The sequence below is a fragment of the Arachis ipaensis genome, chromosome B4 (genome assembly GCF_059453495.1).
Source record: "Arachis ipaensis isolate K30076 ecotype BB chromosome B4, ASM5945349v1, whole genome shotgun sequence".
Classification (NCBI taxonomy): Eukaryota; Viridiplantae; Streptophyta; class Magnoliopsida; order Fabales; family Fabaceae; genus Arachis; species Arachis ipaensis.
Genome location: NC_142439.1, coordinates 95,816,905 through 95,888,993, shown reverse-complemented (window position 1 = coordinate 95,888,993; position 72,089 = coordinate 95,816,905). Strand labels below are relative to the sequence as shown.

The following is a 72,089-nucleotide window of genomic DNA, read 5'->3' as shown; positions in this document are numbered from 1 at the left end:
TCAGTATAACGGGAGCTGGTTTCTTTCTCAAATGGCATTTCAAATCTGCCCTCAGAAAGGACTAACCGATGCCTAGCTTGCCTTATTCGTAAAATAGTTCTTTCAATCTTAGGATCGAATATTGGCAAGCTTGGATCAGGAAGTGAACACGTCATCTAACGAAAGAAACAAGCAGCTCATAATAGCAAAATAAAATAAAAATGCAAATAAATAAATTCTAATTAACAACTATAGCACTCTATTGCAACTCCCCGACAACGGCGCCAAAAATTGATGCGGGCAGAAATTAGCGAATTAAAAATTGTTAAAATATATACGTTGCAAGTATAGTTTTTAACTCGCCAAAAATCTGCCTTATCAATTTAGAAGGGTGTCACAGAAAATAAAATTAAAATAATGGGAGTATGAGTCCCAGGTCGTCTCCCAACGAGTTGCAAGAAAGGGTGCTATTTTATTAATCAGAATGTTTTCAAAAAATGTTTGATTGAATGGCAGAAAATAAAATTAGAGAATTTATATAAATTTAAATAAAAACCTTGACTGGGAGTTGATTACATGGAAGCCCTATTCTTGATGGAATACTCTCAAGATTAATTGACAATTGAGAATTATTACGTTTAGTTATCCTTTACTAAGTAAGGGGAGGTCAAACAAGTTGGAATGCTGTTCTATCCACAATTTCCAATCCTCTCTTGGGAGGATTGGTGTTAGGAACTAGAGAGCAAGCCAACAATAAACTCAATTACAACCTTTGTCTTGAACATTCCGCTCAAGGGTTCCTTTCAATCAACTCCCCATCAAGTTAGGGAACTACTCACACATTGTAAATGTAAAATTCATAACATCAACGTAGGAATTAAAGAAAGACATGATAAGTAATTATGAAAAGATTAATTAAAAGCAAAAGTAATTCTTATATTTATAAAAGCTAAAATAATCCAATCATAAAATCAAATAAAATTAAGAAATATGGAAGAGTAAGAGACAAGTGAAGAGAACGAACTAGAATGTCAAAGTTTTGATGAGGCAAATAACTCTTCTCAATATCCCAATGCAAAAAACAATGAAAATGACATATCCTAAAAACTATGAATGTGCAGAGAGAAAACCTAGAGGAGGAGTAAAACTAGATCTAAAAACTAAAACTATGCGGAATGAATGTTGTTCTTGGCTTCTGCATGTTCTCTGGCTCTAGTCTGCTGTTCTGGGCCGAAAACTGGGTCAAAATAGGGCCCAAAATCGCCCCCAGCGAATTTTGTAGATTATGCAGATCGCGCACGTCACGCGATCGCGTTGCTCATGCGGACGCGTCATTCACGTTTCTGCTTTGCCACGCGGACGCGTCGTCCATGCGGCTGCGTCGCTGCAAATTGCTCTCTTCCACGCGGTCGCGTCATCCATGCGGCCACATCGCTTCTCGCTGGTCATCTCCTCAATTTCTTGTGTTCCTTCCATTTTTGCAAGCTTCCCTTCCAATCTCCAACTCATTCATGCCCTATAAAGCCTGAAACACTTAACACACAGATCACGGCATCGAATGGAATAAGGGAGAAAGAAAATACATAATTAAAAGTCTCTAGGAAGTAAGTTTTCAACCATAAAACATCTTTAGGAAGGAAATATAAATGCATGCTTATTTAATGAATAAGTGGGCAAAAATCATGATAAAACCACACAAATAAAACACAATATAAACCATGAAATAGTGGTTTATCAACCTCCCCACACTTAAACATTAGCATGTCCTCATGCTTAATTGAAGGAGATAAAATAAATGAGTAAGAACATGTAAAATCTATGAAATGCAATGCAATGCCAACTATATATATGAATGCAACTACATGATTCTTGTCCACTTGATCAATAGTAAATAAGTTCTTCAAAATAATTATAATTCAAATTCCACTAATTCAATTCTCATAAAGTAAGAGCAGGTAAAAATGCAAGAAGATAGCTCATGAAAGCAGGGAACATAGAAATTCAAGCATGGAACCCTCACTGATGGTGTATGTACACTCTAGTCTCTCTAGTGTATAGGGTAATCACTCTATCCTTCTCTAATCATGCTTTCTAATTTTTGTTCTTCTCCTAACCAATCAACAACATTTAACATACCAATGCAAACATCATGAGGTCTTTTCAAGGTTGTAACGGGGCCAAGGTAAGGGTAAGGATGCATATATGACTAAGTAAGCTTATAATTTGAATCTTTAATTAACCCAAGCTTTAACATAACTTATATACATACTCTATATAACTTTAGAATTCACACCTAGCTACCTAGAAATTTCCTTTCACTTTCTATACTCATGTTTCATCTCTTATTTTAATTTTTATCAAACATGCATTGACTTTTGAATTCTTAAATTGGGGTAATTTTGTCCCCTTATTTATTTATTAGATATTTTTGGATTTTTTTTTTTAAACATAGAAACATAAGAATAAACATAGCTTATCAATGCACATAGATTTTTTATTCTTATAGTTTCACATGAGTAGGTATCCAAATTTCTAGTATATTATCCTCATTCCCTTATTATTCTTTTGTTCCCACAATTTCCCATACTTAAATAACACACACACTTCTATCTTAAGCTAACAAAAGATTCAAATTGGGATGTATAATTGTTTTTCCGCTTAAGGCTAGTAATGTGGTAAAATATAGAACAAATGGGATTTAAAGGCTCAAAGTGGTTAACAAAGGTAGTTAAAAGGGTAAGCTTAATTTGGATAAGTAAGCTAAACAAATAATAGCCTCAATCATATGCAAGCATATAAATATAATAAACATTGGACATATAAGATGAAACAAAATATAGATTACAATCATAGAGAGGTAAACACACAAGAATAAAATAATTATGGTTAAATAATGTAACCATTCATAAAGGCTCAAATCTCACAGGTTGTGTGTTCTTTAGCTCAAAAATCATGTTCCAAATACAACTTCAAGCAGATTTATCATAAAAAAATTTTTTTTTTAAAAATTAGTGAAATTTTGTTCCAAAGATAGAGTCTTAGAAGAAACTTATTGTCTTTTCAATCAAGTAGAGCATGCATGCAACTAACCTATTACTATGCAATTTATCCTATTCTATAAAAGAAAATTCTAACTAAATATCCTAATTTATTGGTGTACAGAAAAGAAATTACCTCCGGAAGTCAGGTACTGACTGACCTCCCCACACTTAAGGCTTTGCACCGTCCTCGGTGCCATCTGTCAGGAAGAGGGGTGGGCAGGTAGCAGTATCTCCACAGTCGGGACCATCATGGCTCCCTGTGCTGGTAAAAGAAGTGGAGTCCGGGGTTTCTGAGTCCCTGAAGTGTCCATTGAGTAGCTCATTGAGGTGTTTGAATCGACGCTCGTTACGGCGCTCTCTTAACTTCGTTTTCTGTTCTTGCCGACCCAATCTTTTGATTATCTGCTGGAGCAGTTCATCTGTTGTAGGTTCTTGTGGTGTTGAAGAAGGGATATCTTCAACCGGTGTAGTAGGAAGGCTTGTAGTGGCTGCGGGAAGTCTGAGGTACTTCCCATTGGGGACATACTGATCATCCCGTGGAAGCATGGCTTTGGTGTCTCCAGCTCTGTAGAAAACTCCGGCTGCTGAGACAAGATCTGAGATCAAGGCGGGAAAAGGTAAGTTGCCCGCAATTTGTACGTGTCCCATGGCATTCCAGATATGTCTTGGTAAATTCAGAGGCTGGTCTGTAAGGATGCACCATAGTAGAATGGCCATGTTTGCAGTGAAGGAGGACTCTTGAGTGCTCGAGAAGACGTAATGGGACATGATCTGTGCCCATACGCGAGCCTCCAAGGTGAGTGCTGAAGCCAATATACCCTTAGGGCAGGTACGATGGTATCCGTAGATCCATCGGCTGCCAGGTAGTGCGATAACTCTGAGAACAGCGTCCCAGTCAAATTGGTACATCTGGCGCTTGAGTGCGGCTTCTTGAAAGGCGTCCAATCCTTCTGGAATAGGGGGAAGACTTAGAGCTCTTTGAATGGCCTCTTCTGTAATGGGGACTTGCTTCTGACGAACAAAGACAAACTGCAGAGTTGGCAGGTGGAAGTTGGAGTAGAACTCAACTACCCAAGAAAGATTGACCTGCCTTGGCTGTCTCTGTAGGAAATCCCATTGTCTTCGGGCAATTTGTAGCTCAACAAAGGTAGCAATATTGGGCGGGAGGAGCAGAAGGTATTCGTTGTTGTAATTCCTTTCTGCCAGAATGGGGAACATCTGCTCACAGTAGCGATTGGAGAATCGCGCAGTGTCCTTTGCTGGAAAGGCTCTTTCTTTATCATCAACCTTGATGATCCTCTTAACTCTTTTTGTTGAGGGCTTGACTGCAGTTGAAGAAGGCTCTGCCACTAGTGCTCTTTTAGTTCCTCTTCTTGCTGGAGGTTTGGGAGTGGCTTTCTCTTTTCCTTTCTTGGTGGCCATCCTGAAAAGGGAAGAGAGAGTAAATTGAATTCAAAGAGGTATACGGCAAGGAAGAGAACGGAAAAGGTGGTGATGGATGCACATTAGGAGGTAACTGACATTAACACACGCTCATGAGTACATGTGAAAAGTCATCAAAGGAAAATAGCTAGTGCATATAATGACAAGTGAATGCAAGGTGTTTATTGGCATGCCGGAAAAGGGCATGAGTAGCATAGACCAAGCATTACTTTGTAACAAACCATCACGTTTGTATTGACAATTAAATTCAATTAATATAATAGTAAAGGATTTTGTGAAAAGCAAGCATTGAATATTAGAGTAGAATAATGTAGAGAAGTTCATAATGCCATATGGGCTTTTTCACAAACACATAGCATGCATGTAGAATAAGTTCTTGAAAATAAGAATATGAGCATGCAAGTAATCCCTTAAAATAATATATAATTGTCAAACAAATTTATAACAATCCACAAGCATATAATTACAAATAATGACTCATATAAATTGATAACACCAAGTAAAAAGGAAAAAGAAAGAAAAAGAAAATAAGAACAATGAAGGTAAAAAGAAAAGAAAAGAAGATAACATGTAAAAATAAGAAGAATAATAGAAAAGTGAGGAGGGAAGAAGAGAAAAAACCTTGTTAATGGGGGTGAGAGAAAGTAAAAAGTGAGAAAGGAGGAAGAAGGAGGAAGGTAGGAAGAAGAAATAAGGGGGAAAAGGGAAAATAGGATTTGGGGAGAAAAAAGATATGATATTTGGCAAAATTAGGAAAACTGTGCGCCGCAAGCGACGCGATCGCGCGACTTGCGCTTAAGGTGATTGACGCGGTCGTGTCGGTCATGCGGTCGTGTGACCCAGTTTGTGCCATTGGCGCGAGGGTCGCCTCGCACTCGCACAACTCTTTGTTCAAAATCATTAAATGCCAAATTTTGGGTGACGCGATCGCATGGGGCATGCTATCGCGTGAGTGGGTAGTTTATAGGGTACGACGCGGCCGCGTGGGGGATGCGGTCGCGTGAGGTGGACTGCGCGTCCAGCGCCAGTCCAGCACCACTCTAGCACAACTTTCAGCTGTGCACCATTATTACGCCGAAATCCTTGTCACGCGGCCGCGTGGGGCACGCGGTCGCGTGGGAGGCCATTATTCCCATATGACGCGGTCGCGTCAGCGACGCGATCGCGTGGGACGATTTGTGCCATTGGCACGCCTCCAGCCACGCTCTCGCGTGACTCTCTGTTCGTTTTTATTTTTCCCCCAGCCCCTTGCGACGCGGACGCGTCACTGAGGCGGTCGCGTCGCGTGGAAATTTTTTTTTTTTAATCAAAAGCCAAAGTATGTGAATGCAGATGCACGAAATATACTAATAAAGAGAAGAGTTATTGAATAAGGAAACTAAAAATAAAGAAAAGAACGATCATACCATGGTGGGTTGTCTCCCACCTAGCACTTTGCTTTAACCTTCGTAAGTTGGACGCTCCACTAGCTCAGTTTTCGGCTATGTGGCGGTCTTCCAAGCGGAAGATCTCGAGTTTCTTGTCTCTCTTTTGCTTCTCGCCATGGTACAGCTTTAAGCGATGTCCATTAACTTTGATAAGTTCAGAGCTCGAAGGATGGCTAAGGTGATAAACTCCGTATGGTTCGGCCTTCTCTACTCTGTATGGACCTTCCCATCTCGATCTCAACTTGCCTGGCATGAGCCTCAGTCGAGATTTGTAAAGGAGGACTGAGTCCCCATGTTGGAACTCTTTCCTCTTGATGTGCTGATCATGTACAGCCTTCATCTTCTCCTTGTATAGTCTTGAATTCTCATAAGCTTCTAGGCGAAGACTTTCCAGTTCTTGCAGTTGCAACTTCCTTTCAACTCCTGCTCCTTCAATTCCCATATTGCATTCTTTTACTGCCCAAAAGGCTTTGTGCTCTATTTCAACAGGGAGATGACAAGCTTTTCCATAAACTAAGCAGAAAGGACTCATCCCAATGGGTGTTTTGTATGCTGTTCTGTACGCCCAGAGTGCACCTTATAGCCTGGTGCTCCAGTCTCTTCTATGAGGCTTTACTATCTTCTGCAAGATACGCTTTATCTCTCTATTTGACATCTCGGCTTGCCCATTAGTTTGAGGATAGTAAGCTGTTGCAACTTTATGAATTATCCCATGCTTCTTCATCAATCCTGTTAGTCTCCTGTTACAAAAATGGGTGCCTTGATCGCTCACGATTGCTTGTGGTGATCCAAAGCGACAAATAATATGGTTTCTCACAAAGGAAACAACAGTGTTAGCATCATCAGCGCGGGTAGGAATTGCTTCCACCCACTTAGAAACGTAATCCACAGCTAACAAAACATAAAAATAACCATTAGAATTTGGAAATGGACCCATGAAGTCAATACCCCAAACATCAAAAATTTCACAGAAAAGCATAATTTGCTGAGGATGCTTCATAACTCCATTCTGTTTGGCAGCACTTCCTCGTAGGGAACTACCAATTGTCCTTCTTTCTTGTGGTGGAACCTGGGATTCAACCTCCCAGAAGTGATTATCGCCAAAACAAAAAAAGTAGAATTTCCCACAAGAGTCAAACTATAATAGTCTCCGACTCATATGGCGGCGGGGGCTGCGTTCCCCTCTCTTTCGTCGGTTAAAGGAAGGCGAGCTTGCTTCTTATTCTCGTGTTCGATCTCTTCCATCTCTGCCCCGCTCGTTGTCACCTATGTTGAAGAAAGGTTTGGAACCCTGTAGAGAATGAGGAGGGACCGAGGATGAAGATCACTACTCGGCCATCTATTTCAAAAGAGTATGTTCCTGAGAAAGAATCTAATTTAAACTTTGAGGTCTTCAGGAATGGTCTTCTGAGTAGGATTGATGATGCCTTATCTGAGGCATTCTGGGGCATCTCCAAGATATAAAAATCAATGGGAAACGTGAGTCCTTTAATGCCCACTAATACGTCTTCAGCAACTCCAGCCACTGTAATAATGCTCTTATCTGCTAACACAAAACGAGCTGCCAACCTTTTTAAGGGAGGGAGCCTCAAAATATCATATATAGACAAAGGCATTATACTTACACATGCTCCTAAATCACACATACAATCAGAAAATACTACACCACCTATAGTACAATTAACCATGCAAGGACCTGGGTCACTACACTTTTCAGATAAACCTCCCATTAAAGCAGATATGGAACTTCCTAAGGGAATAGTTTCTAATTCATTAATTTTGTCTTTATGGATACATAGATCTTTTAGAAAATTTGCATACTTAGGTACCTGTTGAATGACATCAAAAAGGGAAACAGTTACCTCAACCTTTTTGAATATCTCTACCATTTTGGGATCAGGTTCCAGCTGCTTCCTGGGCTTCCTTGCAAGTTATGGAAATGGAATGGGAGTGGTGTCTTCTGCAGTGTCTGTGCTATTTGATGCCTCCTCCTGTGGTTGCACTTCTTCTTCTTCAGCCGTGTCCTGTATGTCCTCTTCTTCTTCAGCATCTTCTATTTCCACTACCTCTTCAGCTGAGGTGTGTTCTGGTGGGCTTGGCTCCTCCTGATTCTTCTCCTGCAATGTGGTTTCGGACCTCAGGGTGATAGCATTGATACCACCCTTGGGATTGGGTAATGGTTGAGAGGGGATTCCACTGGAGCTCGAACGTTGATTATTAGAGTTAGTCATTGATCCAATATAGGAGACAAGAGCCTGCAGGGTAGCAGTCAGACCATTTAGAGTGGCATTAATGTTGTTTTCCATGGTCTGGTGTCTCCACTCAATAGATTGTAGTAAGTCATCATTGGCTGATGAAGAAGGATAAGTAAATTGAGAGGTCTGCTGTTGGGTATTCTGTGGTCCTTGGGGTTGCCTCAGGTGAGGTGCTCTGTAAGGCTGATTTTGATTCGGATTCTGATTCTGAGTCTACTGCCTGTTGTTGTTATTATTCTACCTCTGAGATCCTTGATTATCTCTGCCTCCTCTGTTATTGTTGTCCCTCTAATTCTAGTTAGAATTGTCCTGCCATCCATGGTTGTAATTGCCACCTTGATTGTACCCTTGGTTGGGGCGGTCATAGAAGTTATGAGTGGCTGCCACAGTGTTGTCTTCCTGCTGGAGCTGCGGACACTCATCAGTATAATGGCTGTAATCTGCACAGATTCTGCAGACTCTTTGTGGGACTAACTGTTGATTTTGTTGTGCTGGAGAAGGTTGAGCTTGCTGAACTTGTTGTTGAGTCAATTGCATTTGCTTCAGCAAGTTAGTCATTTCACAGATACTCTGAGTTAGAGCAGCAGTCTCTCTACTAGAGGATACTTCTGCAACAGCTTTTGAACGGCTTTGTTTCTGCCTGTGATTCCTAGTAGATTCAGCTAAATCACTGATCAATTGCCACGCCTCATCAGTGGTCTTATACTTCTTCATAGACCCATTGCTAGCACTTTCCAATGTAATCTTATCTTGGGGCCTCATGCCCTGTGTGACATATTCGAGTAACACTATCTTGTCAATCTTATGGTGGGGGCATGCTTCCAGAAGATTATTGAAGCGCTCCCATTTCTCATAAAGTGTCTCGGATTCATCCTGAACAATCATGGAAATGTCTTTCCTCAGTTTATCAGTAACTTCAGCTGGAAAGAACTTTTCCAAAAACTCTCTTCTGAGTATATCCCAGTTGGATACAGTTGCTGCGGGTTGAGTGTAGTACCACTCTCTTGCCTTTCCCTCAAGAGAGAACGGGAAGGCTTTCAGTAAAATTGAAGTTTCATTCGCATCATCACGCCTGACAGTAGAGCAGGCTACCTGAAAATCTCTCAGGTGCTTGATGGGCTCTTGAGCAGGTAAGCCATGAAACTTGGGCATCAAATTAAGCAGTGCGGTCTTTATTTCAAAATCTGTAGCCACCGCTGGATGATGCGCTTGGAACGGTTGCATTGAAAAATTAGGGGCTCCAGCCTCCTGGATAGTAACTCTTCTGGTTGCTACCATGTTACCTGTACGTAAAACAACCGAATCAGTAGAACGGGGGCTGGTTTCTTCCTCAAATGGTGTTTCAAATCCGCCCTCAGAAAGGACTAATCGACGCCTAGCTTGCCTTATTCGTGAAATTGTTCTTTCAATCTCAGGATCGAATATTGGCAAGCTTGGATCAGGAAGTGAACGCATTATCTAACGAAAGAAACAAGCAGCTCAAAATAGCAAAATAAAATAAAAATGCAAATAAATAAATTCCAATTAACAACTATAGCACTCTATTGCAACTCTCCGGCAACGGCGCCAAAAATTGATGCGGGCAGAAATTAGCAAATTAAAAATTGTTAAAATATATACGTTGCAAGTATAGTTCTTAACCTGCCAAAAATCCGCCTTATCAATTTAGAAGGGTGTCACAGAAAATAAAATTAAAATACTAGGAGTATGAGTCCTAGGTCGTCTCCCAACGAGTTGCAGGAAATGGTACTATTTTATTAATCAGAATGTTTTCAAAAAATATTTGATTGAATGGCAAAAAATTAAATTAGAGAATTTATATAAATTTAAATAAAAACCTTGACTGGGAGTTGATTACATGGAAGCCCTATTCTTGATGGAATACTCTCAAGATTAATTGACAATTGAGAATTATTACATTTAGTTATCCTTTACTAAGTAAGGGGAGGTCAAACAAGTTGGAATGCTATTCTATCCACAATTTCCAATCCACTCTTGGGAAGATTGGTGTTAGGAACTAGAGAGCAAGCCAACAATAAACTCAATTACAACCTTTCTCTTGAACATTCCGCTCAAGGGTTCCTTTCAATCAACTTCCCATCAAGTTAGGGAACTACTCACTCATTGTAAATGTAAAATTCATAACATCAACGTAGAAATTAAAGAAAGACATGATAAGTAATGATGAAAAGATTAATTAAAAGCAAAAGTAATTCTTATATTTATAAAAGCTAAAATAATCCAATCATAAAATCAAATAAAATTAAGAAATATGGAAGAGTAAGAGACAAGTGAAGAGAACGAACTAGAATGTCGAAGTCTTGATGAGGCAAATAACTCTTCTCAATATCCCAATGCAAAAAACAATGAAAATAACCTATCCTAAAAACTATGAATGTGCAGAGAGAAAACCTAGAGGAAGAGTAAAACTATATCTAAAAACTAAAACTATGTGGAATGAATGTTGTTCTTAGTTTCTGCATGTTCTCTGGCTCTAGTCTGCTGTTCTGGGCCGAAAACTGGGTCAAAATAGGGCCCAAAATCGCCCCCAGCGAATTCTACATATTATGCTGATCGCGCACGTCACGCGATCACGTCGCTCATGCGGACGCGTCATTCGCGTTTCTGCTTTGCCACGCGGATGCGTCGTCCATGCGGCCGCGTCGCTGCAAATTGCTCTCTTCCGCGCGGTCGCGTCATCCGTGCGGCCGCGTCGCTTTTCGCTGGTCATCTCCTCAATTTCTTGTGTTTCTTCCATTTTTGCAGGCTTCCCTTCCAATCTCCAACTCATTCATGCCCTATAAAGCCTGAAACACTTAACACACAGATCACGGCATCGAATGGAATAAGGGAGAAATAAAATACATAATTAAAAGTCTCTAGGAAGCAAGTTTTCAACCATAAAACAGCTTTAGGAAGGAAATATAAATGCATGCTTATTTAATGAATAAGTGGGCAAAGATCATGATAAAACCACACAAATAAAACACAATATAAACCATGAAATAGTTGTTTATCACACCTCCCCTATGAAGCTAAGGTTGGAGGACCTGTGCAGTATCGATGGATGTATCCATTTGAAAGGTGTATGCTATACTTAAAACGAAAAGTACGAAATAAGGCAAGAGTTGAAGGATCTATTTGCGAAGCATATATTTTGGAAGAAATTTCAAATTTTACTTCTATGTATTTTTAGTCAACAGTACAAACAAGGCGGACTCAAGTTCCTAGGAACGATGATGGTGGTTCAAATATGGATGAAAATCACTTGTCTATTTTTAGATACCCATGCCTTTCCATCGGGCGAGGTTCAAAGAAATACTTAACTGATGAAGAGCTTCATATCGCCCACACATACATTCTTGTCAACTGCGAAGAAATGGAACCTTATCTCCAGTACGTCAGAACTAGTTTTTATATTCATATTATATATAGACTAATTTTACAATTAATCTGAATGTTATATTGATTACTTTATTTATTAGACAATTTGAGGATTGCTTGAAAGAATTACATCCAAATATCTTCGAAGATGAAATACTAAATGCCCGCGATAAGGACTTCAGTAGATGGATAAAGAATCAAGTGAGTGATTTTTGAAATTAAATACCTATAATATTAAAATTATTTTTAAAGCAAGAATGTATAACTTTCAATTGGTCTTTGTATTCATTTGTAGGTAGATACAGGTCACATTGAAAGTAGAATGATTCAACAGATAGCTCATGGTCCTTCCAAGTCTGTCACTTCATACAATGGCTTAAAAGTTAATGGATATAGATTTCATACTAAGGATCACGACAAAAATAGAGCTACCATGAATAGTGGGGTATGGGTTAAGGGAAATATTTATGGGGAAAATGACTTAGACTACTACGGCATTCTTGAGGAGATATTGGAACTGTCATACTTAGGCTATGGAAATACTGTATTTATCTTTCGATGCTGCAGGTTTGACCCAATTAATGGAGTAAAAGTTGATGAGTGAAAATACTGTAATTAGCTACAGGTGCATACCAAGGGACTATCTCAGATACTGCTTGCAGGTTATCAAATGGAAAATTATCAGCTATAGGAGTGGGATCATCTGTAATGTGCTCAAGGCGACTCAAGTGGTCTGCCACTAAATTCTAGTTACCACTCCTATCCTTAATTTCTAAATCAAATTCTTGTAATAGCAGTATCCAACGTATAAGCCTTGGTTTAGACTCCTTTTTAGATAATAGATACTTTAGAGCTGCGTGGTCTGAATACACTACTACCTTCGTACCAAGTAAATAGGCTCAGAATTTATCCAGAGCGAAAACAATAGCAAGAAGCTCTTTCTCAGTAGTAGTATAATTAGACTGAGCGGCATCTAAAGTTTTAGACGCATAAGCAATAACAAAGGGGTCCTTACCTTCACGCTGAGCCAGTGCTGCTCCTACTGCGTGGTTGGAAGCATCACACATAATCTCAAATGGTTGGCTCCAGTCTGGTCCTCTTACAATTGGGGCTTGAGTCAGTGCGGTCTTCAGCTTATCAAACGCTTGTTTGCAATTTTCACTGAACTCGAACTCAATGTCTTTCTGCAGTAATCTGGATAAGGGAAGTGCTACCTTACTGAAGTCCTTTATGAATCTCCTGTAAAAACCTGCATGGCCAAGGAAAGAACAGACCTCCCTCACAGAAGAGGGGTAAGGTAAAGTAGAAATAACATCCACCTTTGCTGGGTCTACAGAAATGCCAGTATTAGACACAACATGTCCTAGTACAATTCCTTGTTTAACCATAAAGTGGCATTTTTCAAAATTTAGCACAAGGTTTGTATTTACACATCTATCCAATACTCTAGATAATCCATCTAAGCAAAGGCTAAAAGAATCGCCGTATACACTATCCATAAAGACTTCCATACAGTCCTCAATAAGATCAGAGAAAAGACTCATCATGCACCTTTGGAAAGTAGCTGGTGCATTGCACAAGCCAAAGGGCATTCTCTTGTAAGCATAAGTCCCAAAAGGACATGTAAAAGTGGTCTTTTCCTGATCCTCAGAAGCTATATGAATCTGGAAATAACCTGTGTAACCATCTAAGAAACAATAATGTGATTTACCTAACAGGCGATCCAGCATTTGATCAATGAATGGAAGAGGATAGTGATCCTTACGGGTTGCTTGGTTGAGGCGTCTGTAGTCAATGCAGACCCTCCAGGCGTTCTGAACTCTGGTTGTCAGGAGCTCTCCATGCTCATTCTTCACTGCAGTGACTCCAGACTTCTTTGGCACTACTTGTACTGGGCTCACCCATTCACTGTCTGAGATGGGATAGATGATATCTGCCTCTAATAGTCTGGTCACTTCCTTCTTGACAACCTCTAGGATAGTGGGGTTTAGTCTTCTCTGTGGTTGACGGACAGGTTTTGCTCCCTCTTCTAAAAATATTCTATGCTCACAGATTTGAGGGTTGATGCCCACTATGTCTGCCAAACTCCAACCAATTGCCTTCTTGTGCCTCCTCAGCACACCAAGTAGCTGTTCTTCCTGTTGGGAAGTGAGCTCCCTTGCAATGATAACCGGAAACTTCTGCCCATCTTCAAGGTAAGCATATTTGAGGTGTGGAGGAAGGGGTTTTAATTCTAACTTCTGATCATGTTCAGGCTCTGGATTGTCTGGAGCTGGTAACAATGGTAAGGCACTGTCATTGTCCTCTGAGAATGTCCCCACACTTGGACCTTGTCCTGTGTGCTTCTCTTCAAATTCCTCCTGGTGAAATTCATCCACGGTTTCATCTATAATGTCACACTGGAGGATAGAATGATCCTCCGGAGGATGCTTCATAACTCCATTCTGTTTGGCAGCACTTCCTCGTAGGGAACTACCAATTGTCCTTCTTTCTTGTGGTGGAACCTGGGATTCAACCTCCCAGAAGTGATTATCGCCAAAACAAAAAAAGTAGAATTTCCCACAAGAGTCAAACTATAATAGTCTCCGACTCATATGGCGGCGGGGGCTGCGTTCCCCTCTCTTTCGTCGGTTAAAGGAAGGCGAGCTTGCTTCTTATTCTCGTGTTCAATCTCTTCCATCTCTGCCCCGCTCGTTGTCACCTATGTTGAAGAAAGGTTTGGAACCCTGTAGAGAATGAGGAGGGGCCGAGGATGAAGATCACTACTCGGCCATCTATTTCAAAAGAGTATGTTCCTGAGAAAGAATCTAATTTAAACTTTGAGGTCTTCAGGAATGGTCTTCTGAGTAGGATTGATGATGGCTTATCTGAGGCATTCTGGGGCATCTCCAAGATATAAAAATCAATGGGAAACGTGAGTCCTTTAATGCCCACTAATACGTCTTCAGCAACTCCAGCCACTGTAATAATGCTCTTATCTGCTAACACAAAACGAGCTGCCAACCTTTTTAAGGGAGGGAGCCTCAAAATATCATATATAGACAAAGGCATTATACTTACACATGCTCCTAAATCACACATACAATCAGAAAATACTACACCACCTATAGTACAATTAACCATGCAAGGACCTGGGTCACTACACTTTTCAGATAAACCTCCCATTAAAGCAGATATGGAACTTCCTAAGGGAATAGTTTCTAATTCATTAATTTTGTCTTTATGGATACATAGATCTTTTAGAAAATTTGCATACTTAGGTACCTGTTGAATGACATCAAAAAGGGAAACAGTTACCTCAACCTTTTTGAATATCTCTACCATTTTGGGATCAGGTTCCAGCTGCTTCCTGGGCTTCCTTGCAAGTTATGGAAATGGAATGGGAGTGGTGTCTTCTGCAGTGTCTGTGCTATTTGATGCCTCCTCCTGTGGTTGCACTTCTTCTTCTTCAGCCGTGTCCTGTATGTCCTCTTCTTCTTCAGCATCTTCTATTTCCACTACCTCTTCAGCTGAGGTGTGTTCTGGTGGGCTTGGCTCCTCCTGATTCTTCTCCTACAATGTGGTTTCGGACCTCAGGGTGATAGCATTGATACCACCCTTGGGATTGGGTAATGGTTGAGAGGGGATTCCACTGGAGCTCGAACGTTGATTATTAGAGTTAGTCATTGATCCAATATAGGAGACAAGAGCCTGCAGGGTAGCAGTCAGACCATTTAGAGTGGCATTAATGTTGTTTTCCATGGTCTGGTGTCTCCACTCAATAGATTGTAGTAAGTCATCATTGGCTGATGAAGAAGGATAAGTAAATTGAGAGGTCTGTTGTTGGGTATTCTGTGGTCCTTGGGGTTGCCTCAGGTGAGGTGCTCTGTAAGGCTGATTTTGATTCGGATTCTAATTCTGAGTCTACTGCCTGTTGTTGTTATTATTCTACCTCTGAGATCCTTGATTATCTCTGCCTCCTCTGTTATTGTTGTCCCTCTAATTCTAGTTAGAATTGTCCTGCCATCCATGGTTGTAATTGCCACCTTGATTGTACCCTTGGTTGGGGCGGTCATAGAAGTTATGAGTGGCTGCCACAGTGTTGTCTTCCTGCTGGAGCTGCGGACACTCATCAGTATAATGGCTGTAATCTGCACAGATTCTGCAGACTCTTTGTGGGACTAACTGTTGATTTTGTTGTGCTGGAGAAGGTTGAGCTTGCTGAACTTGTTGTTGAGTCAATTGCATTTGCTTCAGCAAGTTAGTCATTTCACAGATACTCTGAGTTAGAGCAGCAGTCTCTCTACTAGAGGATACTTCTGCAACAGCTTTTGAACGGCTTTGTTTCTACCTGTGATTCCTAGTAGATTCAGCTAAATCACTGATCAATTGCCACGCCTCATCAGTGGTCTTATACTTCTTCATAGACCCATTGCTAGCACTTTCCAATGTAATCTTATCTTGGGGCCTCATGCCCTGTGTGACATATTCGAGTAACACTATCTTGTCAATCTTATGGTGGGGGCATGCTTCCAGAAGATTATTGAAGCGCTCCCAGTACTCATAAAGTGTCTCGGATTCATCCTGAACAATCATGGAAATGTCTTTCCTCAGTTTATCAGTAACTTCAGCTGGAAAGAACTTTTCCAAAAACTCTCTTCTGAGTATATCCCAGTTGGATACAGTTGCTGCGGGTTGAGTGTAGTACCACTCTCTTGCCTTTCCCTCAAGAGAGAACGGGAAGGCTTTCAGTAAAATTGAAGTTTCATTCGCATCATCACGCCTGACAGTAGAGCAGGCTGCCTGAAAATCTCTCAGGTGCTTGATGGGCTCTTGAGCAGGTAAGCCATGAAACTTGGGCATCAAATTGAGCAGTGCGGTCTTTATTTCAAAATCTGTAGCCACCGCTGGATGATGCGCTTGGAACGGTTGCATTGAAAAATTAGGGGCTCCAGCCTCCTGGATAGTAACTCTTCTGGTTGCTACCATGTTACCTGTACGTAAAACAACCGAATCAGTAGAACGGGGGCTGGTTTCTTCCTCAAATGGTGTTTCAAATCCGCCCTCAGAAAGGACTAATCGACGCCTAGCTTGCCTTATTCGTGAAATTGTTCTTTCAATCTCAGGATCGAATATTGGCAAGCTTGGATCAGGAAGTGAACGCATTATCTAACGAAAGAAACAAGCAGCTCAAAATAGCAAAATAAAATAAAAATGCAAATAAATAAATTCCAATTAACAACTATAGCACTCTATTGCAACTCCCCGGCAACGGCGCCAAAAATTGATGCGGGCAGAAATTAGCAAATTAAAAATTGTTAAAATATATACGTTGCAAGTATAGTTCTTAACCCGCCAAAAATCCGCCTTATCAATTTAGAAGGGTGTCACAGAAAATAAAATTAAAATACTAGGAGTATGAGTCCTAGGTCGTCTCCCAACGAGTTGCAGGAAATGGTACTATTTTATTAATCAGAATGTTTTCAAAAAATATTTGATTGAATGGCAAAAAATTAAATTAGAGAATTTATATAAATTTAAATAAAAACCTTGACTGGGAGTTGATTACATGGAAGCCCTATTCTTGATGGAATACTCTCAAGATTAATTGACAATTGAGAATTATTACATTTAGTTATCCTTTACTAAGTAAGGGGAGGTCAAACAAGTTGGAATGCTATTCTATCCACAATTTCCAATCCACTCTTGGGAAGATTGGTGTTAGGAACTAGAGAGCAAGCCAACAATAAACTCAATTACAACCTTTCTCTTGAACATTCCGCTCAAGGGTTCCTTTCAATCAACTCCCCATCAAGTTAGGGAACTACTCACTCATTGTAAATGTAAAATTCATAACATCAACGTAGAAATTAAAGAAAGACATGATAAGTAATGATGAAAAGATTAATTAAAAGCAAAAGTAATTCTTATATTTATAAAAGCTAAAATAATCCAATCATAAAATCAAATAAAATTAAGAAATATGGAAGAGTAAGAGACAAGTGAAGAGAACGAACTAGAATGTCGAAGTCTTGATGAGGCAAATAACTCTTCTCAATATCCCAATGCAAAAAACAATGAAAATAACCTATCCTAAAAACTATGAATGTGCAGAGAGAAAACCTAGAGGAGGAGTAAAACTATATCTAAAAACTAAAACTATGTGGAATGAATGTTGTTCTTAGTTTCTGCATGTTCTCTGGCTCTAGTCTGCTGTTCTGGGCCGAAAACTGGGTCAAAATAGGGCCCAAAATCGCCCCCAGCGAATTCTACATATTATGCTGATCGCGCACGTCACGCGATCGCGTCGCTCATGCGGACGCGTCATTCGCGTTTCTGCTTTGCCACGCGGACGCGTCGTCCATGCGGCCGCGTCGCTGCAAATTGCTCTCTTCCGCGCGGTCGCGTCATCCGTGCGGCCGCGTCGCTTTTCGCTGGTCATCTCCTCAATTTCTTGTGTTTCTTCCATTTTTGCAGGCTTCCCTTCCAATCTCCAACTCATTCATGCCCTATAAAGCCTGAAACACTTAACACACAGATCACGGCATCGAATGGAATAAGGGAGAAATAAAATACATAATTAAAAGTCTCTAGGAAGCAAGTTTTCAACCATAAAACAGCTTTAGGAAGGAAATATAAATGCATGCTTATTTAATGAATAAGTGGGCAAAGATCATGATAAAACCACACAAATAAAACACAATATAAACCATGAAATAGTTGTTTATCACACCTCCCCTATGAAGCTAAGGTTGGAGGACCTGTGCAGTATCGATGGATGTATCCATTTGAAAGGTGTATGCTATACTTAAAACGAAAAGTACGAAATAAAGCAAGAGTTGAAGGATCTATTTGCGAAGCATATATTTTGGAAGAAATTTCAAATTTTACTTCTATGTATTTTTAGTCAACAGTACAAACAAGGCGGACTCAGGTTCCTAGGAACGATGATGGTGGTTCAAATATGGATGAAAATCACTTGTCTATTTTTAGATACCCATGCCTTTCCATCGGGCGAGGTTCAAAGAAATACTTAACTGATGAAGAGCTTCATATCGCCCACACATACATTCTTGTCAACTGCGAAGAAATGGAACCTTATCTCCAGTACGTCAGAACTAGTTTTTATATTCATATTATATATAGACTAATTTTACAATTAATCTGAATGTTATATTGATTACTTTATTTATTAGACAATTTGAGGATTGCTTGAAAGAATTACATCCAAATATCTTCGAAGATGAAATACTAAATGCCCGCGATAAGGACTTCAGTAGATGGATAAAGAATCAAGTGAGTGATTTTTGAAATTAAATACCTATAATATTAAAATTATTTTTAAAGCAAGAATGTATAACTTTCAATTGGTCTTTGTATTCATTTGTAGGTAGATACAGGTCACATTGAAAGTAGAATGATTCAACAGATAGCTCATGGTCCTTCCAAGTCTGTCACTTCATACAATGGCTTAAAAGTTAATGGATATAGATTTCATACTAAGGATCACGACAAAAATAGAGCTACCATGAATAGTGGGGTATGTGTTAAGGGAAATATTTATGGGGAAAATGACTTAGACTACTACGGCATTCTTGAGGAGATATTGGAACTGTCATACTTAGGCTATGGAAATACTGTATTTATCTTTCGATGCTGCAGGTTTGACCCAATTAATGGAGTAAAAGTTGATGAGTGAAAATACTGTAATTAGCTACAGGTGCATACCAAGGGACTATCTCAGATACTGCTTGCAGGTTATCAAATGGAAAATTATCAGCTATAGGAGTGGGATCATCTGTAATGTGCTCAAGGCGACTCAAGTGGTCTGCCACTAAATTCTAGTTACCACTCCTATCCTTAATTTCTAAATCAAATTCTTGTAATAGCAGTATCCAACGTATAAGCCTTGGTTTAGACTCCTTTTTAGATAATAGATACTTTAGAGCTGCGTGGTCTGAATACACTACTACCTTCGTACCAAGTAAATAGGCTCAGAATTTATCCAGAGCGAAAACAATAGCAAGAAGCTCTTTCTCAGTAGTAGTATAATTAGACTGAGCGGCATCTAAAGTTTTAGACGCATAAGCAATAACAAAGGGGTCCTTACCTTCACGCTGAGCCAGTGCTGCTCCTACTGCGTGGTTGGAAGCATCACACATAATCTCAAATGGTTGGCTCCAGTCTGGTCCTCTTACAATTGGGGCTTGAGTCAGTGCGGTCTTCAGCTTATCAAACGCTTGTTTGCAATTTTCACTGAACTCGAACTCAATGTCTTTCTGCAGTAATCTGGATAAGGGAAGTGCTACCTTACTGAAGTCCTTTATGAATCTCCTGTAAAAACCTGCATGGCCAAGGAAAGAACAGACCTCCCTCACAGAAGAGGGGTAAGGTAAAGTAGAAATAACATCCACCTTTGCTGGGTCTACAGAAATGCCAGTATTAGACACAACATGTCCTAGTACAATTCCTTGTTTAACCATAAAGTGGCATTTTTCAAAATTTAGCACAAGGTTTGTATTTACACATCTATCCAATACTCTAGATAATCCATCTAAGCAAAGGCTAAAAGAATCGCCGTATACACTATCCATAAAGACTTCCATACAGTCCTCAATAAGATCAGAGAAAAGACTCATCATGCACCTTTGGAAAGTAGCTGGTGCATTGCACAAGCCAAAGGGCATTCTCTTGTAAGCATAAGTCCCAAAAGGACATGTAAAAGTGGTCTTTTCCTGATCCTCAGAAGCTATATGAATCTGGAAATAACCTGTGTAACCATCTAAGAAACAATAATGTGATTTACCTAACAGGCGATCCAGCATTTGATCAATGAATGGAAGAGGATAGTGATCCTTACGGGTTGCTTGGTTGAGGCGTCTGTAGTCAATGCAGACCCTCCAGGCGTTCTGAACTCTGGTTGTCAGGAGCTCTCCATGCTCATTCTTCACTGCAGTGACTCCAGACTTCTTTGGCACTACTTGTACTGGGCTCACCCATTCACTGTCTGAGATGGGATAGATGATATCTGCCTCTAATAGTCTGGTCACTTCCTTCTTGACAACCTCTAGGATAGTGGGGTTTAGTCTTCTCTGTGGTTGACGGACAGGTTTTGCTCCCTCTTCTAAAAATATTCTATGCTCACAGATTTGAGGGTTGATGCCCACTATGTCTGCCAAACTCCAACCAATTGCCTTCTTGTGCCTCCTCAGCACACCAAGTAGCTGTTCTTCCTGTTGGGAAGTGAGCTCCCTTGCAATGATAACCGGAAACTTCTGCCCATCTTCAAGGTAAGCATATTTGAGGTGTGGAGGAAGGGGTTTTAATTCTAACTTCTGATCATGTTCAGGCTCTGGATTGTCTGGAGCTGGTAACAATGGTAAGGCACTGTCATTGTCCTCTGAGAATGTCCCCACACTTGGACCTTGTCCTGTGTGCTTCTCTTCAAATTCCTCCTGGTGAAATTCATCCACGGTTTCATCTATAATGTCACACTGGAGGATAGAATGATCCTCCGGAGGATGCTTCATAACTCCATTCTGTTTGGCAGCACTTCCTCGTAGGGAACTACCAATTGTCCTTCTTTCTTGTGGTGGAACCTGGGATTCAACCTCCCAGAAGTGATTATCGCCAAAACAAAAAAAGTAGAATTTCCCACAAGAGTCAAACTATAATAGTCTCCGACTCATATGGCGGCGGGGGCTGCGTTCCCCTCTCTTTCGTCGGTTAAAGGAAGGCGAGCTTGCTTCTTATTCTCGTGTTCAATCTCTTCCATCTCTGCCCCGCTCGTTGTCACCTATGTTGAAGAAAGGTTTGGAACCCTGTAGAGAATGAGGAGGGGCCGAGGATGAAGATCACTACTCGGCCATCTATTTCAAAAGAGTATGTTCCTGAGAAAGAATCTAATTTAAACTTTGAGGTCTTCAGGAATGGTCTTCTGAGTAGGATTGATGATGCCTTATCTGAGGCATTCTGGGGCATCTCCAAGATATAAAAATCAATGGGAAACGTGAGTCCTTTAATGCCCACTAATACGTCTTCAGCAACTCCAGCCACTGTAATAATGCTCTTATCTGCTAACACAAAACGAGCTGCCAACCTTTTTAAGGGAGGGAGCCTCAAAATATCATATATAGACAAAGGCATTATACTTACACATGCTCCTAAATCACACATACAATCAGAAAATACTACACCACCTATAGTACAATTAACCATGCAAGGACCTGGGTCACTACACTTTTCAGATAAACCTCCCATTAAAGCAGATATGGAACTTCCTAAGGGAATAGTTTCTAATTCATTAATTTTGTCTTTATGGATACATAGATCTTTTAGAAAATTTGCATACTTAGGTACCTGTTGAATGACATCAAAAAGGGAAACAGTTACCTCAACCTTTTTGAATATCTCTACCATTTTGGGATCAGGTTCCAGCTGCTTCCTGGGCTTCCTTGCAAGTTATGGAAATGGAATGGGAGTGGTGTCTTCTGCAGTGTCTGTGCTATTTGATGCCTCCTCCTGTGGTTGCACTTCTTCTTCTTCAGCCGTGTCCTGTATGTCCTCTTCTTCTTCAGCATCTTCTATTTCCACTACCTCTTCAGCTGAGGTGTGTTCTGGTGGGCTTGGCTCCTCCTGATTCTTCTCCTGCAATGTGGTTTCGGACCTCAGGGTGATAGCATTGATACCACCCTTGGGATTGGGTAATGGTTGAGAGGGGATTCCACTGGAGCTCGAACGTTGATTATTAGAGTTAGTCATTGATCCAATATAGGAGACAAGAGCCTGCAGGGTAGCAGTCAGACCATTTAGAGTGGCATTAATGTTGTTTTCCATGGTCTGGTGTCTCCACTCAATAGATTGTAGTAAGTCATCATTGGCTGATGAAGAAGGATAAGTAAATTGAGAGGTCTGCTGTTGGGTATTCTGTGGTCCTTGGGGTTGCCTCAGGTGAGGTGCTCTGTAAGGCTGATTTTGATTCGGATTCTGATTCTGAGTCTACTGCCTGTTGTTGTTATTATTCTACCTCTGAGATCCTTGATTATCTCTGCCTCCTCTGTTATTGTTGTCCCTCTAATTCTAGTTAGAATTGTCCTGCCATCCATGGTTGTAATTGCCACCTTGATTGTACCCTTGGTTGGGGCGGTCATAGAAGTTATGAGTGGCTGCCACAGTGTTATCTTCCTGCTGGAGCTGCGGACACTCATCAGTATAATGGCTGTAATCTGCACAGATTCTGCAGACTCTTTGTGGGACTAACTGTTGATTTTGTTGTGCTGGAGAAGGTTGAGCTTGCTGAACTTGTTGTTGAGTCAATTGCATTTGCTTCAGCAAGTTAGTCATTTCACAGATACTCTGAGTTAGAGCAGCAGTCTCTCTACTAGAGGATACTTCTGCAACAGCTTTTGAACGGCTTTGTTTCTGCCTGTGATTCCTAGTAGATTCAGCTAAATCACTGATCAATTGCCACGCCTCATCAGTGGTCTTATACTTCTTCATAGACCCATTGCTAGCACTTTCCAATGTAATCTTATCTTGGGGCCTCATGCCCTGTGTGACATATTCGAGTAACACTATCTTGTCAATCTTATGGTGGGGGCATGCTTTCAGAAGATTATTGAAGCGCTCCCAGTACTCATAAAGTGTCTCGGATTCATCCTGAACAATCATGGAAATGTCTTTCCTCAGTTTATCAGTAACTTCAGCTGGAAAGAACTTTTCCAAAAACTCTCTTCTGAGTATATCCCAGTTGGATACAGTTGCTGCGGGTTGAGTGTAGTACCACTCTCTTGCCTTTCCCTCAAGAGAGAACGGGAAGGCTTTCAGTAAAATTGAAGTTTCATTCGCATCATCACGCCTGACAGTAGAGCAGGCTGCCTGAAAATCTCTCAGGTGCTTGATGGGCTCTTGAGCAGGTAAGCCATGAAACTTGGGCATCAAATTGAGCAGTGCGGTCTTTATTTCAAAATCTGTAGCCACCGCTGGATGATGCGCTTGGAACGGTTGCATTGAAAAATTAGGGGCTCCAGCCTCCTGGATAGTAACTCTTCTGGTTGCTACCATGTTACCTGTACGTAAAACAACCGAATCAGTAGAACGGGGGCTGGTTTCTTCCTCAAATGGTGTTTCAAATCCGCCCTCAGAAAGGACTAATCGACGCCTAGCTTGCCTTATTCGTGAAATTGTTCTTTCAATCTCAGGATCGAATATTGGCAAGCTTGGATCAGGAAGTGAACGCGTTATCTAACGAAAGAAACAAGCAGCTCAAAATAGCAAAATAAAATAAAAATGCAAATAAATAAATTCCAATTAACAACTATAGCACTCTATTGCAACTCCCCGGCAACGGCGCCAAAAATTGATGCGGGCAGAAAATAGCAAATTAAAAATTATTAAAATATATACGTTGCAAGTATAGTTCTTAACCCGCCAAAAATCCGCCTTATCAATTTAGAAGGGTGTCACAGAAAATAAAATTAAAATACTAGGAGTATGAGTCCTAGGTCGTCTCCCAACGAGTTGTAGGAAATGGTACTATTTTATTAATCAGAATGTTTTCAAAAAATATTTGATTGAATGGCAAAAAATTAAATTAGAGAATTTATATAAATTTAAATAAAAACCTTGACTGGGAGTTGATTACATGGAAGCCCTATTCTTGATGGAATACTCTCAAGATTAATTGACAATTGAGAATTATTACATTTAGTTATCCTTTACTAAGTAAGGGGAGGTCAAACAAGTTGGAATGCTATTCTATCCACAATTTCCAATCCACTCTTGGGAAGATTGGTGTTAGGAACTAGAGAGCAAGCCAACAATAAACTCAATTACAACATTTCTCTTGAACATTCCGCTCAAGGGTTCCTTTCAATCAACTCCCCATCAAGTTAGGGAACTACTCACTCATTGTAAATGTAAAATTCATAACATCAACGTAGAAATTAAAGAAAGACATGATAAGTAATGATGAAAAGATTAATTAAAAGCAAAAGTAATTCTTATATTTATAAAAGCTAAAATAATCCAATCATAAAATCAAATAAAATTAAGAAATATGGAAGAGTAAGAGACAAGTGAAGAGAACGAACTAGAATGTCGAAGTCTTGATGAGGCAAATAACTCTTCTCAATATCCCAATGCAAAAAACAATGAAAATAACCTATCCTAAAAACTATGAATGTGCAGAGAGAAAACCTAGAGGAGGAGTAAAACTATATCTAAAAACTAAAACTATGTGGAATGAATGTTGTTCTTAGTTTCTGCATGTTCTCTGGCTCTAGTCTGCTGTTCTGGGCCGAAAACTGGGTCAAAATAGGGCCCAAAATCGCCCCCAGCGAATTCTACATATTATGCTGATCACGCATGTCACGCGATCGCGTCGCTCATGCGGACGCGTCATTCGCGTTTCTGCTTTGCCACGCGGACGCGTCGTCCATGCGGCCACGTCGCTGCAAATTGCTCTCTTCCGCGCGGTCGCGTCATCCGTGCGGCCGCGTCGCTTTTCGCTGGTCATCTCCTCAATTTCTTGTGTTTCTTCCATTTTTGCAGGCTTCCCTTCCAATCTCCAACTCATTCATGCCCTATAAAGCCTGAAACACTTAACACACAGATCACGGCATCGAATGGAATAAGGGAGAAATAAAATACATAATTAAAAGTCTCTAGGAAGCAAGTTTTCAACCATAAAACAGCTTTAGGAAGGAAATATAAATGCATGCTTATTTAATGAATAAGTGGGCAAAGATCATGATAAAACCACACAAATAAAACACAATATAAACCATGAAATAGTTGTTTATCACACCTCCCCTATGAAGCTAAGGTTGGAGGACCTGTGCAGTATCGATGGATGTATCCATTTGAAAGGTGTATGCTATACTTAAAACGAAAAGTACGAAATAAGGCAAGAGTTGAAGGATCTATTTGCGAAGCATATATTTTGGAAGAAATTTCAAATTTTACTTCTATGTATTTTTAGTCAACAGTACAAACAAGGCGGACTCAAGTTCCTAGGAACGATGATGGTGGTTCAAATATGGATGAAAATCACTTGTCTATTTTTAGATACCCATGCCTTTCCATCGGGCGAGGTTCAAAGAAATACTTAACTGATGAAGAGCTTCATATCGCCCACACATATATTCTTGTCAACTGCGAAGAAATGGAACCTTATCTCCAGTACGTCAGAACTAGTTTTTATATTCATATTATATATAGACTAATTTTACAATTAATCTGAATGTTATATTGATTACTTTATTTATTAGACAATTTGAGGATTGCTTGAAAGAATTACATCCAAATATCTTCGAAGATGAAATACTAAATGCCCGCGATAAGGACTTCAGTAGATGGATAAAGAATCAAGTGAGTGATTTTTGAAATTAAATACCTATAATATTAAAATTATTTTTAAAGCAAGAATGTATAACTTTCAATTGGTCTTTGTATTCATTTGTAGGTAGATACAGGTCACATTGAAAGTAGAATGATTCAACAGATAGCTCATGGTCCTTCCAAGTCTGTCACTTCATACAATGGCTTAAAAGTTAATGGATATAGATTTCATACTAAGGATCACGACAAAAATAGAGCTACCATGAATAGTGGGGTATGGGTTAAGGGAAATATTTATGGGGAAAATGACTTAGACTACTACGGCATTCTTGAGGAGATATTGGAACTGTCATACTTAGGCTATGGAAATACTGTATTTATCTTTCGATGCTGCTGGTTTGACCCAATTAATGGAGTAAAAGTTGATGAGAGATATGGGTTAGTGGACATAAAGTATAAATCAAGACTACAATCAAACGAGCCGTTTGTTTTGGCTGAACAAGCACAACAGGTATATTACACAAAATACCCACATAGTGGGTATAAGTCTAGTGGGGAATAGTGGGCAGCTTGTAAAGTTAGAGCCAAGCTCTTTATGAATGAAAGTTTGCATGATCCAGATGAAGAACCTAATGAGCAGGCTGATAGTAATGATTTTTATCAAGAAATTGTATCTGAATTAAGAGAGCAAAGTGTTGTTTTGGAGGATGAAGTTATTTCATTGTTTGATGCAAATGCTCCAATAGAAGAAGTAAATGTAGAAGATATAAATTGCCCAATGGACACTTTGCTCAATGATGAGTTCATCAACGATAACGAAGAATTTGATAGTGAAGATAGTGAAAGTGCTAGTTCCGAACTTGAGAATGAAGACTATGTGATGTAGATTCACATATTTTCTGTCTTTATATATCTAATATGTTCGATGAAATGTCTCGGCCATTCTACAAAATCAAGGTAAGCTTTTATGCTTGTTCCATTGAATCTCTTTTCAAATCTATGTTATGTTTTAGTTTTAGGGTTTATATAATAATTAAAATTGTTGTTTATCAATCTTATTTGCAGGAGCATGTTGTAACCAGTTTCATTAACTAAATATTTTTTAGAAACTGTAATTTTTATTTTAAATTTAAAGTTGCCCAACAATGATGCATATCAATGCACAAGGAGTTCAAAGAAGAGCTATGAGAAACTTTTGGTGGGAAAATTGTGCCACCAAAGCTATTTGTTAACGAAAAGCACATTGGTAGAACAGAAGAAGCTGTGACACTGTATGAACAAGGGAAATTGAAGCAAATCTTTAAAGGAATCCCTAAAGATTCAGTGCTCTAAGTGTAATGAGAATGGCTTGATTACATGTCCCTATTGCTCCTCTAAGTTGTTAGAATATTAGTTCACGATTTGTACTCTATCTTTGAGTAATAGAGTTTCTATATGTAACTGGATATGAGGGGAGTTGTTTGTTTCAATGCTGATGATTTGGCACTTTAATGGGTCTTTGTTCTGGTTCTTGGAACAAATCGGACTATAAGTTTGATGATTTGGCACCTAGTCTAAAATTTGCAACATCGCATCTCTGATTTTGATTCATCATATTCTGATCATTAATTTTTAGTTCAGTTTCATGACATTACCACAAATGAATTCCCAAATTGTGTTGAAATTAGTAAGGACATTAATTAATTCATATAACGCAGTAACAGTTGCAGATTAAATGAAAGAAATTAATTCCTAATATTAAAACATACACACGGTTAGAGTTCCATATGTTTTGATTTGAATGAATACATATCTCTTGGATCTAATGCTTGTCCATATATCACTAAAATTATTGTGCACTGAGATGCATGCTAATAGGTTTTTTAAAATAAGTTGGTTGAATTAGGAATCCCTAAATCACTAAAATTACTGTTACAGTTTGTACCTGCAAAACCTGTACAAATGAGTTAGTAGTATAAACGCCTTCCTTGTCAAATTTTCACACAACTCTATCTTGTTCTCCTTCTATCAATCTCACAGCTTGCAAGATATCAAGGAGTTGGTTCAAACTGTCAGTCTCCCATTGACGGAGCTTTCTCCTCCACTGAAAATTCCATACCCACTGAAAATTTCATACCCACAGACTAAGTTTCTCCTCTATTTTATCTATTACAGTCTTTCATGTTCTAACTAGCCTCGGATTTGCTCCTAGCTCGATACCTAAGTACTTCACTGGTAGTCTCGCCGCCTGGCATCCTAATAATTGGCACATTCAACCCACCCACTGCTGACTACAATTCACCGGTATCAAACTGGACTTATAATTAGATTTTTATTATTTATTATTTTTCAAAAAAATATAATAATTTTAGAATATTTATTTTTAGAATATTCTATATTTCATTCTACATAACAAATAAAAACAAAAATTTAAAGAGTTTGTATTTTTAACAAAAAATAATTAGAAATGATCTAATTAAAATATTTATCTAATACAGGGACTCCATTCTAAACTTTAAACTTAAAGACCTAATTAAAAATTTGATAAAATTATAATTGAGTCTTTATTTTATCATTATAAATTTTAGTGTGATTTCTATTCTAGTAGAGTAATAGTAAAATGATTATTCTTCATGTATTTAAATATTATTTATAATATTTCTTATCTTTAAGCAAAAAAAATAAAAATAAAATCAAATCTTCCTAGCTTTTTTCCAACTTACTACACTAATTGGTCTCAATCATTTCTTTAGAGTTAGTGATTCTCTAGGTACAAAATTAAATTGCCATGTCAAAATTAATATTCTTCAATTTCGGAGGGCTCTATATATTTAGTGTTTTCTTTTTTGCTTTCAAATGTTATTTCTATTTAATCTTAACAAGATCATTATTATATCAGTAATTCTTCTTATTTGTATCTTTGAAAAAAAATAATAATATTATATTATAATTTTATAATAAATTATTAACATTATATTGTATTAAAAATAATGAACCGTCATGACCGGAATTTTTTTTTCAAAATTTTGTTGAATGTTAATTTAATTTTGCTGTCTTTATTTAATATGTTGAATATTAATGTAATTCTAACTTCAATTTAATCGAATATATAAATAGGGTTAACCATACAATCAATAAGACAAATTAGTGTATTTGCTTTGGATTGATTAAATAGTTAATTTAAATTATATTTATATATACATCTTAAAAAAGAAAAAAGAAAGAAAAAAAACCATACAAGTACACGGTGCCGTTTTAGTTAGCAATCAGAAGAATGAAAGATAGCAAAACCAAAACACCCTAACTTCTCTTGCCCTCAGCTATTTCACCTCACTCCCAAAACTCGAGAGCACAACGATGCTTGACTTGCTTCGATCGCAGCAGAGAAGAACATGCAATCTCCATCTCGTCGCCGTTCTTCAACCTGCCCAACCACTACCGTCGTCGCGTCTGCTCTGTCGCGGTGCGCGCAGCGCCAGCGTCATCCAAACGCCTGTGTTCTGTCGCCTGTTCGAGCCTCCACTCAGCCGCCATTTCCCTGCTGTTGCAGCCTCTCATCCGCCGCTGTGCATCCCTCCGTCCAGCCATTTCCATCGAGTATGAAAGCTTCATCTCCCTCGCCCTCCTCTTTGATTTTCAGAACATCTGAAAAAACTTAGGTGATTTATTTTCCTTCTTCTTTATTTTATTAATTATTCAGTTATTATTTTCCTTGGTTTTTGTTTTAATTAGTGAGTTGCTGATTCAATTCTTGTTGTTCCAACCCTTGTGGTTTTTTTGTTCTTGAACTCGTTGGTTTTTAATTTGCCTTTTATTTTTGTTGTTTGTGGTTTTTTGTTTTAAATTTTACTAAAATTTAAATTCTTATTTAAAAAAATATAAATTTTAAATTTAAAAATAAGAACACAAAAATTTCAAAAAATTATACCATATATAATTTTAAAAAAGCGCTAAAAGTCAAAAACATAAAACGCGCGCAGCGCCTTTTGCAGTCCCACTATCTCCACTATTTCCCCTTCAGTTATTAGTTCACCATAGAAACAAAAATTAAAATAAGGATTGCTGGTGCCGTTTGTTTGAAGTAGGTTCGATGAAGGAGGTTCGCTAATAGAGGTCTGATCAACGACACCAATGAAGGGTCCGCCGCTCTTTTTCACAAATCACAGGTTATGTTAATCTCTTCCCAGGCTTGTTTTTGTGGATAATTTAATATGATTGTGATGGTACTTGCATTCAAAATTTTCATGGATTATCCCATCTTTGTTGGATTAGATTTTGCTGCTGTGGTGAATTTTATTGTTCATTTTTTATTTTTTTTAAAATAATCTATATCTGAGTTTGTTACCTCTATATTTGAGTTGTTGAAAATATTGGTATTCATTTGTTAGGTTGATAAGAGAGTTGCATTGGAATCTTTCCCGCTATATATTTCTTAACTCTTTTAGGTTGATCAAGGTTCAACGGGATAGTGGAATTAGTTTAGTCCAGTAAGAAAAAATCTATATGAATATAAAAATTGGCAACTAATCATAAGTAAAATAATCAAAGGTTTCAAATAATATAATTCAATATTTTTAGTACAGCATAATCAAATGTCCTTATATTGATTGGTGGCTGATTTTGGAATTAGCATGACTAGTCCAAACTGACTTACCTACTATTAGTTAAAAGTATACATTCTTTCCTTCAATAAATGTTGTAGTTTATTATCACTAGACACTTTGTCGGAGAGAAAGGTAAAAATCCTGAGAAAGCAAGCAATTGAGCAAAAAGGCCCAAAAAAAATATAAGAACAGGATCACTACTAAGGTCAATTATTGTGCTGGCAGGCATGTTGAAGACATGAATAGTTCTAAATATATGAAAAGTAAGAAAATAAAAAAAAATGGCATGATGCATTGTTCTGGATAATACATTCTATTCGTTTCTTGTTACATGGTGACAGATTCCTATTTCCTGAAATTTAAAACATGTATGGATTTAGCTGCTTTTTTGTCACAGTAAGCAAAGCATATTCCTAAAGAAAAATGGTACATGAACCAGTCATTTGTTAACCAAATTTTAACTCGAACTAGTTATTTGTTTTGGTGCCATAATGTGCATTTTTGTTTTCACCTTCAAATTAATCTCTTTCTACACACTGATTTAGCTCCTCTTTGCTGTTCTTCTAATACCTCTTTTGTTCCTTGCTTCTTCTTTTGTTTCTATGTATGAACTCAATCAAATGGGATTTCAAATTCTCCAAATTGTGATCCTAGAACTTGTGGGACTTTTATTTCAGCTATGAATCGCACAAAATTTAATCTTGATTTTGGAACAATACGTCCTGTGTCTATTAATTTCTTGATGCTCAATCAAACACTGCCCCAATCTTAAAAGAAAAGTAACAAACTGAAGTGGGGGTAGTGAATGTGGTGTTACTATTATATGCTGTTAATGATGGAAAGAGAAGAATAATAATAACATTTTAATATAATTGTGATTTGTATATTGTGTTGTTTATTATTTTACTAAATAAACCTAAAAAAATTGTGTATTGTTATGTCTATGTCTATTTGTGTCTAAGTCTTATTTTTTTCCCTTCATTAACAAAACACAGCCTAAATTTACATCACATGCAAAACTACCTTTTTACCTTTGCTGATTAGTAATGCTTTGAATAATGTTTAGGTGCTTTAGCTAATTAGTGACTCTCAACTCTTTAATATTTTACAGGGGTAAAAAAAATGGGTTATTTAAGACAGGGTTTGAATGGATTATTACTACTAAGGGAGAAGAGAACTATTATTGTTGGGCCTTTGCCATCATTATTTGTTTCTGATGAGATTTTATAACACCCTTTTTACTAGATTCACTCACGCATTTACACCAATTTACTACCGCAATTTTTTAAGCCTTAGACTTAGATAAGAGATACCCTTTTGCCTCCCTGTGATTTCTTTCTTTGACTATATTATTATTATTATTATGTGAAATTAATTTGTTGAGATATGTGATATATGGAGTTGTTGACCAACGAAAAAGGCAGAAGCACATGTTGGGTTAGTGAATATATTTTTATTGAACATGTCATCATAGGAATTAGGATAGGAACTCATGAAGACTATAACTTTGAGTTGATTTTTCTTATTTTCACCATACACTCGGTAGTAGCTATATATGGCATTTTGTGGTCAAAAGAAGGATTCATATCATTGTTTGGTTGCCTTGGCTGATTAGTAATGCTTTGAATCATGTTTGGTTGCCTTAGTTAATTAGTGACTGTCAACTCTTTATTGTTTATTTTTTTTTTAAATTTTTGTGATCTAAATTGTGCAATAATGTTTTATTCTTCTTATTTATTGGTAACTATCGTTCTTAGATATCTCAACTAGTTGTATTTTAAATATTTTTAATAACACTTTCTTTTCTTTTTATTCTTTATTTGACAGATAATCATGGCACCGAAAGGTTGAGGTGGACGAATAGTACGAAACACTCGTATTGATCAATCTCGGCTTTCCTCGCGTATGTCAGGTATACATTTGCCATTTAATTTATTTTACCATTAACAATTCTTTGTTTAGGAAATATGATGTGTGCCTATTTTATTGAGTTTAGGTGAGCAAAATGTTGATATTGATTCTTCTCAACCATCGGTACACGTGTTAGGTACATAGCTATACTATATATTTGAGTTATATGTCTTCATTGTGATTTATTTAATCCTAGGCTAGGAAATGATTTTATCGCATCTATATTTTTCTTGTCTTTTTCTTTTGTTTAGGTCAATAGAGTAATACTCATGATGAACCTCATCTTACACAATTGAATGTGGGATCCGCATCACAACCATCCCCACAAATTTTATCACAACCGTCACCATAATTAGATGGTATGATTTACTTCAGCGGCTAACTGTTTACGTATTCACAAATAACAACACAACTAATTGAAAATTGTCTCTTATTCATTGTAGGTGCGAATTCGTCTGACGCATCTGCTTTAGACGCAGAAGATAATGAGCTACCTAGTGTTGGACAATCAAATGTGCATACTGAAACTAGGAGTAACAAGAAGCTGGTAATAGCTGTAGAGAAAGGCGATAAACCGTAAGTAGTTATAAACTTATTTTGACCTATAGCATACTTTCTACTTGAAATAAAAAAGATGGATATCATTAAGTGCAATACCTTTAATTTATTAGTATATTAGTAGATTTTATCCCTGATTATGTTGTGACTTGTATATATATCTATTTCACACTTTATCATGTTCAAATTATCACAAAGGTAGAATTCATGGCTTTGATTTTACTGTTCATTCATTAATTTTGTTAGAAATGCATGTGCTGTATTTTTTAAAAGAAGTATAATAACATATAAAAATTAAAATATAATAGTGTATTATTCTATTAATTATATTTGTGACACTTGGCTGGCTTCTCTATTGAGATTACTCAACTTTTCTATTAATTGTATTATTCTATTAATAGACAGATAGATAGATAGATAGATATGATCACACAAGTCTTGATGCCAAGCCTTGAACATCCAGCTTATCTAAATGTTAAAATTATTAAAACTGATTCAATATACTCCTACTTGTTTTTTCCGTGCAATCACAAATTAAATTATAGTGATGCTGAAGTTGTTACTTTTGCTTATTACTCCTTTATTATCGTTACTTTTTAAGACATGTTTGGGATGAAATGAGATAACTTCTTTTTCTCTCTTCATTTCTTGTGGGTTTTACAATTTGAGATAAAATATATCTGTCTTTAGTGCAAAAGACACTAACCTCCCGAGGTTTGATGAATTTGTGATAACTCCTCTCTATTTGTCCAAGTGACATTCATCTCTCTTTAAATGGTGCATTAAGAGTGTTTACAGTTTACCATTATATTTTAGAAAATATAAGAGTACAACATTATTATTACCTGAATTTCATTTAATCAATGCATGATTTTATAGTGCATTTGATAAACTTAATTTTTTTTTGAAAAACTATTTGTTGGGATTGCTTGCATAAAGATAACAATGGTTGCTGCTTTAGTCTTGCACTCTTGGGAGCTTTATATTCTTTTGATCTATTTTATTTTCATGAATTATTTTAAAGTTATGAGTAGTATAGCTAAGTCTAGAATTTGTTGTTGCTTTGATGATCTATGTTATTGTGTGTTAAACTATTTTTGATAATTGTGTATTTTTTAATGTTGGAAGAGATTTACAGATCATACGGTAACTCGTGACATCACGAAAGATTTATTAAGTAGGATGCCTTCTCCAGCGCCAAGATGGCAGGATTATTGTCCAAACATGAAGGACGAATTGTTTAAAGGTTTTCTGGTTAGTAATTATAATGTTGTTTCACTGCAATTTTTTACAAATAATTGGATTGAGTATTTGTTAATTCTTTCACTCTTTAAATTTAGGAAAAACATGAATTTGCATCAAATTATGATAAGGCTATGGCAAGAACTGTTTGGAATAAGACAATGCATGACCGCTATCCTAATATTTTGAAAAGAGCAAGGGATAGAGCTTTTAAGGAGGCAAACTCTACTAGTATTGCTGATATTAAGGGTCATGGACCTAAAGCAATGAAAGTTGATGTTTGGAATGGCTTAGTTGATCATTGGTTAGATTCAAAGTGGCAAAATAAGTCTGTGGCCGGTCAAAAAAATAGGACTGCTATGCCTGCTCATAAACTACACACTGTAGGGTCTATCAGTTTTGGCGAACACAAGAGAAGAAAGGTATAAAGAAAAATATTGTCTATAACAAATAATTTATGATAGTCTATTCTAATAAATGTTGTTACAGGAAGCTAAGTTGAAGCGTCGTGTATCTTTCCTTGAAGTATATGATGATGTTCATAAGAAAAAAAGTGGAGAATATGTTTCTGAAGTATCCAAGGAAATTATTGTAAGTGTCTTTAATTTTGTAGTATAATTTAGTTTTAGTTTTCTTAATAACATGTCCTTATTTTTCTGCTGTAGGACTCATATGGAGAGGCAATATCACAAAAATATGGAGAAGATTTAATAGATCAACCTGAAGTTGATCCTGACGTGTGGACAGAAGTTGCAGGAACCAACAAGAAAGGACGAGTTCATGGGTTAGGCCGCAGTCTGGATATTGGTATTCATGATCATAGAGATGTGCCATTATCTGAAGATATAGGTGTTTCTACAGTCAAGTCAATTTCACAAATAGACATCACTGAGGCTATTAAAGAAGCATTGCCTAGTGCTATAAATGCAATCTTGCCTAGTGTTGTAAATGAAGCTATACAGAGTAATTTACTGTCTCTCCTTTCTAAGATTCCAGGATTCCCCCAAGAGAAGAATCAGTAGAGTGATTTTGCTAGGAATAATATTTGATTAGGTGGCTTATGTTAATGCATTTTGTTAGGCTTAGTTTATTATCGTAGTTTATTTATTTGATAGACAATTGATTAGGCAATTTGTTTCATTTTCAGTTTTTATAGAAGTTGGCTTACTTTTATTGGTAGTTTACTTAGTTGATAAATAATTATTTGGATTGATTTTTATAGTTACTATTAGATTTAACTTGTTTTGGTATTTTATTTGTGAAGTATCTATGTTGGAGATGTTGCATTAGACTTTTATTTTAATAAATATGTTGGGTTTGATTTTTTTTTAAACATGTATAATTTTTATGAACTAATTTTATTTTTATGCATTATAATCTTTCATTTCAATCAATAAAATAAAAAATAATATGATGTTTGTTTTAGTATAACGAAAAAATTGGAATTCTAACTGATATTCTAGTAAAATTAGCGACATACTCGCTGTTGATGATGGTGACAAATTAAAGACTCTATTGCAACTGAAACAATTGTGAGATACCTATCGATTTGTTACTATTTTAAAAGAAATTTGCGATGACATTTTGCGATAATATTGCAACTAATTGACTACATATTATTTCTTAGCAAATTAACGACTATTTCATAACTCTACTTTATAATTTCGAATAGTTTTGGTTTAGCGACAAAATTTCTACAAATTTGATTAAGGATTTTCAAAGATTAGCTATAGATTTGCTACACAATGTGACAGATTTGCGACCATATTAGCGGACAACTTGCGACGAGTTAGGTTCGAAAAAATTTCCTCACTAATTAGCGTCAACCAACCATCCCATTTTGTCTACGCAGTTAGCTTGCATTTAGCGATGAATCTGCTGCAGTAGAGTTTATCGCTAATTAGCGACTACCGTTTAGTCAATTTCTTCTATGGAATCAGCTTTTACTTTAGTAATTGATTTGCGACTATTTATTCGGTAGCTAAAAAACTTTCCGATGAATTAGCGATTGTTGTGTTTGCATCACTAATCTGCGACTTGTAATTAGCGAGGAAACCATTAGTTGCTAGTCGGTAGCTAATCCGCCACAAATTATATTTTGCGTCAGATTAGCGATGATTTTACGACTCTTTTTGTACTAGCTAATCGGCTAAATTCTTGTAGTGACTCTCCCGATTTCTCCAATGAGATGAGATTTGATTGATGAATGATTATATATATGCATAGACTCTTGGGGATGTGCGCTTACGGACTGTCTAGGGTTCGCTACTAGACATGTCGGGTTGGCTTGATAATCGACAGATGAGACTCATCGGCCATAGGGCAGGCATACATCATTTACATGTTTAATTTATTTGGGTTTGCTTAACTGTATTTGGTTTGCTTAATTGTATATCTTACATGATTAAATACTACTTGCCTTACTTGAATCTACTTGTGTATTACTTATTTACATTAATTGTGTTTGCTTACCTAAGAGGCCCCTCATGCTGGTATCGGATGACGCTGAGGACTAGTTCTGTTTTGATTGGAGAGTTGTGAAAAGATGGAGATATGGAATTAAATTTAGAAATCCTTTATGATAGTTGCCAAGTTATGGATTAGAGAGGACTTAAGATGGATATAATGAGGTATGGAGTTTAAGATTGCTTAGTGAGTTCGTGTTGCCTTATATAGTATCTATTTGGTACATTTACCGTACTGAAAATCATAGGTTTGGGGTTCTCATTCCGTATATATATATCTTATTTTTCAGATGCAGGTCCTAGTACTTAGATGTAAGTTGTTGTTCATCTGAGAGATGGCAAAGATCATGGGACTTCTATTTATATTTTGTTTAGATTCTCTCCGTACTTATTTTGAAAAACTTATATGTATGTATTAATTTATTTTGGGAACTTGCCTATAGAGGCCTTGATGTATATTTTAGGAGAGATAGAAAAACACTGCTGTCAAACTGATTTTATTACTGTCACCCTAACCGGCCTAAACTTTGCAGGTCGCAACTAGTGGCTATTTACTTATGCTTACACACACACACACACACACACACACACACACATATATATCATGTCTTTATTCTGTTCTTCCTTAATGCTTTACTTTATATCGCTTTCTGAACGCGCTTTATCTTTCTTTTATCGATACGCGAGAGTTTCCGATTCGCAATTTTATGTTACTCCTTTTTAGGCTTCTCGTCTAATACTTCCTTTCAAACACACACACACACACACACACACACACACACACACACACATATTATAAATCTACCTTCAAAGTTGTATCACCTTATTGTCATTGACTTATGACTCGAGCATAAGGATTTGAATATTAGGGCGTTACAGATCACCTCCTAGGGGCTTAAATTTATCCACTAAGTCCTCCAATTCTTCAACATTTAAGTGATTAACTCAAGATTCAACATGGGCACATGAATATTCTAGCATTGATTGAGGATCATGAGGATAAAAATCTCAAGCTTGACAAGAGGAGGGAAAATATTAATTAGTTATATTTGATTTTGTTTTAAGTGGATTCTGTTTTAAGTTTGTTTTAGGGTGAGTATAAAAGGGGAAAAGTCATAGACGTGCTCCTCTTCTTCGGTAGTTTTTACACTTCAAAATGTTAGGTTTTTTCTTGAACCATGAGCAACTAATATCCTTGGTTAAGGTTAGGAGCTCTGTTGATTCCTATGGACTAATGTTATAGCTTTTCTATCTTGATTAATGCATTAATTTTTCTTAAGAAAAGTTTTCGTTCTTCATCCAAAGGATTTGAATGTATTGGGAAACAGTTCTTCTCTTACTTGAATTCTTTTAATAACTTGGAAAAGTTGATTAATTGAATTAAGCTTGAAAACTTCTTCTCATAATTCTTAAGTTTGAAAAATAGACTTGATAAGTGACATTGAATCAACTAGGAATAATTCTTGTGAATTGTGTTCTTCTTAAATCAGTAAAATTGTTTCACCTCTTTTCTTAAATAATTGACTAAGGGATTAGCGATTAATTAGGTTAAAGAGAAATTCAATTACCAAAGGATTGGGATTTAATTACTAATGATTTGCCATAGACATATCTTTGCATGATCAAGGTGGATAGTGAAAAGCATTTTTCCGGAATCATTTCAACATCTCTGAAACTTTTACTCTCTTAATCATATTACTCTCTCAACCAATTTTAGTTTACTCTTGTTTAATTCTTTGTTTTCATGTTAATTGCTAATGAAATTCTTAATTTTGATTGTCTGACTAGAATAATTGATTGACTATTGTTTACTTAATCTATTAATCCTCGTGGAAATGATAACCCACTCCCATGGTATTACTTGATACGGTTCAGTGCACTTGTCGGTAGTAAGTACAGAAATTTCGCATCAGTAAGATGCAAGGGTTGTAGTTTAGCCTCACTTGCTCTGGGTTAAGATTTGAGACACCTTTGTATGATGCAAGGGTTGTGGCTTAGTCTTACTTGTTCTGGATTAAGATTTTAAACACTTTCCTAGGTAAGATGCAAGGATCATGGCTCCGTCTCATTTGCTCCAGGTTACGCGGGTAAGATGCAAGGGTTGTAATTTGGTCCCACTTGCTCCGTGTTGTGGTGTTCCATATTCGGGTTAGCTACTGGATGTGTGTCGGGTTTGACATTATAATCGACAAGTGAGCTCATGGCCAGTAGGACAAGCATGCATCATACTGCATTTGTTTGAAATTTCTTAGGTTTGCATAATTACTTAGTTTGCATAATTGATATTCTATTAACTGGGGTTAATAGTCAAATTCGTCCCCGAAAGATTACCCATTCTTCAAATTAGTCCTCAAATAATTTTTTTAGTCATATTAATACTTGAAAGATAAAACGTAAGTCAAATAGGTCCTTTTGTTAGTCAGATGATGACATGGTAGGTTAATGCCACATGTCACAAGATGATTAGTTGACTTGTTAGGTCAGCGACACCTAGCATGCCATATGTCACTTGACATGTAAAAAATTATTTATAATCAAAATAGTCTTTGAAAGTTTAGATGTAAGTAATTTTCATCCTTAAAATTTTTAAAATAATCAAATTAATCCTTATATAAGTTTATTTTATTTTTTTCATAATATTAAATTTAAAATATATTTTGATAGTACTAATTTTAATATTATTTTTTAGACCTTAATAAACAAAATTCTCTTTACATAAAATAATAAAAATAATTAAATTATTATAAAGTCATTTTGTCATTTGTATTTTAAAATTTTACATTTTCAAATTGTAATTTTTTTATAGTAAAATTTTTTTAATTAAACGAGTTTATCAAATTATTGATTATTATATATTTAAAAATTTAATATTTTAAATTTCACTAAATAGTATAGTAGTTATTTTAAAGAGTCGAATCAAGAAGCCAATAATTTGGCTCAAATGACCTCCAGTTATAATATATCTCCCAATTTGATGAAAGAGTTTAGCAAAATCGAAACTAATTTAACTCCTTTAGAATTTGTGCGAGTACACTTGAGCCAAATGATTGGAGATTTAAGATTGTCGACTTCCTCAAGTATCGCAATCAAAGAACAGATCGAAAGATTAAATACTTGGCATTGAGCTTTGTATTAATTGGTGGGGATTTGTTCAAGAAAAAAATCGATGGTTCTTTGCTTCAATGTATGCACAAGATGCTTATCTAGTTATGGCAGAGGTACATAAAGGTATTTATGGTGCTCATCAAGCTGGTAAAAAAATGCATTGGGTTCTATATCGACAAGAACTTTATTGGCCTTCAATGATGAAAGATTGCATCGAATTTATTCGACACTGTAATCAATGCCAAAGGCATACACCCATTTGAAGAGTTCCTGCTTCTGACCTGCAAGTTACAATCAAGCCTTGGCCATTTAGAGGATGGACACTCGATTTAATAGGAATGATACATCTTCCGTCGACTAAGGGACATAAATTTATCTTGGTGGCAATAGACTATTTCACAAAATAGGTGGAAGTCATTCCCATGAAAGAAGTTACCCAAGCCAAGATGATTGACTTTATTGAGGAATCAATCATTCATAGATTTGGTATTCCCTAAACCTTGACCACAAATCAAGGGACTATGTTTACAGGACGACAAATAAAGGGGTTTGTCAAATCATGAGGTATTAAAATAATACACTTGACTCCCTACTATGCACAAGCTAATGACCAAGTCGAGGCTGTTAATAAAATCCTTATAAGTTTGACTAGAAAGCATATAGGGAGATAGTCTTGAAATTGGCATAATACTCTGAGCCAGGTGTTATGGGCATATAAGTGTTCACCTAAAGAGGCTACGGAATCAACATTTGATAAACTTGTATATGGCTGTAAGGCTATCCTGCCATTTGAGATAAATTAGCAAACTATAAAAGTGGCTAAGCAAAATGATTTACCTGTCAAAAAATACTAGTCGATTATGATAGATGAGTTAAATGAGTTAGATCAAGCTCAACTGATGGCATTAGATAAAATAATTCGATAGAAAGAATCCATATCTAAGTCGTACAACAAGAAACTAAAGAATAAAAAGTTTGCAGTTGGAAACTTAGTTATAAAATCAATCCTTCCCATTGAACAAGTCAAAGGAAAATGGTCTCCTATATGTGAAGGTCCTTTCAGGGTCTAAAAGATATTTGACGACAATGACTATGAGTTAAAAGATATAAAAAATAATCAACAAATAGGGTGCATCAATGGAAAATATCTTAAGTTTTATCATTGTCATTAAAAAACAAAGGGATTTAAAAGTTCAAGCAAAAAGTACATAACAAAACATCATATAAAACAGGGTCCTAAATGTGAGTTTTAAATCTTCTTGTTGTCGACCCAGGGCACAGGAAATTTGAGACATCTCATCCTTGATAGCATTAGCATGAGTGACTACTTCGACGAGAGTAGGGTGGCTTGATGTCCTAGAAGTATACGCCTTGTTAACCTTTTGGTGTCGAAGCATGAGCGTTAGCTGTTGCAACTTTTTCTTGGCCATATTTTTTCTTTTTTACAGTTCTTTAGCTAAACATCATGATTAGCCAAAGCCTCTATTGATTTGTTCAAGTCTTCATCAGCAACTTGGGACATAGAGATATAATTGTATGTGTCTTCAATAAAAGTACTAAGAGCTTCATGGACTTTATTTGGATTTTTTTTATTCAAGAAAGTATGGGCATCAATGAGTCAAGTCTTCAGGTCAGCATTATTATTGTTTCCTCTAAAGGTTGATTCAGGCAGTCAAGAATTGTGTTAATCCTTTCAATAACTAAGGGGCCCGGACGTGGTGGTATTTGAGGAGAAGTAACTTTTTCCCTGGTCGAAGCATCTACTACTGATATCTCTGTGATAATTGGGGGTACAATATTTAGTTCTAGATTTAAAGAGGATAAAACCCAAGTCCCTTATGAAGAATACACCTATTGGGCCTCAAACAAAATATTATCAAGATCGAAGTCAAGGTCTTCAAAGTCCAAATCCCCAGCCTCAGGAGCAGGAACATCAAAAGGAGGCCTAATTTCTTGTTCTGTAGCAGCATAATCTATTTCAGGCATAACAGTCAAAACAGCTGCAACAGTTGTCAAGGTAAGGCCTAACTCTTGATGTGTCTCAACACCACTGGGAAGAGGCATGTAACTTACCTACAAGAGAAAAGTGGTAAGTTTTAAAATATGTATGTAGTATTACAACAAGAAATGACAAAGGTTGTAAATGTTTTACCATTGGGGAGTTAGTTGTAGCTTGAGAGACAACGGTCGAAGGTTCATTCTGAATAGGAGTCAGAATAGGGATAGGTGGAATAACCATATGAGAAGTGGCAGCAGGTACAGGTTGAGTGACTTCGACCTTCGACATTGATTGGTTGGTTGACTTCTCGGTCAGACTCACTATCTACTTCGACTCTAACTTTCGGTCCTCTCTTGGATTGTTTGGACTAAAGATAAATAATAGAAAACTAATGAGCATACATAAAAAGATTGAGTGGTAATAAATTAGATTGTGTAAATGTATACCTTAGAAGAACCAACAGGTTTCGTCTTTTGGACTTTTTTGGGAGAAGAGCCCATGAGAATGTCGAACGGACCGCGCTTTATAGAAGAAAGGGTAGCATCACTTGATTTTCCCCATCCTCGACCACCACCACGCTTCGACTTTGCTTTTTTGAGAGAAGCCTCCTCATCTAAATCCTAGTTCACTTCGACTGGTTGGGGGTCATATTCAACCTCGGTAATTTGGGTCAGTCGAGCGGCTGAAAAACGCACAGGGAATATAAGATAAGTAAAAGAGAAAAATTGTTAAGACCTAAGAAAACATAAGATACCTAAAGGATATCCAGCAATCCTTGTTCGACAATGAATTTTATCACTGGTTCCTCGATAATGAATGCACTAGTCGTATTTACCCCTGTGTTCTCGGGTCATTTTTTTAAAGCCAGTAATTCACTCCTAAGGCTCCTTTAGAAGGGTCAGGCAATCGATCTGCGAAGCCAAAAAAGGCATTAGGAAAAGAAAGAAACTTGAAATGACGTGTAAAAGATTTCTTTTGTGCTAAAGGATCTCGAGTAAAAGCTTGTAAATAACGCTCGAGATATTTATATAAGTGTGTTTCCTTATTCTTTTCCGATACCTCTAAGGCCTCGTTGAAAACATACCTTACCTTCCTAAAATGCCATTTAACCTTGTAATACTTCTCGAATTTAATAATTTTTTCGACATGCTCACCTTTAGTCTTCTTTGATGCTGTAGTAGTCTGCGCAGCAGGAAGGAGTAAGTTAGAAAGAGCTTGGTCAGTCGAAGTGCAATGAGATGCATAAGAAGCCAACCACCACTTATGGAAAGAAGACGTTGATAGAAAGCAGCGAGTAAGGTCAAGCCGTTGATATTGTCCACTCATTCTTCGATGGTTCATGTCAAGAATTTGGTTGAATTCCTTTAATCTCGACACTTCATAATGAATCATTTGTGCTTCGGGGTCAAGGTATAGTTGAAAAGGTGGTTCTTGTGCCAGTCCAAATTAGCGTGACACATATTGAGAAGAGTAAGTAACTAATTTCTTTTTCAAGGCCATTGTCGATTCATGTGGAAGTCCTACTAGGAGGATTTGAGGAGTTAATGTTCGAGACCACAAATCATCAACAATAAATTGGTTTTCTGGTTTGGATTTGGTAAAAGAATGAAGATACTTGACCGAACTACAGCGATAGGTGAAAGGATTGGGATAGTAAGAAGTGTTATCATCAACCTTGATATCGAGAAGTAGGGCAATAAAATGACAAAAGGCATCAATGACAAACATATTTTTTATTTTGACCAAGACAAAAGAGAGAGTCAAATAGCATCAAATGGAGTTTTTGAAATATCAAAAGAGGAAGCTGTGAATCGAGGTTCAAGTATAGCCTTTAACCATAAATTTACAACCCAAAGTGGACCAAATGGGTTAATCTAAGCTTCACCTCGACGAATCTCACTGACTACTAAAGACAAAATTTCATACAGTTGACCTAAGATTAAGGAAGGAAAGTCAATATATTTCTTATGGTGAAGCATGATAGCCAAAGATAGGTAGTTGTTCTTCTGAATCTGAATAGATTTCGAACAAAAAACAAAAGCATTGAGCCATAGAAGTAAAAAATCCTCGCTGTCGATGATAGGGTCATTTTCAAACATCATCAGGGTATTTAGTAGACCATGATACACATTCCCATCAAGAGGAATGTCAATCAAGGCAGACACTTTCATTAGAGTGAAACCCATCATCCCATATGAAAAATGAAGTTGTTGGTGGCAGGACACCAAAAGTACAAACTAGCTCCTAGAAGGAGTGTAGTATATGACAAATCATAAGTAGCAAAGTAATCCCTATCGACTTCCAAATAGACTTATAGGAAGGAGATAATCTCGACATCAAGTCGAAAGAAAGGAACTAGACTCCTTAGGAGGGGCAATTCAGAAAACTCGACTAGAAAAATAAGAAGACTAAATGTTTTTATAGAAAATTAAAGGAAGATGCTCAGGTGGAGTTGGAAAGAAAGAAGAAATGGGTTCAATTTGTTCTTGAGTACAAGAGGCTAGTAACCTTGAAATGAATGAATACTTGGCTCCTCCAAAGATCTATGGTTTCAACATTTGAATTGGGGGCTTTCAAGCTTCCATTGTCGTTATAAAATTGTGCCATGTCAGCTATCAAAGAGGGAGGAGGAATAATTTGAACATCATCGTCTTCCTCGCATTGTTGAGGAAGCTGTTGAGCAATAGTCACCGCACGAGGTGCAGAGACTGCTATAGTAACAACAACGGCCGGAAGGGAAGAAGATATAGAAGCCGTGGTTTCAAAAGCAATTGAGGAAGTAATCGTGGCAATGGTTGCAATGGTTGCGGAAGTAGAAGATGCAACAGTAACAGAAGGTGAGGCGTTTATTGAGATTCCATATGAAAATGGTAGAGAGAATAATGAACAAAAGGGATTTTTGTTTCAAGTGATGAAAATGATGAAGGATGAAAACAATGAAGTAATAATATCCTTAAGATGATTTGAAATATAAAAAATGATGAAAGGCCCATTAAAGTCCATAGAGAACGTTGCGTATTCTTAGAAAAACGTGTGTAACACTTCAGAAACTACATAACTATCTTTTCAAGTTATGAATTTTAAATCTGGCACATGATTAGCATGTGATTGAGTAAAACTTATCATTTCACTTTTGAAAAGACAATTTTTAAGGGGCAATTTATTAATACAAAACATTTTTGACATAATTACTTTGACCATAGTGAAGCGAAATATTGACTACAGCACGCAGGATATTCGTTGAGTCAAAAAAGGCTTAGGTAAAAATATGTTGAGGATACGTAGGTTAATTAAATGTCACATGGTAAATAAGAAGACGTGGGGCTATTACTTGGAAATTAAGGTCCGTGGAGGTCAAGATGAGATTATGGGTAAGAATAAACTGAAGCTAGATCATGGAAGAGAGAAAAGAAGAGACTAGATCGTGGGCATTAGCAAACCAATATAGTGGTCTATAAACAGGAGAAGCTCAGAAGAAATCAGGGATTTCAATTTGAAACACTTCATAATTACACTAAAGCTTTGCAAATTTCAAGTCACACTGACGTGAAGGAGAACCATAGAGTGTAAGTGCGTGTGAGTGTCTGGAATCAGTTTTCAATTCATTTTCTTTTCTTTAAGTAGTTTACTTTTCTTTTCTTCAAGTATTTCGCTTTCTTTTAATGCCAAATTTACTTTCTTATCTAATTAAAGCTTCATTTATTTTGTATTTCCATTTATTGTTGTTATTTACATTATTTGATCCAATTTATATTCAATATTTCATACACAAGTAATCATTCGACACATACACTTAGTAAATCTCAGGTAGAGTTCCCTCTTTTAAGAGGAGTCGTATTTGCTCCCCAAATTGAGATCTTAGTACAAACTTGATTCGATACCCTGTCGAGATTACCAAAAATCAAGCGAAGCACTCTTTAGATATATCACTGTAAGATAAATTAGTCTTCCTTTAAGATGACAAAAAGATTAATTTATCTGACCAGAGTAATTCTTGAAGGCTTATAGAAAATAAAAATTGATGAGACCAAAACATCCGATTTAAAATTCTAAGATTTTATTTTCTGTTTCTTCTGATATTAGATTTTGTTTTGTTTTTTTTTTTTTTTGTTATTCACGATATCTTTCAGCCCGACAGGCAAAAGATAATCAATCGTTAATCTGAGCTCCATGTAACGGTTTACTGCTGGCTAATGGGTTACTGCATGCAGAAGACGGGATTCAAATCCCCCACACTTATTTAAGCGGACGAGTAAATTAACCACTCGACTAACCCAAGTTGGTTTTCTAATATTAGATTGTTGTTGACTGTTAAGGGAGGATGATAGGGTTTCTTTTCCCTGTAATATCGTTTAGTTGTTTTTTTTATTTGGGCTCTACCCTTGTTTTTCCAAATGAAATGGAAATAGGAAACAAGAATAGTTCCCTGTTGGGCTCTTCATAAGTCCATACTCAATAGTCATGACTCGTGAGTCTTATGACCATAGAACAAATCGGTTAAGTTTGGTGATCATTAAAAAAAAATAAAAGGAAAGATCGAGTTTCCACTGACTCGCACATATTTTATTTTGCCGTTTACCGCCAAAACAAACCCAACAAAACACTATTTCACCAAAAAGAATTATATTGTGTTCAAAAACAGTCTCCCGCGTCCTTTGTTATACACTTTCGCTCCTTTTTTCAACACACTCTCAATGCTTAATTTATAGCTTTCTTTCTTTCTCTCTCCATCTCTCTGATCTGAGTGAGACTTTCATTTTCATCTTCCTCTTCATTTCACTTCTGTGAGCCTTGAAGAGAAGAAAGAAAACGATGGCGGGAAAGCCATCCACCAAAGGCAGAAAGGTAGAGACACTGGGGAAAGGGAAGGTCACACCAACGCAGATCGCGTTCATCGTCGATAGGTACCTTTGCGACAACAACTTCTCGTCCACGCGTTCCATCTTCCGAACTGAAGCTTCCTCTCTCATCGCCAATTCACCCATTAATGAGGTATATATTTATATACAACACCTTTTGGTTTTTTCCCCTAAATTGCTATGCTGATTTGTTCATTTGTGCTTTTTATTTGCAGATCCCTTTTGTTTTTCTTTCATTTAGTGCGGATTTGAGCATTTAGGGTTTAGTTTTGTTTGGTCACATAGTTGGAATTCTATCACACATGTTCAAAGCCTTATTTTATTTTACCCCCAATTTCTTAGCGGATATGTGCACCTGGGTCTTCATTTTGGATCATAAGTTCGGTTCTTTATGACATGTATAGAATATGTCACTCAAAATTGGTATATTGTTTATTTTTATCATGAAGTACAAAACCCTTGTTCATGTTAATAGTAAACTTGATTTTTTTTTTTTATTTCAGGCACCGAAGACTCTGTTGACTTTAGGGGAGATGCTGGATGAGTACATAAGCTTGAAGGAGCAGAAGGTGATGTTGGAGCAGGAAAGGGTTCTTATGGAGCAAGAGAAAAATCGGGTTCAGATGCTGTTGCACGGTATGCAGAATGTCATGAACGCTTTCAATGCCAGTGGAAACCTCTCAGCTCTTCCGGCGAAATCTGCAGTTGCTCTTGCTCCTTCTCAACCAGCTTATATTAACAAACCTCAGCCAGGTTGCTTCCTTTGTTCCCATCTAACTTGAATTTTGTTAGTAGTTCATACTTCATATGTATGCAGGTTTTGTGTGGCAGCTATTTCTTCTATTGAAAATGTACTTTTTGTGATTAACCAATGCTCAAATTTGGTATTCCATGGAAGATCATGTTTTAATTAATGTGAATTATGGCATGTAATGTACTAAATAAGAGAAAATAAAGGCAACCGATATGTTTGTAAACGGTACATTACATGCCATTTTGTTTTATTTTTTCCTTCCAAATTTTGGTTCTGAAGAATAATGGAGTGGAGACTTGACTGTGGATATAAGCTTATCTTGGTTATGCTGTGATAAGAAAATCATGCTAATTTGCAGTTGCTTCAGTGCAACAGATATCTGAAAAGTGGATTATAGAATGTAACTTTATTTTGTTTTTCACTGAAAATTGTTTTAATCTGCGGATGTTAGCTTCTTTCAATTCAATTGTTTACTGACCTTACATGATGACGATCTTCATGTTGTTTACTTAGGTGTACCTTCTTCTGTGCAAATCAAATCGCATATACACTCACTGCCTCCGTCTAGCAATACAAATTCAGAGGGTGGAAACTTCTCAACATCTGCGATGAATGTATCCGACAGAAAGAGAAAGGATACTAAAACAGATGCACCTTTAGCTGTGAAAAAGTCTCGTGGTAGGTCAACCAACAAGAAAGTTTCTGTCCAAGGTATAGCTAATTAGCTATCTCCAAAAGGGTCTAAAATATATGCCAATCTTGCGAAAACATGACATTTATTTGCTTTATTGCCATTTTCAGGTCCAAATGTGCTACCGCAGCCTGATAATACCATTGATTCTCAAGTAGTAGGTCCACCAACTTCTTCAATTCGTTCTTCACCAGAGAACTGTGTGCCGAGTGGATCACAGGCTCAAGGATCCAATATTGCTAAATGCTTATTCGACCAATCTTCACTCCCTCCTACTAATAATTCACAACCACCAAAGACACCTACTAGAAGAATAACTTCATCCCAAAGTGGTACACATATCTCACCTCCTGAGATTTCTTCAGTCTCGGGTTGCAATCAAGAGGCTACTCCTACGCGCTGCACTGTGATTTCAACCAAGAGAGTTATGGTCAGCCCTGCGAAACAGATGGCATACATAGAGATGAGCCATTGCATTTCACCTCTGAAGACAGGTTCTGACAAATTAGGAAAGAGAGATCATGTGAGAAGCAGATTGGACTTTGGTTCTGATATGCCAGAGGGCTTGGACAAACAATTGTCTAACGAGGTTTCTACGTCTGAGTCTGAGAAGGAACTGGACATGTTTGACATTGAGTTCCCAAATTTCGATGCTTTAGGAATTGACTTCTCCTTCAGTGAAATGTTAAATGATCTAGAAATACCTTGTGATGGCATTGACTTCAGTTGCCAACCAACATCAAGCCCTTCCATTGAAAATGCTTCAGGGTATTCTTTCTTTTGATGCTATAATAACTATTAAGTTCCTCTGTAATAATAATAATATATCTAACTTTTCATCTCATTATTCCATTGTCAAGCAGCTCACCTCAAGAATGCAATGACACTAATGCTTTAAATGAATTATCAACTGTTTCTGAAGTCCTATGTGAGAAAGATCTGAGAATATTAGGTAATGGAGCTCATTTTTTTCGATCTTATTTTGTATTTTTTAGCGAAACACAATTTACTGATCTTTTATTTTTTACAGGTCCAGATTGTATGACAGCAGTGAAATCTGTCACAAAAAGCATAACAGTTATTAGCCCTGGTAAATTCATGCTTCTATTGTTCTCATTCTCAATTTTATTTTAAACCCCAGTAATTTATTTTTCTAAACTAATACTGCATTTGTTTCGAAATAAATGTTTGAAAACAAATTATTCCTGGTTACATTGATTTTTTTAATTATGAGAAATGAAAGTGACACTTATTTTGCAAATCCAACAATATTAACTCATCGCATTATTGTTGATGCAGAGAAAAAGCGGGAGCAGTCTCTTGATTAGAAAAATTGTAAATGAGTGACAATTTGAAGAATGACTCAACCTGACTTATTACTGATCCCCGCTGGAGAGATATCTGACCGTTGCTCCAAATAGCAGTTCTCTGAAGTTGCACTGGAATTAGGATAACATCATTCATTTAAACCTAGATTACAACCTTGCCTTATTTGGTCAAAGTTGCAATCATCAATCTTTAATCTAATGTAGATATCATACTACTTTTTTGTGTGCTACTCACTTAATCTTGGTAACTATGTTTGAGTATTGTAAACTTGCAAGTAAATGTGGTTTTGGATTTGGATACACTATACATGCCAGGAAGCAAATCTAAAATAGTTGGTTTTAGCATTAGTTTACTTGTAATATACACTAGCATAAATATCTAGGTTAATCCACTCCTTAATCTGAAACCATGTCTAGTGTTGCATATATTAGTGCCTTACAGTCTTATAACTGAAACCCAAGAATAGGTACCAACTGTTCTAAAGTTAAGATCTTGATGCATATATTTTACATAGAAATTAGATATGCTTTTAGACCACACCCTAACGCCCTAACATGGTTGCTTCTGCCAAATGCCAATGCTATAAATAATAGCTTCATTGGAGAACCCAAGGCTTGTGAATTGGTGTTATATTGAAAAATGATTCTGATGAAACATTATTCACTGTTTCATATTTCTTGTCCATAGACCATAGTAATATGAAGGTACATGGAATTTTTTTTTGTTTTTTCTTCTTTTCTCTATTTGCTACAAGGGGAACAAAAAAGAATGTTTCCTTAAGAAACAAAACCACTTGATTATAATAATTTAAGAACAAGTTAACTGCTTTTGCACTTTACATATCATTTAAGCCAAGTACTTTTCGACCTTCTCCACCTCCTCTACACTCCCAATGTACAGGGGAACACGCTGGTGAATCTGTTCAATGAAAACAATAAAATAAAGACAATCCAATAACAGGATGAGAATAATTTCTATTGGTTAACACGGTATGAACTATGATAAGCAGTGAATGTATAAAAACAGGTTGCTTTTCCTTATAATATCTGTGTAAGACTTTTTTATGTTGAGAATTAGTCGAAGTTGATGAATGCTTACTTCCGTTGGTTCAATGTCAAGTATTCTCTGATGACCATCTGAACCTTTTCCGCCAGCTTGTTCTACAATGAAACTCATTGGAGCGCATTCATAAAGAAGCCTAAGCTTGCCATTCTTGCTTTTCTTGTCTCTAGGGTACCCATAAATTCCACCATACAAGAGTGTCCTATGGAAATCCCCAACCAAACTACCAATATATCTTGCAGAATAAGGCTTGCCACTAGGACCAGGGTCCTTAAGATCATCAATGTATTTCTTTAACTTGTCATCCCAAAGCTGGTAGTTACCTTCATTGAATGCATATATTTTCCCTGCTTTGGGAATCTGCAGGTTTTCTTGAGTTAAGACGAATTCGCCATAGAGCGGATCCAGTGTGAAGACGAATACTCCTTTTCCGATTGTCAGGACGAAGATTATTGAGCTTGAGTACATGCAGTAACCGGCTGCAAGGAGGTTGCTTCCGGGTTGGCACACATTCACAATACACCTTTGTTCTGCTTTGTCAAGCTAAAATAGAAGTCCAACCATTGGATTATTAAAATTTATAACATGACATTATTTCATGTAATTAAAACAAAATCTTTTCATCCAAATTTAAGAAGACAACTTACTGTGGGATCATCCTCATCCCCAACGTCAGCAAGGCACTCATCATTGGGGCTATAGATCCCAAAAATGGAGCCAGTTGAGACTGCAGCATCAATGTTAGATGAGCCATCAAGAGGGTCAAACACCACAATGTAATTCCCTGAATAACTCTCTTCCACTGCCACTGGCACATCCTCTTCCTCTGACGCTATGATCCCTGTCCTCCCACTTGACCTCAAGCAGTTTGAGAACACCTGAATCAAAACATGCAAACACTTACAATCTTGGAACCTTTTTAATAACATGAGTTCAATAAATGAAATACACTCCACCCAAAAGTTGTGTTAGTAATAATTTTTCCATTTAAGATATATTCGCTCTGTCTACAGATAGTTATAATTTGAGTAATGTAATTTTTGGTGGGCAGTTATAATTTGAGTAAATGTAATTTTTGCCCAGTGACCGTTTGCCTAGAAGACAAAGCGCTCTTTTACAATTCGAAAATCCTTAATCCGTCTCTAATCATTCAAGTAATTGGTCTAAGCGACCTTTGTAAACCATAATATATAGATATGTGTTCGGGACTGTTCAGACCAAGGGTCTCTTAGACCAGTAATTTTAAATGGAACTTTGTTCTTTAGACAAATGATCAAGATTGAAAACACATATACTCATTATTGTGACAAAGTTGATATGTCTTTTTATCACTTTATTTAAATATAAAGAATCTAAGAATGGACAAATTTGTTAAACTGGCAGTAGGGAGCAAAAGAAAAAAAATCAAAATAAAAATTGCTGAAAAGAAGAAAAGAGGGCATCACTGACCTCATTTGAAACAACATCAAGCTTCTTCTGGTCTTCACCTTGAACATTGGTTGCACCCTGAACACCGGTGAGGTTTGAAATGTTAGCTCTTTGGACCAAAGAAGCAATCTGCTTGCACGCCATGGAAATGCTAGACAGAACAATAGTAAGCTCAGCATCAATGACTCCTTCTAGCTCCTGCTTCAGAAGCCAGCTAGTAAGAGTATAAAGCTCAAACCCACTACTCCTCTTCTTTGTCTCTGTTGGTGGTGCTTCACCAGCAACAGCCATGCACCTAACTCCGCCATTCTTTCTCTTACTACTGCTATGTACCGCTGATTTCGTGCCAAGCACATCGCATAGTTGGAAGGAGGAGAGGCGTGAAGGGGTGCTTGGCTTTGAGAAAATTAAGCGCGAGGATGCTGTTGCTGCTGCCATAGCTACCATGGTTTGGTTTTGGCTATGGTTATTGCCAACTTTTAAATCTTTCTTTTACTGATTTTTTTTTGAAGTTTGAAAGTTTTGTTTTTGTTTATGCACTATCTTTAATGTGCTACTAGTGGTGTAGTCAGCACTACATGGATTGCGTTGTAAGGTATTGAAGGAGGGAAGGAAGAAAGAAAGCGAATGTAAGGTCAGCAATGATTTTGTGATACTAATGGTCCCACTTATCCTTCACCTATATCATTTTCCTTTTTGTGATTTTGTGATTGTAATTCCTTCTCGATTCCGAGAGCATGCCACTAGGCACTAGAGTGTCTTGTGTGTTTGCAACTTTGTATACAAAATAAATAATTGTACGGTGGATTTTTTAACTGATGTGAACCTTATATTGGGTGGAATGGTGGTGTGTTACTACAAGAATTGTAAAGCGTTTTTATTTGCTTTAATAATATTATTCATTTTGATTTTTAACTGACGGCCAGTCGGCCATATTGCCGATTTATTGCCCAAACTATCAGAATACCGTCACTTCTCTTCCCCACTCACTATTTTGCCACTCACTGTTGCTCTTCTTCACCTTTCTGATCTACACTAACTATCGCTGCGCGCTCACCATCGTCGTCTCTGCGCTCAGCATCGTCCTCTCTACACTCATCATCGTCGAGAAGGTATATATTCACTTTCATTTGATTATAAAGTTTGAGAGGGTTAGGATTCCGATTTTAGGATTTTAATTTGGGAGTTTGGTACAATAATCTGTAAGATAGGCATTTGTGAATTGTGATTTGATGAACATGCAAGCTATCACTATAAGAAAAACGCTGAATACCATTGGATTTATCGTCGGATTTAGCATCGGACATTAGCGTCAGGTTTATTGATGGATTTACCGTCGGATTTGGCTTTCCGACAGTGAATACATCGGTAATAATTGGAGAGAAAAAAAAGAAAAATTGGTGCGATCATATCCGTCGGTAATCCAAATTAGTGGAACGCTGTGTTTTGATCATTCGCAAAATGTTACCATCAGATTTATCCACAAGTAAATCCGACAGTAATCTTGCCCTAAATTCAAATTGTGAACCCTCTCACCCTCATTTCTCTCTCCCCCTCCCCCACAAACCGCCTCCAGCAGCCCCTCCACCACCATCGGCCACCACCAACAGCGTTCAAAGACTGCGTAGACTCCTTATGTCGTGTTGGTCACTCTATCGCCGCCGTTTTCGTTGCTCTTCCATTGCTCCCACCGCCACTGGTCCCAATGTTGTCACTATTGCTCCTTGTGTTGCTGGAGCTGCTTCCTTCCTCCCTCCAGAAATGTTGTCCTTCTCCTTGTTCCTACTATTTTTTTAATTTATTTAAAAAAAATTCTAAACCCTAATTTATCTAATTTAATTTGTTATGTATTAAAAATTTTACAATTTGGATATTTGTATTAGAGATTTAACTGTTTTTCAGATTTAGTTCATATATTAGTTTAGATTTAGGATTTTTTTTAATTCTATTTTGATTTAGGATTTTCTTTAATTCTGTTTTGATTATTCTATGTTTGAAATTTTGGTTTTTGATTTTGAATTTTGTTTTGATGATTCTGTGTTTATTATTCTGATTTCTGTTTATTGTTTTGATTTCTGTTTTGTTCTATAAGTGTAAGATCTCCAACTGCATTGTTCTAATTTATGTTCTTAATTAATTGATTATTGTTAATTTTCTGAGTTAATATTAACTTGTTTATTTTCTGAGTTAATTATTGGCTTATTGTTTATTGTTGTTAATTTTTTAAGTTTATTATTATTCGAGTTAATTATTTTCTAAGTTAATTTGTTGATTATTGTTAATTGTCTGAGTTAATCTAAAGTTATTTATTTTCTGAGTTAATTATTAGCTTATTGTTTATTGTTGTCAATTTTCTAAGTTTATTATTATCTGAAGTAATTATTTTTTAAGTTAATTAGTTGATTGTTGTTAATTGTCTGAGTTAATCTTAACTTATTTTTTCTGGGTTAATTAATGACTTATTTATTGTTGTCAATTTTTTAAATTTATTATTATCTGAGTTAATTATTTTGTGAGTTAATTAGTTGATTGTTGTTAATTGTATGAGTTAATCTTAACTTGTTTATTTTTTAGTTAATTATTGACTTATTGTTTATTGTTATTAATTTTCTAAGTTTATTATTTTCTAAGTTAATTAATGTTGTTAATTGTCTGAATTAATCTGAATTTGTTTATTTTCTGAATTAATTATTGACTTATTGTTTATTGTTGTTAATTTTCTAAGTTTATTATTATCTGAATTAATTGTTTTATGAGTTAGTTAGTATTGTATTTTCTTATTTGTTAGTTTAAAAATTATTGAATTTAAATATTTAAAATTATATATTAATTTTTAAACAATTTTTTTTCAAAAATTTAAAATTCAAGTTTACCATTAGATTACCGTCGGTTAAATATGTCAGTAGTTATTAATTTAATTATTAATTAATAATATATTATTTTCGAATTTTTTTCTCGATAAATCCGACAGTAAAAATAATCAGTGGGAATTTTTTATGGTAATTAGTGGCGGATGAAAAAATCTATCGGTAAACAATTGCCGGCGAAGTTTATATCGTCAGATTTATTCCAATGATAATTCTGATGGTAAACATATTACCGATGGATTTTTTAGTAATTTGTCGGTAAATTCGACCGTACTCAATATTTTTCTTGTAGTTTATTATTGATGAACATGCATGCTATTTATTTATTTCCATCCGCCTCTGCTCATGCTTCTTGCCTCTGCGTATTTTGGTTCGTTGTCTTTCGCTGAATTTATACATGTTTATTAATATTTTAACTACAAAAATTTAACAAGTGCCATGTTCATAGCTTGTTTGTATTTCATAGCTTGTTGTGTTCATCATCATGCAAAAATCGTGTGTCAGTTGGGTTTTTAGTTTGGAAATTATGGTATGATTCAGTAGGGAAAAGAAAGTTTTTTTCCAGTACTATAACTAATGGTTTGAGACTGAATAATTATGTAACTCAACGTGATTAAACTTGTTAGATCTTCAAAATGTTTGTGTTGTGCGTGATGATGTGCTGTAACGCAGGTGAACTCGTACCCAAATGTTCAAGGATTTACTGTAATAAGAAATGGAGGTGAGGACTTCGTGCAATCAATGGTTGTTGTCATGGAATCTGTAATCTAACAGGCCATTCCCATAGCATAGGCCAAATAGTAAACTGAATTCCTTTGTTCAATCTATACCCATCTGGAAGTATGTCACATTCTTTAATCTTATGTTGGCTATTGACAAGCATGTATTCATGAATCTTGATACAAGTTTCATATTATAGTCACGACTAGCACACTTCTCAATAACCTTGTCCTTATGTGGAATGTGAATTTTCTGCTTGAGATTTCTCTATTTTTTATTGAATGGTCAATTTTTTATTGATAGGTGATGAGTGTCAGTTTTTCACAGGTATGGAGATATGTTCTTTTTGGGTACTGTTGATGCTAAGGGAATTTTCTTTACTCTGTATTTTTTGTAAGTTGTCTGGTTTTAGGCACCACTTGACAGTGGCATGTTGCTAGTTGCATATTTGCTGAAATTGAATGTTTTTATTCTTTGAAACATTCTAAAGCTCTATTTTTGAATGATTGGAACTGATATTACTATATTGAAGGAAATAGGAGAAAAAGAAGGCAAGTATTATGCCATACATGACTCTAGCTTTACCTGACTTTTTAAGACTGTAAGTCCAACTCCCTCTCACTCTGTCTCTGTGCATTATTTCTTACTTGATTGCGTTTAATCTGAAACTCTGAAATTTTTTTATGCTATAGACCATCTCTAAAGTAGTGAAAACATATCAACCTGGTGCAATAGTTCTCCAGTGTGGAGCTGATTCATTTGCTGGAGATCGTCCGGACTGCTTCAATCTCTCTCTTGATGGTGCATATCTCCCGGTAAATTTTCTTTTCTATTGAAAGTGTCATTGTGTGTTGGCTCATCTGTACCAATACTAGTTAGTACCCATTTCAATTATTTGGTGGCTTGGCTTGATTAAAAGATTAACTTTTGATGCTTCTTTACAGGTCATGCTGAATGTGTCAAATTCATAAAGAAATTCAATTTGCCCTTGCTGGTGGGTTTATATCATTTTATATTTGCCTTAAATTTACTTATTATTTTGATTCAGATATACATGAGTGGACTTCTGCCATAGGTCACTGGAGGTGGGGGGATACACAAAAGAAAATGTTGCTCGGTGTTGGGCTATTGAAACTAGAGTTTTCCTAGATACAGAGCTAGTGGGCACATCGTATGTGGCTTCTCAACCTTTGATTAATAGTTTATTTATTTGTATTTTTTCATTAACTTCGGTTGCACTGTTTTTGTTTGGCACATGAAATTTCCAATTTATATTACTAATTTAATTTGGACTTGTGCGCTTATGGTGTGCAGTAAAATGTTTTTGATATACAGCTGGTTGTTCTTATTATCTTTTGCTTTGAAATGAATATAAAAACTTAAATAGCAAGTCATATCTCAGCACCATAAAAATGCAAGTCTTGAAAAATCTTCCTTGCATCCAACATGCTCCAAGTGTACAACTCCAGGAGGTATGTTTGCCCCTGAAACAGGAACATTCATCTAGTTGAGACCTAAACTTTGTTGAAAAATATTTCATTTTTAGATGCAGTGCTCTTATGAATGTGGTTAAAAATCAATCAATTTTCTTGGGATTGAGGGTTTGTGTTCAAGTGTTGGGGGATCTAATTTATTTTCCTAAGACCCACTTGTAGATTGGGGAGAATGGAATGCACCAATGGAGTGGGAAGTCGATTATACAATTAACTGATACAGTAAATATGGTTAGGCTAATCCGCATTTAAATTACCTACGACACTAATCTAATACAAAGGTTTTGCATGCTTATAAACTTGGAATATCCAGTCAATCCTTGATGTTGGAGGCACTCTTTATTATGATCATGTTTGCTTACATATATATCATTATTACTATTTTTCTAATTATTTTTACTTACTTACTTATGTCACTCTTTTCAAATGATTGTTTGCTTAATTCCAAATTATTGGTTAAGCATATCAAGATATGCAAACATAGAACCAGTATCTAATAAATAGCTAGGATTTTGCACCTAAATAGAAGATTTTGATTTTTAAATGAACAAGAGAGAACTAGAACAACCTTGGTGAAAGGATCAAGACTATATGCTTTACTGATTTAAATATTTGAAAACCCCTCAACTTGCTTATTCTTTGGCTGGATTTTTGGCTTGGAAGGATTCACGTTCTGACTTGTAATGGGTATCCAAATTGTCATGGTTCTTTTTATCTCTATCTCTCATTCTCGTCACATCTTTGGGGATTAATGTTTGTTCAAATTTGTTTTTTATATTAAATCCATGCACTTGTCATGTGATGACTTAGGCCTAATGATTTCAACATTCTTAGTTTATATTTATTCTTACTTTCTGGAATTTAGGGTTTGTTTGGATGGAAAGATGAAAATAGAAAGGAAGGAAATAGAAAGGAAAGAAAAGAAAGGAAAGAATTTGAATGTATTTTTATTTTCTCTTGAGTTGTTTGGATGAAAGGAAAATGAAAAGAAAGAAAAGAAAAGAAAGAAAAGAAAAGAAAGAATAATTTTTTTTGTTTGGTTAGAAAGAAAATTAGGGAGAAAGAAGAATGAATTAGTAGTAAATGATATTTTTGTCCTTGTATTTATAAAAATAGTATTTTATGTATATGATTTATGAAAGGACAAATATAGAATAATGTTTTTGGGTTTCATTTTCCTCTCAATTTTCTGTCCATAGTTGGAAGGAAAAATTTTGAGTGGGACCCACTCTTAATTTTAAACTGTTTTAGTTTTCCACTCAAAATTTCATTCCAAACAAACAAAGGAAAATAAACGTTTTCCCTCTCACTTCCTTTCTTTTATTTTCTTTCTCTTGATTTTCAATCCAAACAAACAATACCTTAGTGAAGAGTTGGTTTTGAAGGAGAAAATTGAACAGAATAATCTAGTAAAGTCAATTAAGGATGAAAACTCTCCAAATAAACAAGAGGATGCTGCATCCGACTATGGTTAGTGCATTGAGCCCATATATTTTCTTCTTGATAGTTGAATATAAAGACGATAAAGAAGGCATTAATTTTTTATTTATGTTCCCTTTATATATCATGCTTTCTCCTTCTACTTTGCTTTCTTCTTTACAAAAGAAGGCATTAACTTTGATCTAAGTTAGAATCACAACAAGGATTGCTTTGGTTTTTTCTTTTGATTGATATTCAAGATGGAAGGTTGAGTATTGAATACTACACTCTTTTGGGTTTTTTTTTTTCAGTTTGTGATCTTATTATTTTGGTTTAGTTAATTTCTATTTATACCTTTCTTTTGTGCAAATAAATACCACTACTTGATGACTTTTGAGAATGATTAACGTTAAGAAATAAAACTAGTTAGGAAAGGGGCTAAGAAATCAAAAGCTAGTTGCACGTTGCACCTTTAGAAGACTTTTTTTAAAAACTTCTTAGAAGTGCAAGTATTCTTGCAATAGTCCCGCCGATCTCCTCTTCCTCGCTGGTGGCAGTTATTCTTCCTTCTAGTATAGTGAGATCTTTGTTCTTCTTGTTTTTTTTTACTTTGTTAGTTGTTGTTGATTGGAGATTCGAAATGTTTGTGAGAGCGAAGAGAAGAGGAGAGAAGATGTTGAGAATTAAGAGAGTTCCCACTGCTGTTTCGAATTATCAAAAAAGAGGAGGGGGAGAGACTACTCACCCTGTTGGAGGATGGGTCACAGTTGCCTAAAAACTGCTGCATTTAAGGTACATAGTTCTATCATGCTTCTTTTTATTATTGCTGTTTAAATATATTTGTGGTATATAAATATAATTTGTATGATATATTAAAATGAACCTGATTACACATTTTGTGACATTAATGATTTATGTACATCTAGTAATGTTTAACAAAATTATGCAGGATAACATTGGCTAAAGGAATTTAAGATGCTGATGATAATGACGGATTTCTTTGAATGTTATGGCTTGTAATCACCAACAGTGATTTTTGGGTATTGGTGTTTATGACGTAGGGTCTTTGAATTTTTATTTTTTATGTGGTTATTGATAGATATCTTTAGATAGTTTGTCTATTTTTATATAGAAATGTTTATTTTGGTGATGACATTTTTAAATATGTACATGAAAGAGTCTAACAGCGAAAACAACACAAATATCCAATACAAGAATAATATGGAAGCACTCACAACACAATATGATAGCAACTATGAACAAGCAAATATAACAAGGCAATAACAAGAACACACCGATATTTTAACGTGGAAAACCCCTCAATGTGAGAGGTAAAAACTACGAGTCGTCCAAACCAATGAAATAGCTCCACTATAATCAAATGAGGTACAAGAGAGTCTCAAACAAAGAAAAAACGTGCATATAACATTATAACCAGCCAAAATATCAAAGCACCAAAACTTACAAATGAGAAGCAAGAAGATGAAAAATACCCAAAAAATAGAGCTGCGGTCCGAAGCCTATTTCTCCTTCTACAAACCTCCAATTTAAATCTCCATCGTTAAGAATGAAGAACAAGCTGAGAAGAAATCTGCAATCCAAATTTCACGTCGATCCAATGGTGAAATAATGAGAAACTACTATTCAAGGAAAACCTATTTTCTCTCTTGCGAAGCCAATTTCTTCCACTACAGACTTCCAATCAACATCTTCACCATCCATAATGAAGAACAAGATGAAAAAAACATGCAACTCAAATTTCAAGCCGATCAAACGGTGAACAAATGAGAAACTGCCATTTGAAATTTACTGTTTTGCATAAAAATGGAAATTCTGTTTTTTCTCTTTTCTCTCACTTTGTGGCTACTCTCTCACACTCTCAAAAGACCCCAAAAAATCTGATTAGGGTTGAGACACTAGGGTGCAAGAATACACCCCCAAAAAGTTGGGTTTGGGCCTCACAAAGGAGAGAAAAAGCCCAATAAATACCCCCCTTCTCGACTAGGTGGAGGCCCTCACCATTCCGGCGATCAAACAATATGTTTCAAACTTATCTCTTGACAATGCTTTTGTCATCATATCAGCACCATTGTCATCAGTGTGAACTTTCTCAAGTTCCAACAACTTAGAATCTAACACATCTCGTATCTAGTAATATCTAACATCAATATGTTTAGATCTTCCATGAAAAGTAGAATTCTTAGCAAGATGAATAGCACTTTGACTATCACACAACAACATATAACGGTCTTGCTTGAAACCAAGTGCTATAAGAAACTTCTTCATCCACAACAATTCTTTACATGCTTCAATTGTTGCAATAAACTCTGCCTCTGTGGTAGAAAGTGCAACACACTTCTGTAACATTGACTGCCATGAAATAGCTCCCCCTGCAAACTGGACCAAATAACCTAAAGTAGACTTTCGAGAATCAATATCTCCTGCCATGTCTGCATTAGTAAAGCCAACTAGCAAAGGTTTCTCACCAACAAAACTTAAACTCAAGTTAGTTGTACCTTTGAGATATCTCATAATCCATTTAACAGCATTCCAATGTTCTTTACTTGGATTAGAGAGAAAACGACACACAGTACCAACTGCATGAGCAATGTCTAGTCTAGTACACACCATAGCATACATCAAGCTTCCAACAGCTGAAGTATAATGAATTTCATCCATTGCTTGTTTCTCCTCATCAGTGGTTGGACACTGTTTGGTGCTCAACTTAAAATGAGGAGCAAAAGAACTAGCAACACATTTGGCATCATTCATGCCAAACCGTTGAAGCAACTTCTTTATGTACTTCTCCTATGACAAATAAAGCTTCCTGGAATCTCTATAATGAGTAATAGTCATGCCCAAAATCTGTTTGGCAGGACCCAAGTCCTTCATAGCAAAGAATTTGCTCAACTATTTCTTCAACTCATTAATCCTCAAAGCATTCTTGCCCACAATCAAAATATCATCCACATAAAGCAAAAGAATGATAAAATCTGTAACAACCCAATTTTCAACATGTCTAGATCATACCGGAAACTGAGCGCTACCAATTTGTCTTCCAAATTATTATCTATTATTTATCATATGAGCCTGATTCGTTGTTAAAAGCGTAGTTAATTTGCGAGGTGTATTTTTTTTGAAAACGTTTGGATTAATAGACAGAATCATTTATAATCAATTCACAAATAATAACAGATAAAACAGTTATAAACAACCACACATAAATACATCACAAGTAGTTGACAACATTCGGTGATTCAGCCTTTATTAGAATATAGACTGTTAGTTAGAACACCCCTAGATATAGCTAAATAATATCTATATACATGTATATACATACAACATCCCAGGTCCTGACCTGTTCAAGAGGTCCCTAAGCTAGCATCTAGGCTAGCCTAGACTCTATACTCACCTAGTCCCTCTAAACTACTAAAGCGAGGGAAAGTACGTTCTAGGTCTTCAAAACTCAAGTCAGGTGGAACGTCATCAAAAGATAGAACATCATCTGCTACTCCTCTGCACGATCAGACTTTTCCACAGGATGTCTCTCTGGTACCTCATGAAGTAGCCACACAATAGGAATCTCGTACACAGGATTTAGGTTAAAGTGCGCATACGAACGGGGTGCAGATGTTGGCTGGTCTCATAGTATATACATATAATCAGAGAACGATATTCACCCTAGACTCAGAAGACTTTCTAGAGTAGAATCCTCTTCTTGCGAATGGTCATCAGCGAACTATGGTAAGGTACTCTTACTTCCATCTGAAGGGGGAAGGGAGAGAGAAGGGGTAAGAACTGGGAGTTTTTAGTAGGGTCGGGGTTATTAGTTACGTTCATTAATTCTATGTTGTTTAGTAGACTATTAGCAGAATACAAAGAAGCAGTAATTAGAAAACACAGATAAGTAGAGAAGATAGAGAAAACAGATAGCAGAACACAAACAGAAGAATACAAGAAAATAACACAAGCGCAGACAATGGAATACAAACAAGGAAATCATACATTCATACCACAATCATAACAAAGGAAATGCGCAACCAAGTATGATGCACGTCGAGCCCTAGCGCAGGTAATAAGCTCATCTGTCGGTTTCTACCTGCTCCCGACGTAACCCGAAGCAGCTGAAACGGGTATGGTTTTCCAGTCAGCATAGGTACAGTTCTCACTAACCGACGTATGCGTCATATCCTCTGTAAGCAAACTCTGCCTTACAGGTGGCGGCATTCCAGCCGTGTATGAAATCATATTCTCTGTAAGCAATCCTTGCCTTACAGGTGTGGTATTCTAGCCGTGTATGAATTAATATCCTCTGCAAGTGATCCCAGGTTATCAGTTGCAGGTACAGCTCTCAATAGCTGTGTAACACTGGAAAACGTTCTGTGGTCGTACCACTATCTATCTGACTGCCTTCACGCAGCAGATCATTACATAATCATTCTCATTATCATCATTCATCATCATTCTCATTATTCATCATCATTTTCACATTCTTATGCAGTACCTCTTTCTTTCTCTGTTCAATCAAACTGTACAAACTTTACATCTTTCACTTTTACAATATCCTGGCTCAAACTATTTATCTTTATCATATTATTCTTTTCTCTTTGTATCTCTTTACTTTACTCTGGTTACTCTGTGCTCTGTGTTACTTTATTCTGCTCTGATTTCTCTGTTTAACATGTGTATTTAAAGCTTATGTAAATTTCAGTATGAATAGTTAGCCTGTCCCAGGTATAGGTTCATTAAGTCTATACTGAAACAGTTTAACTTTTCATATAACACCTAACCCTAGTCGCAACTCAAGTACTAACGAAGTTGCCCTAGTTCGTTCACTAGTCTTTGTCTATTTTTCTGTCATTAAAATTTTACAGACTTTTTCTTTGGTTTTTATCTTTTCTTTAACTTTTTATCTTTTCTTTATCTTTGACTCACTATCATGTTATTACCACTCCCTAAGTATTTTATGAAGGTAATAATGAGATTCTGCACTTAAAGTTATCTTTCTAAAGCTTTTACAAAAAACTGTCTTTTCTGTATTATTTTATTATTTTTATTAAAATATTATTTTTAATTAAATATTATTATTTAATATTTTATTATTATTTATTATTTTAATACTAAATTTTCGAAAATTAACTTACCTTTTATTTTTAACCTTTAAAATTCACTTTTTACCACCCGTAACTTTTAATATTTCTACTTTTACCACCCTAACTTCCAGAAATTACCATATAACCCCTTAAACACCAAAAATTTTACTTCCTTGCCCTTTCTAAGATCTAAAAGGTGTTCTTCAATGTTCTTCACCACACTCAAAGTGTTCTTCGTGTTCTTCGTATATTCTTCAAATTCTTTCTCTGTTTTTACCCGTTTTTCAGTCTTTTCAGCAACCGATTTTTACCAAAATTCAAAATAAATTTCCAGCCACTAAAACCCCATCTTTTCTACATGATTTTAACACAAATTTAACCTTAATTTAAGCTATAGGGTTTCGTTTTCCAGCAGCCACAAGAACACACATTCATAGCTTGAATTTCATCAAATTTCATTAAATTTTCACCAAAATTTCAACAAGAATTACTCATACAAACAATCAATTTCAAGCACAGCCAAACCATATCATAATCACACAACTCAAACACAATCAATCAAGATTAAATTCGTCAATCCCTACCTGGTTTTGCTGCTCCTAATTCGGTTAAACTTTCAGGTGGTCCTTAAGCACTTTTTCCTCCTAAATCACATCAAGAACAACTTTAAATCCAAAAACTCTCAACTGATCAAATCTCACTCAGTATGTTAGGAAGAGATATCTCACCTTAGACTTGCTGGAAATTCACGTTTCTTGGCCCTCAAGTCAAGTTAAGCATGATTCCTAAGGAAGAACATCAAGAAAATACATGTTTTGCATGGTTTTCCTTGAAAACCGAATTGAAATGGGAAGGAGACAGCCATCTCACCTTATTTCCATCCTTGATAAGTTACATGGTTATGTAGAGGAAGAAGAGAGGATCATTTTGGTGAAATCGGAGTTTTGATTTGAGTTTTAGTTCAGAAGAAATCAAGCTTTGAAGATTAAGTGTTCATGAAAGTTTCTCTCTTTTCTCTCTTGTTATTTTCGGCCAAAATGATGAAATGAGACAGCCTTGGAGGTCTTGGGGGAGTAAGGTGAGTTGTGATTGGTTGGCTTGGAGGTGGATTAAAATAATATTAAAATATCTCTGGTGTACAACTACTAAAACTAGGTGTATCGGAACACTCGTAAAAACATCTCTAAAAATTATTTTCTGATCTACTAGCATAAATGACACTAGTAACATATTTATTATGAGAATAGAACATGTATAATGAGGCCTTAGAATTGCTAAATTCATCAGAGAGTGCTAGTGCTAAGCTACACCAGTAAACCGTAAACTCGGTTAAACCGATTTTCTGTTTTTAACAAAAATAGACCAAGTAACCTTATAATGTCATTCAAGCATTTTTTAATACTAATATAATGATAATATTATACTATTATCTCTCTCCTCTCATGAATCAAGTCCGGTTCGTCAAACAGAGACTATTTACGAAAATCAGAATCAAAACTGCCAACCGATACGGTTCAAAAACAAGGTTCTTCGCGATTGCATTATCGAGCTTGCCTCAGAGGAGGTTCTAACTTAAGGATGACATAATTGATAATGAGGATTGAGATTCTTGATGATATAACAGAGGTGTTCCCTTTACTGATCTTCCGGAGAAATCCGTACTTTCAGAAAAGATCTCATGTACTCGAAAATCAGGGTTGTTACATTCTACCCTCCTAAAAGAAAATTTTGCCCCCAAAATTTTAGTTACCTGAGAACAGATGCGGGTAATCAGCTCTCATCTTATCTTCCAATTCCCAAGTGTGCTCTTCTTCTCCTCTTGGTTCCCATGCTACTTTGACTAAGCGAACAGTCTTGCCTCTTAGCTGTTTATCACTTCTTTCTACGATCACTGGTGATGCTTGATATGTCAAATCATTTTATAACTATATTATTTCTGGTTGTGAAACGTGACTCTCATCGGGAACATATTTCTTAAGTTGCGAGACATAAAAAAAATATCATGAAGGTTTGATAAATAAGGAGGAAGGGCTATTTGATAAGCTACTAGACCGACTCTTTTAAGTATTTGGAAAGGTTCTATGTATCGTGGGTTAAGCTTTTTAGTCTTAAGGGCTCTACCTATTCCATTAATCGAAGTTACTTCTAGAAAGACATGGTTTCCCTCACTAAACTCTAAGGGTCTACGTCTATTATCGGCATAGCTCTTTTGATGGCCTTGTACTGTCTGGATCTTCCGACGAATCTCCTTTATCTTCTCAGTAGTTTCTTACACTAAGTTTGGACCTAAGACACTAGCTTCCCCATCGTCATTCCAACACAATGGTGTCCGACATCTTCTTTCGTAGAGAGCTTCGTATGGTGCCATCCCGATACTTTATTGGCAACTATTGTTGTAGACAAATTCGACCAACAGCAAATACTTATCCCAGCAGCTTTGGTTGTCTATCATACATAATCGTAACATGTCTTCTAACGTTTGGATTGTCTGCTCTGATTGTCCGTCTATCTGAGGATGGTATGCTATACTCGTGTGCAATTCTGTTTCCAATGCTTTCTGAAAAGCTCCCCAAAATCTAGTAGTAAACCTCGAAACTTGATCTGAGACAATTTACGAAGGTATCCCATGTAGTCGTACGTTTTCTTGAATATATATTCGTTCCAGCCTTTCTAGAGTATAGTCAACTCGAATCGGAAGGAAGTGCGCTGACTTTGTCAACCTGTCCACAATTACCCAGATGGTATCGTGTCCTGTTGAGGTCCTTGGCAATCCCGTGACAAAATCCATAGTAATCTGCTCCCATTTTCATTGTGGTATTTCTAAGGGTTGTAGGGTTCCTGACAGCTTCTGATGTTCCACCTTCATCTTCTGGCAGGTTAAACATTTTGAGACATAATCAGCTACTTCTTTCTTTAAGCCCGGCCACCAGAACATTTGTTTCAAATCTCGATACATCTTTGTCACTCCAGGATGCATAGAAAATCTACTTTGGTGAGCTTCAGCAAGAATCTTTTGTCGTAATTCTCTAGAGTTAGGCACACAAATTCTGTTCTTGTACCTCTATAGGCCACTACGATCTTGTCTCACAGCTTCTGGTTCTTCTGTGTTCATCCGTCTCAGCATCGTCATCATTTCTGAGTCCTGTGCTTGTGCTTGCTGAATACTAATCTTAAAATCTGATGTTATACGCAATTGGGCCAAACGGACTCCACTTGACGTCTCAGTCATAGCCAACTTAAGGTCCTCAAATTCCGCGAGTAATTTTTCTTCCTGTATCATCATCCAAGAGATACTCAAATTCTTCCTGCTTAAAGCGTTTGCCACCACGTTCGCTTTCCCTGGGTGATAACTTAATTTGAAATCATAGTCCTTCAAAAATTCCATCCACCTTCGCTGTCTAGAATTCGCACTTTGATAGTTTATCATATAACTTCCGAGTCCTCAGTGTCTGCAATACAGTCCTTAGATGCTCTTCATGCACTCTTTCTGTCTTCGAATAGATGATAATATCGTCTATGAAAACTACTACAAACTGATCAAGGTACGGGCGGAAAATACGATTCATGTAATCCATGAAAATCGTAGGAGCATTAGTTAGTCCAAACGACATAACCGTATACTCATAGTGACCATAACGAGTTCTAAATACAGTCTTCGGTATATCTGATTCTTTCACTCGAATCTAGTGATAGCTCGATCGCAAATCAATCTTCGAGAACACAGTTGCACCTTCCAACTGGTCCATCAAATCATCTATCCGTGGAAGTGGATACTTGTTCTTGATAGTGTCTTTATTTAGCTGTCGGTAATCTACGCAAAGTCTGATTCCACCGTCCTTCTTCTTTACTAGCAATACTGGAGCTCCCCAAGATGATGCACTAGGACGAATAAATTCCTTTCCAAGTAGCTCATCCAACTACTTCTTCAACTTTGCAAGTTCCAGTGGTGACATCTGGCACGGTGCTATGGAAATCGGTCCGGTTCCAGGTACTAGTTTAGTGCTGAATTCTATCTCTCACTAAGGAGGAAACTCAGGTATGTCGTCTGGAAAAACATCAGGAAATTCCTTCACCACTCGGATTCGTTCTAAGCTTAGTTCACTGTCATTCGAGCTAGCCACTAACAGAACGTATCCCTCATAATCCCTCCCGTCTAAGGTAACTCTTACAGAATTCAGATATAAGGTGTGGGACAGAAATGGTTTAGTACATAGACTATCAGATGGAATAACAGTAGTTCTTTTAAAATAATCAAGGAAAGCATGATACTTAGATAACCAATCTAATCCTAAAATAACTTCTAAACCACATAGAGGTAAACAGATTAGATCGTGTATAAAAGTCCTGTTCCTAATAGCGAATGGTACTTGCAGGCACACTAAACTGGTTAAAGCATTTTGGGATACAGGTGTATGGACAATCAAGTAAAAATTCAATTTAAAGAAATATAATCCTAACTCGTAAGCAATAGTTAGAGAAATAAAGAATGCGATGTACCCGAATCATACAGTACAGTTAGAAATCGATTCTTGACATAACACTGACCTTGAATGAGGGCGTTCGATTGCACAACATCGTCAATAGTGATAGCAAATACTCGTCCTTGTTGTTGGGTTCTAACTGAATTTTGAGTAAATCCCTTCAGACAATCCTTGGCAATATGTCCAAGTCGCAATGAGTGTACCCTTGAACTTAGGCGGATTAACCTTCAGAAAAGTCGCAAAGGTCATAGGTCTTTCAGGATGCCCTAAGTTATTCTCATCATTCCCATTTCTCACTTTAAGACGTTCAACAGCCCTAGCCGCTGTTACCGCAGCTTCACGCACTACTTCAGCCGCGTTGTTCATGGTAGCCATAAACGTTTCCTGTTCCCTCTCGTAGTTAACATTAGGAATTCCTTCCCGTACGCCTCGTCTCCGTGAACCCATTGTAGTCCTGTTCACACCAAACAATCATTGTTAAGGTGATCAGTCTTAACACTTCAAGTCAAGTGTGAACATTCCCAAAATGAAAACACAGAAACAATCATGCAACATATATCATTGGGATATCCTATACGCATGAGACACACAACAGAGTATGAAATGAAGCATAGTCAGTCCACTCCCCAGGCTCTACTGGGAACGAACTGCGCTGATACCAAATTGTAACGACCCAATTTTCAATATGTCTAGATCATACCGGAAACTGAGCGCTACCAATTTGTCTTCCTAATTATTATCTATTATTTATCATATGAGCCTGATTCGTTGTTAAAAGCGTAGTTAATTTGCGAGGTGTATTTTTTTTTTGAAAACGTTTGGATTAATAGACAGAATCATTTATAATCAATTCACAAATAATAACAGATAAAACAGTTATAAACAACCACACATAAATACATCGCAAATAGTTGACAACATTCGGTGATTCAGCCTTTATTAGAATAAAGACTGTTAGTTAGAACACCCCTAGATATAGCTAAATAATATCTATATAAATGTATATACATACAACATCCCATGTCCTGGCCTGTTCAAGTGGTCCCTAAGCTGGCACCTAGGCTAGGCTAGACTCTATACTCACCTAGTCCCTCTAAACTACTAAAGCGAGGGAAAGTACGTTCTAGGTCTTCAAAACTCAAGTCAGGTGGAACGTCATCAAAAGATAGAACATCATTTGCTACTCCTCTGCACGATCAGACTTTTCCACAGGACGTCTCTCTGGTACCTCATGAAGTAGCCACACAATAGGAATCTCATATACAGGATTTAGGTTAAAGTGCGCATACGAACGGGGTGCAGACGTTGGCTGGTCTCACAGTATATACATATAATCAGAGAACGATATTCACCCTAGACTCAGAAGACTATCTAGAGCAGAATCCTCTTCTTGCGAATGGTCATCAGCAAACTATGGTAAGGTACTCTTACTTCCATCTGAAGGGGGAAGGGAGAGAGAAGGGGTAAGAACTGGGGAGTTCTTAGTAGGGTCGGGGTTATTAGTCACGTTCATTAATTCTATGTTGTTTAGCAGACTATTAGCAGAATACAAAGAAGCAGTAATTAGAAAACACAGATAAGTAGAGAAGATAGAGAAAACAGATAGCAGAAAACAAACATAAGAATACAAGAAAATAACACAAGCGCAGAGAATGGAATACAAACAAGGAAAGCATACATTCATACCACAATCATAACAAAGGAAATGCGCAACCAAGTATGATGCATGTCTAGCTCTAACGCAGGTAATGAGCTCATCTGTCGGTTTCTACCCGCTCCTGACGTAACCCGAAGCAGTTGAAACGGGTATGGTTTTCCAGTCAGCATAGGTACAGTTCTCACTAACCGACGTATGTGTCATATCCTCTGTAAGCAAACTCTGCCTTACAGGTGGCGGCATTCCAGCCGTGTATGAAATCATATTCTCTGTAAGCAATCCTTGCCTTACAGGTGCGGTATTCTAGCCGTGTATGAATTAGTATCCTCTGCAAGTGATCATAAGTTATCAGTTGCAGGTACAGCTCTCAATAGTTGTGTAACACTGGAAAACGTTCTGTGGTCGTACCACTATCTATCTGACTTCCTTCACGCAGCAGATCATTACATAATCATTCTCATTATCATCATTCATCATCATTCTCATTATTCATCATCATTTTCACATTCTTATGCAGTACCTCTTTCTTTCTCTGTTCAATCATACTGTACAAACTTTACATCTTTCACTTTTACAATATCCTGGCTCAAACCATTTCTCTTTATCATATTATTCTTTTCTCTTTGTATCTCTTTACTTTACTCTGGTTACTCTGTGCTCTGTGTTACTTTATTCTGCTCTGATTTCTCTGTTTAACATGTGTATTTAAAGTTTATGTAAATTTCGGTATGAATAGTTAGCCTTTCCCAGGTATAGGTTCATTAAGTCTATACTGAAACAGTTTAACTTTTCATATAACACCTAACCCTAGTCGCAACTCAAGTACTAACTAAGTTGTCCTAGTTCGTTCACTAGTCTCTGTCTGTTTTTCTGTCATTAAAATTTTACAGACTTTTTCTTTGGTTTTTATATTTTCTTTAAATTTTTATCTTTTCTTCATCTTTGACTCACTATCATGTTATTACCACTCCCTAAGTGTTTTATGAAGGTAATTATGAGATTCTGCACTTAAAGTTGTCTTTCTAAAACTTTTACAGAAAACTGCCTTTTCCGCATTATTTTATTATTTTTATTAAAATATTATTTTTAATTAAATATTATTATTTAATATTTTATTATTATTTATTATTTTAATACTAAATTTTCGAAAATTAACTTACCTTTTACTTTTAACCTTTAAAATTCACTTTTTACCACCCGTAACTTTTAATATTTCTATTTTTACCACCCTAACTTCTAGAAATTACCATATAACCCCTTAAACACCAAAAATTTTACTTCCTTGCCCTTTCTAAGATCTAAAAGGTGTTCTTCAATGTTCTTCACCACACTCAAAGTGTTCTTCGTGTTCTTCGTATATTCTTCAAATTCTTTATCTGTTTTTACCCGTTTTCAGTCTTTTCAGCAACCAATTTTTACCAAAATTCAAAATAAATTTTCAGCCACTAAAATCCCATCTTTTCTACATGATTTTAACACAAATTGAACCTCAATTTAAGCTCTAGGTTTTCGTTTTCCAGCAGCCACAAGAACACACATTCATAGCTTGAATTTCATCAAATTTCATCAAATTTTCACCAAAATTTCAACAAGAATTACTCATACAAACAATCAATTTCAAGCACAGCCAAACCATATCATAATCACACAACTCAAACACAATCAATCAAGATTAAATTCGTCAATCCCTACCTGGTTTTGCTGCTCCTAATTCGGTTAAACTTTCAGGTGGTCTTTAAGCAGTTTTTCCTCCTAAATCACATCAAGAACAACTTTAAATCCAAAAATTCTCAACTGACCAAATCTCACTCAGTATGTTAGGAAGAGATATCTCACCTTAGACTTTCTGGAAGTTCACGTTTCTTGGCCCTCAAGTCAAGTTAAGCATGATTCCTAAGGAAGAACATCAAGAAAACACATGTTTTGCATGGTTTTCCTTGAAAACCGAATTGAAATGGGAGGGAGACAGCCATCTCACCTTATTTCCATCCTTGATAAGTTACATGGTTATGTAGAGGAAGAAGAGAGGATCATTTTGGTGAAATCGGAGTTTTGATTTGAGTTTTAGTTCAGAAGAAATCAAGCTTTGAAGATTAAGTGTTCATGAAAGTTTCTCTCTTTTCTCTCTTGTTATTTTCGGCCAAAATGATGAAATGAGACAGCCTTGGAGGTCTTGGGGGTGTAAGATGAGTTGTGATTGGTTGGCTTGGAGGTGGATTAAAATAATATTAAAATATCTCTGGTGTACAACTACTAAAACTAGGTATATCGGAACACTCGTAAAAACATCTCTAAAAATTATTTTCTGAGCTACTAGTATAAATGACACTAGTAACATATTTATTATGAGAATAGAATATGTATAATGAGGCCTTAGCATTGCTAAATTCATCAGAGAATGCTGGTGCTAAGCTGCACCAGTAAACCGTAAACCCGGTTAAACCGATTTTCTGTTTTTAACAAAAACAGACCAGGTAACCTTATAATGTCATTAAAGTATTTTCTAATACTAATATAATGATAAT

General features: G+C 36.5%; 3 protein-coding genes across 8 annotated transcripts; 2 read left to right on the top strand and 1 right to left on the bottom strand.

Annotated features, from left to right (window-relative positions):
* Positions 1-29,090: 29,090 nt before the first annotated feature.
* Positions 29,091-35,373, top strand: LOC107636636 (uncharacterized). Of its 5 annotated transcripts, none has more exons than XM_088483255.1 (10): positions 29,091-29,424; positions 29,913-29,993; positions 32,259-32,343; positions 32,428-32,478; positions 32,594-32,701; positions 32,786-32,918; positions 34,029-34,154; positions 34,241-34,564; positions 34,632-34,733; positions 34,808-35,373. In XM_088483255.1, the coding sequence occupies exons 7-10, from the start codon at positions 34,083-34,085 to the stop codon at positions 35,162-35,164; spliced, it is 855 nt and encodes a 284-aa protein (XP_088339381.1). In that variant the 5' UTR covers positions 29,091-29,424; positions 29,913-29,993; positions 32,259-32,343; positions 32,428-32,478; positions 32,594-32,701; positions 32,786-32,918; positions 34,029-34,082; the 3' UTR covers positions 35,165-35,373. The 5 variants fall into 5 exon arrangements, with proteins under 5 accessions (XP_088339381.1, XP_088339382.1, XP_088339379.1 ...); XM_088483256.1 differs by having other exon boundaries at positions 29,910-29,993; XM_088483253.1 differs by having other exon boundaries at positions 29,091-29,486; positions 34,039-34,154.
* Positions 35,374-46,371: 10,998 nt separating this feature from the next.
* LOC107639447 (uncharacterized) lies at positions 46,372-49,645 on the top strand. Of its 2 annotated transcripts, none has more exons than XM_016342942.3 (7): positions 46,372-46,703; positions 47,074-47,323; positions 47,838-48,035; positions 48,126-48,783; positions 48,879-48,967; positions 49,046-49,105; positions 49,315-49,645. In XM_016342942.3, the coding sequence occupies exons 1-7, from the start codon at positions 46,524-46,526 to the stop codon at positions 49,341-49,343; spliced, it is 1,464 nt and encodes a 487-aa protein (XP_016198428.1). In that variant the 5' UTR covers positions 46,372-46,523; the 3' UTR covers positions 49,344-49,645. The 2 variants fall into 2 exon arrangements, with proteins under 2 accessions (XP_016198428.1, XP_020976933.1); XM_021121274.2 differs by having other exon boundaries at positions 46,397-46,703; positions 48,876-48,967.
* Positions 49,646-49,958: 313 nt separating this feature from the next.
* On the bottom strand, positions 49,959-52,638 carry HCEF1 (high cyclic electron flow 1). Its single transcript, XM_016342944.3, has 4 exons — positions 51,856-52,638; positions 51,054-51,284; positions 50,443-50,949; positions 49,959-50,262 (listed from the first exon to the last, which is right to left on the bottom strand). Exons 1-4 carry the CDS (start codon positions 52,279-52,281, stop codon positions 50,191-50,193), a joined length of 1,236 nt encoding a protein of 411 aa, XP_016198430.1. The 5' UTR covers positions 52,282-52,638; the 3' UTR covers positions 49,959-50,190.
* Positions 52,639-72,089: the final 19,451 nt, after the last annotated feature.

Bases quoted from the DNA above. Each gene is read 5' to 3' on its own strand.
- LOC107636636 (XM_088483255.1), top strand. From the start codon at position 34,083: ATGCCTTCTCCAGCGCCAAGATGGCAGGATTATTGTCCAAACATGAAG. The intron at 34,565-34,631 runs GTATAAAGAAAA...ATGTTGTTACAG, and splicing joins GCGAACACAAGAGAAGAAAG to GAAGCTAAGTTGAAGCGTCG. The intron at 34,734-34,807 runs GTAAGTGTCTTT...TTTCTGCTGTAG, and splicing joins AAGTATCCAAGGAAATTATT to GACTCATATGGAGAGGCAAT.
- HCEF1 (XM_016342944.3), bottom strand. From the start codon at position 52,281: ATGGTAGCTATGGCAGCAGCAACAGCATCCTCGCGCTTAATTTTCTCA. The intron at 50,950-51,053 runs GTAAGTTGTCTT...CTTCTATTTTAG, and splicing joins GGGATGAGGATGATCCCACA to CTTGACAAAGCAGAACAAAG. The intron at 50,263-50,442 runs GTAAGCATTCAT...TTCATTGAACAG, and splicing joins TTGACATTGAACCAACGGAA to ATTCACCAGCGTGTTCCCCT.
- LOC107639447 (XM_021121274.2), top strand. From the start codon at position 46,524: ATGGCGGGAAAGCCATCCACCAAAGGCAGAAAGGTAGAGACACTGGGG. The intron at 48,036-48,125 runs GTATAGCTAATT...TGCCATTTTCAG, and splicing joins CAAGAAAGTTTCTGTCCAAG to GTCCAAATGTGCTACCGCAG. The intron at 48,968-49,045 runs GTAATGGAGCTC...TATTTTTTACAG, and splicing joins GAAAGATCTGAGAATATTAG to GTCCAGATTGTATGACAGCA.